The sequence below is a fragment of the Pungitius pungitius genome, chromosome 20 (genome assembly GCF_949316345.1).
Source record: "Pungitius pungitius chromosome 20, fPunPun2.1, whole genome shotgun sequence".
Classification (NCBI taxonomy): Eukaryota; Metazoa; Chordata; class Actinopteri; order Perciformes; family Gasterosteidae; genus Pungitius; species Pungitius pungitius.
In genome coordinates this window covers 15410052-15460598 of record NC_084919.1, presented here as the reverse complement: position 1 = coordinate 15460598, position 50547 = coordinate 15410052, and the positions used below count along the sequence as shown (strand labels likewise).

At 41.3% G+C, this 50547-nt stretch overlaps 3 protein-coding genes and 1 long non-coding RNA gene across 4 annotated transcripts; all 4 read left to right on the top strand.

Moving 5' to 3' along the window:
- The first annotated feature begins 7235 nt into the window (after positions 1 to 7235).
- Positions 7236 to 10937, top strand: LOC134107825 (C-type lectin BfL-1-like). The gene is made up of 6 exons (XM_062559684.1): positions 7236 to 7675; positions 7895 to 7995; positions 8079 to 8218; positions 8308 to 8472; positions 8833 to 8962; positions 9732 to 10937. Exons 1-6 carry the CDS (start codon positions 7587 to 7589, stop codon positions 9797 to 9799), a joined length of 693 nt encoding a protein of 230 aa, XP_062415668.1. The 5' UTR covers positions 7236 to 7586; the 3' UTR covers positions 9800 to 10937.
- Positions 10938 to 13427: 2490 nt separating this feature from the next.
- Positions 13428 to 15551, top strand: LOC134107834 (C-type lectin BfL-1-like). The gene is made up of 5 exons (XM_062559723.1): positions 13428 to 13560; positions 13644 to 13783; positions 13873 to 14007; positions 14314 to 14443; positions 15213 to 15551. The coding sequence occupies exons 1-5, from the start codon at positions 13494 to 13496 to the stop codon at positions 15278 to 15280; spliced, it is 540 nt and encodes a 179-aa protein (XP_062415707.1). The 5' UTR covers positions 13428 to 13493; the 3' UTR covers positions 15281 to 15551.
- Positions 15552 to 21521: 5970 nt separating this feature from the next.
- Positions 21522 to 25166, top strand: LOC134107826 (C-type lectin BfL-1-like). Its single transcript, XM_062559685.1, has 6 exons — positions 21522 to 21904; positions 22124 to 22224; positions 22308 to 22447; positions 22537 to 22701; positions 23062 to 23191; positions 23961 to 25166. Exons 1-6 carry the CDS (start codon positions 21816 to 21818, stop codon positions 24026 to 24028), a joined length of 693 nt encoding a protein of 230 aa, XP_062415669.1. The 5' UTR covers positions 21522 to 21815; the 3' UTR covers positions 24029 to 25166.
- Positions 25167 to 27650: 2484 nt separating this feature from the next.
- On the top strand, positions 27651 to 37185 carry LOC134107837 (uncharacterized). The gene is made up of 5 exons (XR_009942830.1): positions 27651 to 27789; positions 27873 to 28012; positions 28102 to 28236; positions 28543 to 28672; positions 29442 to 37185. It is a non-coding gene; the product is annotated as an uncharacterized LOC134107837 (long non-coding RNA).
- Positions 37186 to 50547: the final 13362 nt, after the last annotated feature.

Sequence of the window (50547 nt, the reverse complement as noted above, 5' to 3'; positions counted from 1 at the left end):
AATATTTGCACTCAGGTTATTTCATTTAACACAATGTGTTTTCTTGAATTTGCTTAAGTTACTTCAAAAGAAGTAAATATTCTTTTGGGCTGCCTTGTTGGCCCCCAGTGTTTAGTGACACGCCAGTTTCTCAAAACCCTTTGTTGTTCCAACAAAAGATGGGTTAAGTCTGTTCTCGTCTTTAAAGAAAGAGTGGACGGGGATAAACCTGTGGCAAAACGCTCCTGCAGGAACACCAGTACTGAACCGACTGGGCAGTTAACTGGGTCCAGCTGTCGTTGCCCACACCCAGTGGCAAAGGGCTTCCATCTACCGGCATACGCCTTCCTCGTGGCGGGGGCTCTGGAGTGGAGGATGGTCTCCACGACTTTGGTCGTTCACAGTGAGTGGCTGGCCTAGCTTGTCCTGCTTGACTGCAGAGAAGATCAAAACTACTCGAGTGGGATACAGATGTCCCCGCATCGTGGTCAACGCCCAGGAAGGTGGTCCTATGTACTGTGGACAGTGCGCTTTTCCTGGCGTTGAATCTCAGTCCCTCGATGTTGGGCCGCCAGCCGCACGGATGGTGCTAGAATCCACTAGTCGTCTATGTAGTTCAAAATGCGGATGCCTTGGAGACGCAATGGTGCCAGAGCAGCGTCCACGCATTTGGTAAATATACGGGGTGAGAGGGCTAGGCCGAACGGAAGCGCCCGGCATTGGTAAGCTTTGTCCCCAAAAGCGAACCTCCGGAACTTACTCTCGTGGGAGGATGGAAATATGAAAGTAAGCGTCCTGAAGATCTACCGTAACAAACCAGTCCTCGGACCTGATCTTTGCCGCGATCTGTTTGAGAGTGAGCATCTTGAAGCTTAACTCCGCATCAGCGTGGTTCAAATGGCGGAGATCTGGTATCGGACGCAAACCCCCATCCTCCTTTGGAACGGTGAAGTAGCGGCTGTAATAGCCCGACTCTCTGTCTGGAGGGAGAACTCGTTCTGAGGCTCCCATCCGCAGCAGGGTCTGTACTACGCTCCGAAATATCCGAGCCTGCTGGGGGTCTACCAAAGTGGGTAGTACCCCGCGAAATCGAGGCGGCTGCTACCTGAACTGGGTGGCGTAGTCTTTGTCAATTGTGCGCAGGACCCATTGAGATACATTGGGGCGGGCTCGCCACTCTCCCAAAAAGTCTCTCAGGGGCACTGGCCCCTCGGGGCCGGAACCCTCCTCCTCGGAGGAGAAGGGCCCTCTGGGCTTGCCCTCGAGCGGCCCAGCGGACGAGGCGTCGACGGGCTCTTACGAGGTAGCACCATCGTATGCAGGCAGGAAGCCGCCTCCACTGCCGCCGGCATGCTAGCATAGCCATGTCGCTTAGCCTCTGCCACTGACAAATACAAAGCCGCACGCGGGTTGTAAACGCGAGCGCACACCGGCTTCCCTTAGGACGCCGACACCTCAGCCTGGACGTCCGGGAAGAAAGACAAGCACCGGCGCGAAGGTACTCTACGGGGAGGCAGAAACCGTTCATGCAGCTTACCGGAAGCAGTAGCCTGCCGTTTACCCGCCGGCCAGCTGATATGAAAACCTGTCAGCGACTGAGGACCTCCAGCAGTTCTTCGGCGGCAACGGGGGAATGTGGCGCCTCTACATCAGCCCCCGCTGCCTCTACGCTCACCACGTCCAGCTCCTCGGAGCTGGAGGAAGCCGCCGAGCGTGTCTTGCGGTGAAGGGCCAGGAAAAGGCCTCAGCGAGATGCATTTGTGATCCCCATAAAGACATCTGGGGCTCTTCCTCAGCACGAGCTGGACCGGAGCCAGGGCTTGACCCCCTCGAGGGCTAGCTGAGCGTGCTCCACGCCCAGGCAGACAACACACAAGGCGTGCGAGTCACTGCCCGTAATGACACACTGGACAAAACCGCTCAGCCATTGCTACTAGAAAAATCTTCACACACACTAGATGAAGGCACAGAGATGATTGGTCCTGCCCTTCGGGTCCCTTTATAGCGCCCTGGTCCAGCGTCGCCCGCCTATGACGTACCAGCTCGCCATTGGTTAGATTTCATGATGCGGTCACGCAGAGTCGTTCCCAAAGCGTTTTTACGCAGCTCGCGTTCCCTGAGAGGGGACTTGGTGTACGCAGTGTTGTAGAACTCGTAGATCTTCCTCCCGATGGGAATTCTCCTCTTGTGATTCTTCTGCTCCTCTTCTTCATCTTCTTTCTTTGTTGCAGCGTCAACGTTGTAGACGGCATCCTGAAACATAACCTCAGATCAGTTCTTACCGACGGATGAGTCTGCACCTTCTTGGTTTTAATCTCCTTGTTCACTTTGGACGAATGAAACAAAACTCCAACAGCAGAATTGCAGGAGGAAAGACAATCCCCAGAATCACCTTAGAACAAGAAATCGCTCGGTATTATATGAGGGTTTATTGTCATCATTACCATTGGAATTTACACTCATACCCATCCTCGCAAACATACGCACACCCACACATATTAACATGCACACTCATCCGTCCCTCGGGGTCCATTCCGTAACCGATACAGACTTTCTACCCCCCCACTTTCGGTCCGTGGGGCAGACTCGGTCAGTTCATTTAAAATAAAGCTTAAAACGTTCCTCTTTGATATTGCTTGTAGTTAGGGCTGGCTCAGGTTAGCCCTTAGTAAAGCTGCTCTAGGCTTAGACTGCCGGGCGACTCCTAAGGACACACCGAGCCCCTCTCTCACTCTCATGAGTCCATAAAGGTTCACATGAGCATTTTTTACACGTTTGTTAATTGGTTTCAAACTAACAAGAATACCAATATTATTTATGTGAGATTAAATAATAACTGAAAAATAGCAAATAACTGAAAACAAAAAAAGTCACAATATCTTATATTTTGACATTATAAAAAAGATATACACATGTCAGATACGTATTCCTACATATACAACTGATGTCAAATCTGTTCTCCATCACAGCACTCTTTAGGAGCTAAAAATAACACCATTTATGGTCTTAGATTTTTTAATCTGAATCCTCTGGTACAGCTACAGATAAACATAAAAGTTTTAAGTAGAAATCTTTTGTTTCATAACTTATCACAGAAATACTGATCATGAGAATAAGCCCAACATGAGTGCACCTTTCTCTGTTTTAGTTAATATAAAATAATATATTCATAGATATACATATCAAGTTGTATTTATTGTTAGCACACACAGTAAACAACCCATTTACCTCATATCAAGTGAAATAATTCAGGTTTCCTGTGAAGTGAGTCAGCAGCCTGAGCTGTAAATGTGCTTAATCTGAATTAAATAACTTTTGTTCGGTCGCCAAAATCGTGAGTCATTGTTCTGTTTAAAAGTACTTTAAAGTTCTTTCAACAAAAAACGATAAATCAACTTATAACGTCAGCTCTACTTGAGGTTTATTTTTCCTTTGTATTCCACAACAGCTTACTATAAATACTATGTACTGTGTATATGCAAATATATATATATAAAATATATATAAGGTAACTTTGGCTACCTGGGACGTCACCATTTTTCTCAACAAGCTATTGAGAAGCGATTTTCACCAGATGTTGGTAACAACAAAGCAATACATTACATACAAAGAAGTTCAGAAATAAAGTTATGTATAATAATGTGAAATGACAAAGGGAAAAAGTATTGAACACACTTACTGATATTTGTACAAAAGCCTTTGTTGGTAATGACAGCTTCACGATGCCTCCTGTATGGAGAAACTAGTCGCATGCATTGCTCTGGTGTGATTTGGGCCCATGTTTCCACACAGTCTTTGAATCTTGATTTTCATTGGGATTTAAGTCAGGTGATTGGCTGGGCCATTCTAGCAGCTTCATTTTCTTTCTTTGAAACCAGTTGAGAGTTTCCTTGGCTGTGTGTTTCAGATTATCGTCTTGCTGAAATGTCCACCCTCGTTTCATCTTCATCATCCCGGTAGATGGCAGCAGATTTCTGTCAAGAATGTCTCTTTAAATTTGCCCATTCATCCTTCCTTCAATTATGTGAAGTTTGCCAGTACCATTTGCTGAAAAGCAGCCCCACACCATGATGTTCCCACCTTCAAACTTCACTGTTGGTATGGTGTTTTTAGGGTGATGTGCAGTGCCATTTCTCCTCCAAACATGGTGTGTATTATGGCATCCAAACAGTTCAATTTTGCTCTCATCTGACACACCATACTGCATTCTCACAGTATTTTACTGGCTTTTTTCCAAATGTTGTGCAGCAAACTTAAACGAGCTTCAACATGGTTTTTTTCAGCAATGGAGTCTTGTGTGGTGAGCGTGCATACAGGCCTTGGCGGTGGAGTGCATTACTTACTGCTTTCTTTGGGACAACAGTAACTGCTAATTTCAGGTCTTTTTGAAGCTCTCCACAAGTGGTCCTTGCTCTTGGACAACCGTCCTGATAATTATTTTCACTCCTCTGTCAGAAATCTTGCGAGGAGCACCTAGTTGAGACAAATCTATGGTGAAGTCATTCCACTTCTGTATTATAGTGTTGTTACCTCCTGCTTCGAAGCTTGTGTTGAAATAAGGGCTGTCAAAAATAGCGTGTTAATGACGTTAATTAATTGTTTGTTGTTAATTACGTGAATTTTTTTAACACAGGTCAGGAAAGTACCTCTTCCTCTAGGTAATGCACTTCATCTTATACAACACTGCAAATTACTGCCACCTGCAGGCATATGTCAGGCCGTCAAAATCAGAAAAACAATAGCAAAATGTTCCAACACGTTGGCATTTGGAGCTGGAAATGGTCAAGCGCGTGAGCAGAAATAAAGAGGCCGTCATCGCCATACTTGCCAACCTTGAGACCTCAGAATTAGGGAGATATTCAAAAGGACCGGGGGGGTGCGGGTGCTAGCGGTTTTCTTTGCAGCGCCAGTCTCATCTTTCTCGGTTCTTATTGCCACTCGACTTCAAGGTGTAATCTTTATTATTGCTCGGTCTGAAATGGCGCGCCCAGTGACGGACGGTGGAGCAATATTGTAGTTCGGGTGGAAATCGGGAGAAAGGTCGGTCCAGGAGATTTTCGAGGGGGTGAAATGTCTGGTCATCGCATCCCTGGACCATCAGGAGCACAAACTCGTTTTGCCGACCGCAGCAGAGTGACATAAACTGCAGAGGCTCGAGACCCTTCTAGAGCCATGCAGAGAAATCAGTCTAACTTATCAAATAACATTGCTTTGTTTATTTTGTTTTAAGTCAAATATCAATAACATGTATTTATTAATCCTGATTAATTTGATTAAAATTTTTAATCATTTGACAGCCCTAGTCGAAAAATATGAACCAGTGTAAGGCGAAGCAAATGTATCGGTGCTTGGTTCGTTCGCTGCTGATCACGTGATCAGTGACGTCCGAAGCTTCGTTCCGGGCACAGCCACGTGACTGTTTCGATTTGATTCAAATGGGTGCAAAACAGGGTTCAGGCTTGTCCGTCTCATACAGTCAAAGTCAGTGTTGTTGAGAGTAGCAAATTTACAATGGAACCTGTTGCAAAGAGGTCCCTCCGAGATGTGGGAGCACTTCAATTTGATTTCCTCTAACAAGGTTGGCAATAGGAAGGCAAAGTTGTATTGTGTAATTATTAATTATGGATTTTTATTACATCTCAAAAAATAAAATGTCATGCCCCATCCCATGTGTCCACAAGCACTTCAATATCCTGTCATAACAAACTTGTACAATCACTGCCCCACTGATCTTTCCTCTGTAAATCACTTCCCACATTCTGGATTCAAACTATTCACATCAGTCCCTATGACTGCCATGAAGTGCACATGCAGTAGGAAGCACTTGCTTGTATTTTAAATTATATTGCTTACATATAACTCTATACTATATATATATTATATATACATCTTCTAGTAATTCTTCTGCTAGTATGATCACAAACTCACAGAAAGACACATAAATAAGTGTTCGTTCCACTTCTTCCCAATGTACAGAGAATTGAAATACACAAACAAGGACACAATTCAAACCTAAAAAACAATAGTTGTATTTATATAGGAATCCATGTATTTATTAATGATTTATTGGTTCAACTTTTCATAATTATGTTCAACCCACAGAGACTGGGCCAAATGCTACTGGCAGGCTATTGGAAACATGCACTACAAGTTTTCAACAGCAGAGATCATCATAGAGTTTGCAATGCACTGAATGAATGAACCTTTTCCGGATACAATTGGCTGGAAAGCTTCACTGGTTCAGAAAGCTTCACTTTGCCATCACTACTGTATTATGGCCATCAGTTGGGACTGAACCAGCTGATATTAATTTGCACTGACAAGGGTCTGGATTGCTTTTTAATTACTGATAGTTTTCAGCTGTTTTATTGGCTTTCCATACCTCCCTTTGTGTTCAATAATTTTTCCCTGTGTCATTTTACATTATTACACGGATCTTTATTTCTGAACTTATTTGTTTTAGCTGTATGTATTACATCTGGTGAAAATATATTTACTGATAAAAATGGTGTGTTCAATACTTATTTCACCCACTGTATTTATTTCTTCATCAGTAACATTAACTGATTTTAATACACCAGAACACTTATAGGGGTTTTCTTTTATACGTACAGAAAAAAAGATTTCCGACTTACAGTTTTTATCATGGTATTTCGGTTGTTGTGGGCAGATGATGTGAGCTACGTGGACTGCCTAGTGGCACAATTTGCTCATCATTGATGGAAGTTTGATAGTAGATGAAGAAAGAGTAAAAGGGTATTTTAAAACCCGGCAGCACCTCATGTATCTCTATTGGGTCCAAACTTTGCTCCCCTGAAGTACACAGCAAACAGAAGACAGTTCCATTTGTGTTTGTTAAGTAGCTCTGTATCATCCAAATGAACAATAATTCCTGTTGGACAGTTTCAGGCAGTAACAGCCCCTGTAAATGTCCTCCAGGAACCTGGGCTTAGTACCTGACCCATCTGTGGGCTTCCACATTGTACTCTGTGTATAAACAAACGTTTCATATTCTTTGTTGATTTCATCACCATGTTTAGAATGTTAAACTTCCACAAGGGGATCTATGTTATTGCTCACAAAGTGTCTTCACGTTGTGATTGCTCTGATAATTATCTGTGAAACACTCAAACCGTAACCCTCGTACCTTCAAGGTGCAGATGAATGTGAGCAAACACTCACTGGTCATTGCCAGGAGACAGGGAGGAACCGTTGACTTAAGAAAAACCTTCTATTGACGTTGAAACTACAATTATACTGTACTCGGGGCATCAGGCCTGAGTATTTAACTGAAGAAAAGACATTTAAAGTCAAACGTGATCTCTCAAATGATCTTTTTATCTTTGTCCTGAAACACATAGACAAAGACAGACTTCAGGTGGGACAGAACTCTTCCACCGTCCTCCTCCGTCTGAATGTCAGCGGGATATTTCCCACAGTAATAGGAATAATAACGCCTGTTGACCAGTTAAACACAGTAGCAGTAATTATCCTGTAGGGCAGATGAACATGAGCTAATACACAGTGGTCAATGCCTGGAGACAGGGAGGAACCGCCGTTGACTTGTTGACTTTTTAATATTTAGCCTTTGATCATCATGAACTTCCATGTTTTCAGGCCATCAGCTCAGAGTATTTAACTGTGGAAAAGATTGCACTGACATCCAGACGGAGGAGGAAGAGTTGTCACACCTGAGGTGAGTCTTTTTAGCCTTCTGTCATCAAAGGAAACGGACCGATACGAATTGGCTGCTCCTGTGAATACCTTTGATGTATTCTGTGTTTTTGTCATTAACAGTCATCTTATTTTAACCTCATCACTCACCTTCAGTAATGAAGATGAATATTAGCAGTTTAAAATGTTTCTATTAGTATAATTTTTCACTTACTCTGTCAATTCTTGTATCTATACATAGCCACCTCTTACACTGCATCAGTGAGCCTTGCACCATGCGTCCTGCTGGGATCACCGCCTGCCTTCTGGTGGTGTTGATGCCCATGTCAGCCACTACACAGTGTAAGAACCAAACAGTCTTTAAATGATCTTCTACCTGCACAATAGAAACACAAAACTAACAAAAGTATTTTTATTTGATACAGTGACACCTGAAGAAATGTGCAGTACCAAATATAAAGTTCCATGTACAAAAGACATGGGTAAAGGCTGGTACCAGATGGGTCCAAACCGCTGTGTGAAGGCCTTCTTTCACAACGCCCACCTGAGTTTTGATGACGCAGAGGTAATTTTACTGATGCTCTTGTGAACTTTCCTCTTTCACAACAAAGCGAATGTGAACTGCCTTCATGATTTACTTCTGGCTGATTACAGAGAACCTGTCAAAAGTTACCGGGTGGACATCTGGTGTCAATCAGGAGCCCTATAGAGCTGTCTATAGTGCAATGTGCCATGTACAGAGAAACAACTGGAAAAGCTCATTACTGGATCGGCCTGAAAAAGCAGATGCACAAAGTTGCACTTCCGTTTGTTCTTCTGGTGAGTTCACAAAAACAATATTTGGAATATTTACACATTATATATATTTAATATATAACCGGCTTGTGCTGTTGATTGGTCAAAGTGTCGTACTCAGGAAGTAAGTCCAGTCTGACTACTGTGACATTCAGAAAGTCCCAGTCAGGAAGCAGCTGAGCGTTGATGTCATAGTTGCATGAGAAGCAGAGAACTTCAGGATCGGTGGACTATGAGCTGATGTTCTGATGCTCAGTCCAAGTCAGATACAAATGCATTTTGTTTTATATTCTTTTCTTTACATGAAGACAATACACTTTTGTTGAATTCTTGACGATAATAAAAACTCACCACAAATAAATTCTCTTTCCATCAATATTTTAGACCTCACAGAGTGATTATCAATTTGTCTGGACTGATGGAAGTGGACCTTTGTTAGGATTCTCCCATTGGGCTAAAAAACAACCAGACAACTTCCTATGGAGAGAGCACTGCGTTGAGATGAACTACTGGAGTAAGTAAACCAAATGCTCGGGAGGAGACTAGGTGGAGATGAATCTAGACTTCTGAGAATAAAAGACACTTTTATTGCATGAGGATGATTATTACAATAGTTTAGGGAAATCAAAAGTATTCTAAACGTGTTCATAATGAAGTATTTATTACTAAAAGAAAACATAAATTACCACAAGCCGTAAGTACAAACAGAATTCAAATGATATTAATAATAATAATAATATCATACATTCTAATACACTTCAGAGAGGTTTTTGTGGTCCAATCAGAAGACCCCTTCCTCCTTTTAAAACCAGGGCCCCCTCGCTTCAGGATCCCAGGTGCAGCCAGTTTGGCACCTGAAGGGAAAAACAAGGGGAGACGGGCAAAGCAGACAGCGCCATATGTAACAATACAAATGTAATTTATTAGAATTTTGCTGAATAGCTAGATATAACTAAACTATTATATAGCAAATTAAAAATAGATTGCATTATTCATTTGACCCTGTGGTGTCTCACTGAGCGCTGCCAGATGTTTCCATGCATCGCTTCGTGATGTCAGAAATCACATGACCACAGCAGTTTACCACAATGAGTTTCCCAATCTGAAAGTATTTAATCTAAAAAGTGACAGCAGCTTCAGTCGCAGGATGAGGCGTATCAGGGAGCACGTCTGAGGTCATCGTGCACTGTTTCAGTACAAAGCCGATGTGGAAGACCCGCGAGAGCTATTAATACCACTAACCATGAAATTCCACTGAATCACATGTCTGTTCTTTTTTCCAGGCTGGGGACTCTGGAACGATGAGCAATGTTATCTGGCGAGGCCTTATGTGTGTTCAATAAAAGTCTAGTTCAGCATAAACTTGAAGAGCTGCAGGTGTACCTGTCTGCTTTCACATCTATAGAAATAAATATTCAGCATCAACATGTCATGCATCCTGTTTCTTTTCTGTTTGTACAACCAATGATCCCTCTGCCTTCATGTTAGCAACAGAGCACAAAGCTTCATGGTGTTACTACGTCAGGACTAACTGAAGGCAGAATATGGACTAAAACTAAAACTGGAAAACAAGGATTTTACGTAGATTGAACTTGATAGTTTGATGTACAAAGTCATGCTGTTTAAATTCATGTTTTGATACCAATGAAACAAAGGTGGGGCCAATGCAATTCTTACTTAAAGCCATATTACTAAAGGCACATTAATAAAATGAAGTCAGCCATAATTGATTTATTTAAAACTGCTCAAAGAAAAAACAATTGGTAAAAATTGGTTAAAAGAAAAATACAAAATCACACAGTACCTCACATTAGTCTACAATGAAGTACTAACTACATATCATGAAGGATTGCTTCATTTATATAGATCAATTCATATATTAAAATTGTCTGAAAAGTATAACAAATATTTTCATTTCATCTAAAAAGCATCACTGTGGAATCTAAAACAAATGCAGATAATTGAGAAGGATAGAGTAGGAAGAGGATAGTCATAAACTGCATTCATGGTCCTTACTTTTCATTGTAAACAGTCGATACAGAACACCATGCACTGGGCGTCTGTCGGTCAACTGCCCGTGGTGTCGGTTGATTGACACTTATCGTGGGGGTAGGCTCGCCTGAGCCTACTATTGGTAACCTTCTCTCCGGATTGAGCATTACACCCTGCGTAAACTAATTGACTAATTACATAAAACAAAGACATTAAAGGAAGATATAATGTCAATGGATTGCTTTGAAGTTGTTTGTAAATATTAATATCAAACACGTGGCTTGAGGGAAGGACAAGGATGCAGAGATGGGTTGACTGATACAGATTTATCTCAACACTCCACTATTTAACCATACTCACAAACAGTTAGGTAACAAATGATAATTCTCCTTGGAAACTATGACGCGGGTATGAATACATTTAACTTGCAATGCAAGACACACTGCTACAGGACAAGGGGAGATGCAGACTATAAGTATCCATGAGGGAGGTGAGGGAACAGGTGGACAAACGGCGCGCCCGTGGTGGAGCAATATTGTCGTTCGGGTGGAATTCGGGAGTCTCGACATGTCTGGTCATCGCAGCCCTGGACCATCAGGAGCACAAACTCATTTTGCCGACCGCAGCAGAGTGGCATAAACTGCGGAGGCTCGAGACCCTTCTAGAGCCATGTAGGGAAATCAGTCTAACTTATCGAATAACATTGCTTTGTTTATTTTGTTTAAGTCAAATATCAATAACATGTATTTATGTGAAATATAATGATGAAAATTATGTATCTGTGTCCTGTTATTTATCTTTGGCATGCATTTCAGAAAGAAAAAATGGTTAGGATTCAGGTGTAATTGAAAATAGTGATTAATCCTAATTAATTTGATTAAAATTTTTAATCATTTGACAGCCCTAGTCGAAAAATATGAACAAGTGCAAGGCGAAGCAAATGTATCGCTGCTTGGTTCGTTCGCTGCTGATCACGTGATCAGTGACGTCCGAAGCTTCGTTCCGGGCACAGCCACGTGATTGTTTCGATTTGATTCAAATGGGTGCGAAACAGGGTTCAGGCTTGTCCGTCTCATACAGTCAAAGTCAGTGTTGTTGAGAGTAGCAAATTTACAATGGAACCTGTTGCAAAGAGGTCCCTCCGAGATGTGGGAGCACTTCAATTTGATTTCCTCTAACAAGGTTGGCAATAGGAAGGCAAAGTTGTATTGTGTAATTATTAATTATGGATTTTTATTATATCTCAAAAAAAATAATTTCATGCCCCATCCCATGTGTCCACAAGCACTTCAATATCCTGTCATAACAAACTTGTACAATCACTGCCCCACTGACCTTTCCTCTGTAAATCACTTCCCACATTCCAGATTCAAACAATTCACATCAATCCCTATGACTGCCATGAAGTGCACATGCAGTAGGAAGCACTTGCTTGAATATTAAATGATATTGCTTACATATAACTCTATATATATAAACACACATCTTCTATTGATTCTTCTGCTAGTATGATCACAAACTCACAGAAAGACACATAAATAAGTGTTTGTTCCACTTCTTCCCAATGTACAGAGAATTGAAATACACGAACAAGGACACAATTCAAGCCTGAAAATCAATAGTTGAAGTGTTCAATACTTATTTCACCCACTGTATTTATTTCTTCATCAGTAACATTAACTGATTTTAATACACCAGAACACTTACAGGGGTTTTCTTTTATACCTACAGAAAAAAACATTTCCGACTTACAGTTTTTATCATGGTATTTCGGTTGTTGTGGTCAGATGATGTGAGCTACGTGGACTGCCAAGTGGCACAATTTGCTCATCATTGATGGAAGTTTGATAGTAGATGAAGAAAGAGTAAAAGTGTATTTTAAAACCCAGCAGGACCTCATGTATCTCTATTGGGTCCAAACTTTGCCCCCCTGAAGTACACAGCAAACAGAGGACAGTTCCATTTGTGTTTGTTAAGTAGCTCTGTATCATCCAAATGAACAATAATTCCTGTTGGACAGTTTTAGGCAGTAACAGCCCCTGTAAATGTCCTCCAGGAACCTGGGCTTAGTACCTGACCCATCTGTGGGCTTCCACATTGTACAAATGTTTCATATTCTTTGTTGATTTCATCACCATGTTTAGAATGTTAAACTTCCACAAGGGGATCTATGTTATTGCTCACAAAGTGTCTTCACGTTGTGATTGCTCTGATAATTATCTGTGAAACACTCAAACCGTAACCCTCGTACCTTCAAGGTGCAGATGAATGTCAGCAAACACTCACTGGTCATTGCCAGGAGACAGGGAGGAACCGTTGACTTAAGAAAAACCTTCTATTGACGTTGAAACTACAATTATACTGTACTCGGGGCATCAGGCCTGAGTATTTAACTGAAGAAAAGACATTTAAAGTCAAACGTGATCTCTCAAATGATCTTTTTATCTTTGTCCTGAAACACATAGACAAAGACAGACTTCAGGTGGGACAGAACTCTTCCACCGTCCTCCTCCGTCTGAATGTCAGCGGGATATTTCCCACAGTAATAGGAATAATAACGCCTGTTGACCAGTTAAACACAGTAGCAGTAATTATCCTGTAGGGCAGATGAACATGAGCTAATACACAGTGGTCAATGCCTGGAGACAGGGAGGAACCGCCGTTGACTTGTTGACTTTTTAATATTTAGCCTTTGATCATCATGAACTTCCATGTTTTCAGGCCATCAGCTCAGAGTATTTAACTGTGGAAAAGATCGCACTGACATCCAGACGGAGGAGGAAGAGTTGTCACACCTGAGGTGAGTCTTTTTAGCCTTCTGTCATCAAAGGAAACGGACCGATACGAATTGGCTGCTCCTGTGAATACCTTTGATGTATTCTGTGTTTTTGTCATTAACAGTCATCTTATTTTAACCTCATCACTCACCTTCAGTAATGAAGATGAATATTAGCAGTTTAAAATGTTTCTATTAGTATTATTTTTCACTTACTCTGTCAATTCTCATATCTATACATAGCCACCTCTTACACTGCGTCAGTGAGCCTTGCACCATGCGTCCTGCTGGCATCGCCGCCTGCCTTCTGGTGGTGTTGATGCCCATGTTAGCCACTACAGAGTGTAAGAACCAAACAGTCTTTAAATGATCTTCTACCTCCACAATAGAAACACAAAACTAACAAAAGTATTTTTATTTGACACAGGGACACCTGAAGAAATGTGCAGTACAAAATATAAAGATCCATGTAGAAAAGACATGGGTAAAGGCTGGTACCATATGGGTCCAAACCGCTGTGTGAAGGCCTTCTTCCACAACGCCCACCTCAGTTTTGATGACGCAGAGGTAATTTTACTGATGCTCTTGTGAACTTTCCTCTTTCAAAACAAAGCGAATGTGAACTGCCTTCATGATTTACTTCTGGCTGATTACAGACAACCTGTCAAAAGTTACCGAGTGGACATCTGGTGTCAATCAAGAGCCCTATAGAGCTGTCTATAGTGCAATGTGCCATGTACAGAGAAACACCTGGAAAAGCTCATTACTGGATCGGCCTGAAAAGGCAGATGGTAAGCAGAGAAAGTTGCACTTCAGTTTGTTCCTCTGGTGAGTTCACAAAAACAATATTTAGAATATTTACATATTATATATATTTAATATATAACCGGCTTGTGCTGTTGATTGGTCAAAGTGTTGTACTAGAACTTAAGGATCGGTGGACTATGAGCTGATGTTCTGATGCTCGGTCCAAGTGAGCTACAAATGCATTTTGTTTTATAATCTTTTCTTTACATGAAGACAATAAATTATTGTTGAATCCTTGAACGACAATAAAAAGTCACCACAAATAAATTCTCTTTCCGTCAATATTTTAGACCAAACAGAGTGATAATCAATTTATCTGGACTGATGGAAGTGGACCTATGTTAGGATTCTCCTATTGGGCTAATAAACAACCAGACAACTTCCTATGGAGAGAGCACTGCGTTGAGATGAACTACTGGAGTAAGTAAACCAAAGACTCGGGAGGAGACTAGGTGGAGATGAATCTAGACTTCTGAGAATAAAAGACACTTTTATTGCATGAGGATGATTATTACAATAGGTAAGGGAAATCAAAAGTATTCTACACGTGTTTATAATGAAGTATTTATTACTAAAAGAATACATAAATTACCACAAGCCGTAAGTACAAACAGAATTCAAATGATATTAATAATAATAATAATATCATACATTCTAATACACTTCAGAGAGGTTTTTGTGGTCCAATCAGAAGACCCCTTCCTCCTTTTAAAACCAGGGCCCCCTCGCTTCAGGATCCCAGGTGCAGCCAGTTTGGCACCTGAAGGGAAAAACAAGGGGAGACGGGCAAAGCAGACAGCGCCATATGTAACAATACAAATGTAATTTATTAGAATTTTGCTGAATAGCTAGATATAACTAAACTATTATATAGCAAATTAAAAATAGATTGCATTATTCATTTGACCCTGTGGTGTCTCACTGAGCGCTGCCAGATGTTTCCATGCATCGCTTCGTGATGTCAGAAATCACATGACCACAGCAGTTTACCACAATGAGTTTCCCAATCTGAAAGTATTTAATCTAAAAAGTGACAGCAGCTTCAGTCGCAGGATGAGGCGTATCAGGGAGCACGTCTGAGGTCATCGTGCACTGTTTCAGTACAAAGCCGATGTGGAAGACCCGCGAGAGCTATTAATACCACTAAACATGAAATTCCACTGAATCACATGTCTGTTCTTTTTTCCAGGCTGGGGACTCTGGAACGATGAGCAATGTTATCTGGCGAGGCCTTATGTGTGTTCAATAAAAGTCTAGTTCAGCATAAACTTGAAGAGCTGCAGGTGTACCTGTCTGCTTTCACATCTATAGAAATAAATATTCAGCATCAACATGTCATGCATCCTGTTTCTTTTCTGTTTGTACAACCAATGATCCCTCTGCCTTCATGTTAGCAACAGAGCACAAAGCTTCATGGTGTTACTACGTCAGGACTAACTGAAGGCAGAATATGGACTAAAACTAAAACTGGAAAACAAGGATTTTACGTAGATTGAACTTGATAGTTTGATGTACAAAGTCATGCTGTTTAAATTCATGTTTCATCCATGTCGCTTAGCCTCTGCCACTGACAAATACAAAGCCGCACGCGGGTTGTAAACGCGAGCGCACACCGGCTTCCCTTAGGACGCCGACACCTCAGCCTGGACGTCCGGGAAGAAAGACAAGCACCGGCGCGAAGGTACTCTACGGGGAGGCAGAAACCGTTCATGCAGCTTACCGGAAGCAGTAGCCTGCCGTTTACCCGCCGGCCAGCTGATATGAAAACCTGTCAGCGACTGAGGACCTCCAGCAGTTCTTCGGCGGCAACGGGGGAATGTGGCGCCTCTACATCAGCCCCCGCTGCCTCTACGCTCACCACGTCCAGCTCCTCGGAGCTGGAGGAAGCCGCCGAGCGTGTCTTGCGGTGAAGGGCCAGGAAAAGGCCTCAGCGAGATGCATTTGTGATCCCCATAAAGACATCTGGGGCTCTTCCTCAGCACGAGCTGGACCGGAGCCAGGGCTTGACCCCCTCGAGGGCTAGCTGAGCGTGCTCCACGCCCAGGCAGACAACACACAAGGCGTGCGAGTCACTGCCCGTAATGACACACTGGACAAAACCGCTCAGCCATTGCTACTAGAAAAATCTTCACACACACTAGATGAAGGCACAGAGATGATTGGTCCTGCCCTTCGGGTCCCTTTATAGCGCCCTGGTCCAGCGTCGCCCGCCTATGACGTACCAGCTCGCCATTGGTTAGATTTCATGATGCGGTCACGCAGAGTCGTTCCCAAAGCGTTTTTACGCAGCTCGCGTTCCCTGAGAGGGGACTTGGTGTACGCAGTGTTGTAGAACTCGTAGATCTTCCTCCCGATGGGAATTCTCCTCTTGTGATTCTTCTGCTCCTCTTCTTCATCTTCTTTCTTTGTTGCAGCGTCAACGTTGTAGACGGCATCCTGAAACATAACCTCAGATCAGTTCTTACCGACGGATGAGTCTGCACCTTCTTGGTTTTAATCTCCTTGTTCACTTTGGACGAATGAAACAAAACTCCAACAGCAGAATTGCAGGAGGAAAGACAATCCCCAGAATCACCTTAGAACAAGAAATCGCTCGGTATTATATGAGGGTTTATTGTCATCATTACCATTGGAATTTACACTCATACCCATCCTCGCAAACATACGCACACCCACACATATTAACATGCACACTCATCCGTCCCTCGGGGTCCATTCCGTAACCGATACAGACTTTCTACCCCCCCACTTTCGGTCCGTGGGGCAGACTCGGTCAGTTCATTTAAAATAAAGCTTAAAACGTTCCTCTTTGATATTGCTTGTAGTTAGGGCTGGCTCAGGTTAGCCCTTAGTAAAGCTGCTCTAGGCTTAGACTGCCGGGCGACTCCTAAGGACACACCGAGCCCCTCTCTCACTCTCATGAGTCCATAAAGGTTCACATGAGCATTTTTTACACGTTTGTTAATTGGTTTAAAACTAACAAGAATACCAATATTATTTATGTGAGATTAAATAATAACTGAAAAATAGCAAATAACTGAAAACAAAAAAAGTCACAATATCTTATATTTTGACATTATAAAAAAGATATACACATGTCAGATACGTATTCCTACATATACAACTGATGTCAAATCTGTTCTCCATCACAGCACTCTTTAGGAGCTAAAAATAACACCATTTATGGTCTTAGATTTTTTAATCTGAATCCTCTGGTACAGCTACAGATAAACATAAAAGTTTTAAGTAGAAATCTTTTGTTTCATAACTTATCACAGAAATACTGATCATGAGAATAAGCCCAACATGAGTGCACCTTTCTCTGTTTTAGTTAATATAAAATAATATATTCATAGATATACATATCAAGTTGTATTTATTGTTAGCACACACAGTAAACAACCCATTTACCTCATATCAAGTGAAATAATTCAGGTTTCTTGTGAAGTGAGTCAGCAGCCTGAGCTGTAAATGTGCTTAATCTGAATTAAATAACTTTTGTTCGGTCGCCAAAATCGTGAGTCATTGTTCTGTTTAAAAGTACTTTAAAGTTCTTTCAACAAAAAACGATAAATCAACTTATAACGTCAGCTCTACTTGAGGTTTATTTTTCCTTTGTATTCCACAACAGCTTACTATAAATACTATGTACTGTGTATATGCAAATATATATATATAAAATATATATAAGGTAACTTTGGCTACCTGGGACGTCACCATTTTTCTCAACAAGCTATTGAGAAGCGATTTTCACCAGATGTTGGTAACAACAAAGCAATACATTACATACAAAGAAGTTCAGAAATAAAGTTATGTATAATAATGTGAAATGACAAAGGGAAAAAGTATTGAACACACTTACTGATATTTGTACAAAAGCCTTTGTTGGTAATGACAGCTTCACGATGCCTCCTGTATGGAGAAACTAGTCGCATGCATTGCTCTGGTGTGATTTGGGCCCATGTTTCCACACAGTCTTTGAATCTTGATTTTCATTGGGATTTAAGTCAGGTGATTGGCTGGGCCATTCTAGCAGCTTCATTTTCTTTCTTTGAAACCAGTTGAGAGTTTCCTTGGCTGTGTGTTTCAGATTATCGTCTTGCTGAAATGTCCACCCTCGTTTCATCTTCATCATCCCGGTAGATGGCAGCAGATTTCTGTCAAGAATGTCTCTTTAAATTTGCCCATTCATCCTTCCTTCAATTATGTGAAGTTTGCCAGTACCATTTGCTGAAAAGCAGCCCCACACCATGATGTTCCCACCTTCAAACTTCACTGTTGGTATGGTGTTTTTAGGGTGATGTGCAGTGCCATTTCTCCTCCAAACATGGTGTGTATTATGGCATCCAAACAGTTCAATTTTGCTCTCATCTGACACACCATACTGCATTCTCACAGTATTTTACTGGCTTTTTTCCAAATGTTGTGCAGCAAACTTAAACGAGCTTCAACATGTTTTTTTTCAGCAATGGAGTCTTGTGTGGTGAGCGTGCATACAGGCCTTGGCGGTGGAGTGCATTACTTACTGCTTTCTTTGGGACAACAGTAACTGCTAATTTCAGGTCTTTTTGAAGCTCTCCACAAGTGGTCCTTGCTCTTGGACAACCGTCCTGATAATTATTTTCACTCCTCTGTCAGAAATCTTGCGAGGAGCACCTAGTTGAGACAAATCTATGGTGAAGTCATTCCACTTCTGTATTATAGTGTTGTTACCTCCTGCTTCGAAGCTTGTGTTGAAATAAGGGCTGTCAAAAATAGCGTGTTAATGACGTTAATTAATTGTTTGTTGTTAATTACGTGAATTTTTTTAACACAGGTCAGGAAAGTACCTCTTCCTCTAGGTAATGCACTTCATCTTATACAACACTGCAAATTACTGCCACCTGCAGGCATATGTCAGGCCGTCAAAATCAGAAAAACAATAGCAAAATGTTCCAACACGTTGGCATTTGGAGCTGGAAATGGTCAAGCGCGTGAGCAGAAATAAAGAGGCCGTCATCGCCATACTTGCCAACCTTGAGACCTCAGAATTAGGGAGATATTCAAAAGGACCGGGGGGGTGCGGGTGCTAGCGGTTTTCTTTGCAGCGCCAGTCTCATCTTTCTCGGTTCTTATTGCCACTCGACTTCAAGGTGTAATCTTTATTATTGCTCGGTCTGAAATGGCGCGCCCAGTGACGGACGGTGGAGCAATATTGTAGTTCGGGTGGAAATCGGGAGAAAGGTCGGTCCAGGAGATTTTCGAGGGGGTGAAATGTCTGGTCATCGCATCCCTGGACCATCAGGAGCACAAACTCGTTTTGCCGACCGCAGCAGAGTGACATAAACTGCAGAGGCTCGAGACCCTTCTAGAGCCATGCAGAGAAATCAGTCTAACTTATCAAATAACATTGCTTTGTTTATTTTGTTTTAAGTCAAATATCAATAACATGTATTTATTAATCCTGATTAATTTGATTAAAATTTTTAATCATTTGACAGCCCTAGTCGAAAAATATGAACCAGTGTAAGGCGAAGCAAATGTATCGGTGCTTGGTTCGTTCGCTGCTGATCACGTGATCAGTGACGTCCGAAGCTTCGTTCCGGGCACAGCCACGTGACTGTTTCGATTTGATTCAAATGGGTGCAAAACAGGGTTCAGGCTTGTCCGTCTCATACAGTCAAAGTCAGTGTTGTTGAGAGTAGCAAATTTACAATGGAACCTGTTGCAAAGAGGTCCCTCCGAGATGTGGGAGCACTTCAATTTGATTTCCTCTAACAAGGTTGGCAATAGGAAGGCAAAGTTGTATTGTGTAATTATTAATTATGGATTTTTATTACATCTCAAAAAATAAAATGTCATGCCCCATCCCATGTGTCCACAAGCACTTCAATATCCTGTCATAACAAACTTGTACAATCACTGCCCCACTGATCTTTCCTCTGTAAATCACTTCCCACATTCTGGATTCAAACTATTCACATCAGTCCCTATGACTGCCATGAAGTGCACATGCAGTAGGAAGCACTTGCTTGTATTTTAAATTATATTGCTTACATATAACTCTATACTATATATATATATTATATATACATCTTCTAGTAATTCTTCTGCTAGTATGATCACAAACTCACAGAAAGACACATAAATAAGTGTTCGTTCCACTTCTTCCCAATGTACAGAGAATTGAAATACACAAACAAGGACACAATTCAAACCTAAAAAACAATAGTTGTATTTATATAGGAATCCATGTATTTATTAATGATTTATTGGTTCAACTTTTCATAATTATGTTCAACCCACAGAGACTGGGCCAAATGCTACTGGCAGGCTATTGGAAACATGCACTACAAGTTTTCAACAGCAGAGATCATCATAGAGTTTGCAATGCACTGAATGAATGAACCTTTTCCGGATACAATTGGCTGGAAAGCTTCACTGGTTCAGAAAGCTTCACTTTGCCATCACTACTGTATTATGGCCATCAGTTGGGACTGAACCAGCTGATATTAATTTGCACTGACAAGGGTCTGGATTGCTTTTTAATTACTGATAGTTTTCAGCTGTTTTATTGGCTTTCCATACCTCCCTTTGTGTTCAATAATTTTTCCCTGTGTCATTTTACATTATTACACGGATCTTTATTTCTGAACTTATTTGTTTTAGCTGTATGTATTACATCTGGTGAAAATATATTTACTGATAAAAATGGTGTGTTCAATACTTATTTCACCCACTGTATTTATTTCTTCATCAGTAACATTAACTGATTTTAATACACCAGAACACTTATAGGGGTTTTCTTTTATACGTACAGAAAAAAAGATTTCCGACTTACAGTTTTTATCATGGTATTTCGGTTGTTGTGGGCAGATGATGTGAGCTACGTGGACTGCCTAGTGGCACAATTTGCTCATCATTGATGGAAGTTTGATAGTAGATGAAGAAAGAGTAAAAGGGTATTTTAAAACCCGGCAGCACCTCATGTATCTCTATTGGGTCCAAACTTTGCTCCCCTGAAGTACACAGCAAACAGAAGACAGTTCCATTTGTGTTTGTTAAGTAGCTCTGTATCATCCAAATGAACAATAATTCCTGTTGGACAGTTTCAGGCAGTAACAGCCCCTGTAAATGTCCTCCAGGAACCTGGGCTTAGTACCTGACCCATCTGTGGGCTTCCACATTGTACTCTGTGTATAAACAAATGTTTCATATTCTTTGTTGATTTCATCACCATGTTTAGAATGTTAAACTTCCACAAGGGGATCTATGTTATTGCTCACAAAGTGTCTTCACGTTGTGATTGCTCTGATAATTATCTGTGAAACACTCAAACCGTAACCCTCGTACCTTCAAGGTGCAGATGAATGTGAGCAAACACTCACTGGTCATTGCCAGGAGACAGGGAGGAACCGTTGACTTAAGAAAAACCTTCTATTGACGTTGAAACTACAATTATACTGTACTCGGGGCATCAGGCCTGAGTATTTAACTGAAGAAAAGACATTTAAAGTCAAACGTGATCTCTCAAATGATCTTTTTATCTTTGTCCTGAAACACATAGACAAAGACAGACTTCAGGTGGGACAGAACTCTTCCACCGTCCTCCTCCGTCTGAATGTCAGCGGGATATTTCCCACAGTAATAGGAATAATAACGCCTGTTGACCAGTTAAACACAGTAGCAGTAATTATCCTGTAGGGCAGATGAACATGAGCTAATACACAGTGGTCAATGCCTGGAGACAGGGAGGAACCGCCGTTGACTTGTTGACTTTTTAATATTTAGCCTTTGATCATCATGAACTTCCATGTTTTCAGGCCATCAGCTCAGAGTATTTAACTGTGGAAAAGATTGCACTGACATCCAGACGGAGGAGGAAGAGTTGTCACACCTGAGGTGAGTCTTTTTAGCCTTCTGTCATCAAAGGAAACGGACCGATACGAATTGGCTGCTCCTGTGAATACCTTTGATGTATTCTGTGTTTTTGTCATTAACAGTCATCTTATTTTAACCTCATCACTCACCTTCAGTAATGAAGATGAATATTAGCAGTTTAAAATGTTTCTATTAGTATAATTTTTCACTTACTCTGTCAATTCTTGTATCTATACATAGCCACCTCTTACACTGCATCAGTGAGCCTTGCACCATGCGTCCTGCTGGGATCACCGCCTGCCTTCTGGTGGTGTTGATGCCCATGTCAGCCACTACACAGTGTAAGAACCAAACAGTCTTTAAATGATCTTCTACCTGCACAATAGAAACACAAAACTAACAAAAGTATTTTTATTTGATACAGTGACACCTGAAGAAATGTGCAGTACCAAATATAAAGTTCCATGTACAAAAGACATGGGTAAAGGCTGGTACCAGATGGGTCCAAACCGCTGTGTGAAGGCCTTCTTTCACAACGCCCACCTGAGTTTTGATGACGCAGAGGTAATTTTACTGATGCTCTTGTGAACTTTCCTCTTTCACAACAAAGCGAATGTGAACTGCCTTCATGATTTACTTCTGGCTGATTACAGAGAACCTGTCAAAAGTTACCGGGTGGACATCTGGTGTCAATCAGGAGCCCTATAGAGCTGTCTATAGTGCAATGTGCCATGTACAGAGAAACAACTGGAAAAGCTCATTACTGGATCGGCCTGAAAAAGCAGATGCACAAAGTTGCACTTCCGTTTGTTCTTCTGGTGAGTTCACAAAAACAATATTTGGAATATTTACACATTATATATATTTAATATATAACCGGCTTGTGCTGTTGATTGGTCAAAGTGTCGTACTCAGGAAGTAAGTCCAGTCTGACTACTGTGACATTCAGAAAGTCCCAGTCAGGAAGCAGCTGAGCGTTGATGTCATAGTTGCATGAGAAGCAGAGAACTTCAGGATCGGTGGACTATGAGCTGATGTTCTGATGCTCAGTCCAAGTCAGATACAAATGCATTTTGTTTTATATTCTTTTCTTTACATGAAGACAATACACTTTTGTTGAATTCTTGACGATAATAAAAACTCACCACAAATAAATTCTCTTTCCATCAATATTTTAGACCTCACAGAGTGATTATCAATTTGTCTGGACTGATGGAAGTGGACCTTTGTTAGGATTCTCCCATTGGGCTAAAAAACAACCAGACAACTTCCTATGGAGAGAGCACTGCGTTGAGATGAACTACTGGAGTAAGTAAACCAAATGCTCGGGAGGAGACTAGGTGGAGATGAATCTAGACTTCTGAGAATAAAAGACACTTTTATTGCATGAGGATGATTATTACAATAGTTTAGGGAAATCAAAAGTATTCTAAACGTGTTCATAATGAAGTATTTATTACTAAAAGAAAACATAAATTACCACAAGCCGTAAGTACAAACAGAATTCAAATGATATTAATAATAATAATAATATCATACATTCTAATACACTTCAGAGAGGTTTTTGTGGTCCAATCAGAAGACCCCTTCCTCCTTTTAAAACCAGGGCCCCCTCGCTTCAGGATCCCAGGTGCAGCCAGTTTGGCACCTGAAGGGAAAAACAAGGGGAGACGGGCAAAGCAGACAGCGCCATATGTAACAATACAAATGTAATTTATTAGAATTTTGCTGAATAGCTAGATATAACTAAACTATTATATAGCAAATTAAAAATAGATTGCATTATTCATTTGACCCTGTGGTGTCTCACTGAGCGCTGCCAGATGTTTCCATGCATCGCTTCGTGATGTCAGAAATCACATGACCACAGCAGTTTACCACAATGAGTTTCCCAATCTGAAAGTATTTAATCTAAAAAGTGACAGCAGCTTCAGTCGCAGGATGAGGCGTATCAGGGAGCACGTCTGAGGTCATCGTGCACTGTTTCAGTACAAAGCCGATGTGGAAGACCCGCGAGAGCTATTAATACCACTAACCATGAAATTCCACTGAATCACATGTCTGTTCTTTTTTCCAGGCTGGGGACTCTGGAACGATGAGCAATGTTATCTGGCGAGGCCTTATGTGTGTTCAATAAAAGTCTAGTTCAGCATAAACTTGAAGAGCTGCAGGTGTACCTGTCTGCTTTCACATCTATAGAAATAAATATTCAGCATCAACATGTCATGCATCCTGTTTCTTTTCTGTTTGTACAACCAATGATCCCTCTGCCTTCATGTTAGCAACAGAGCACAAAGCTTCATGGTGTTACTACGTCAGGACTAACTGAAGGCAGAATATGGACTAAAACTAAAACTGGAAAACAAGGATTTTACGTAGATTGAACTTGATAGTTTGATGTACAAAGTCATGCTGTTTAAATTCATGTTTTGATACCAATGAAACAAAGGTGGGGCCAATGCAATTCTTACTTAAAGCCATATTACTAAAGGCACATTAATAAAATGAAGTCAGCCATAATTGATTTATTTAAAACTGCTCAAAGAAAAAACAATTGGTAAAAATTGGTTAAAAGAAAAATACAAAATCACACAGTACCTCACATTAGTCTACAATGAAGTACTAACTACATATCATGAAGGATTGCTTCATTTATATAGATCAATTCATATATTAAAATTGTCTGAAAAGTATAACAAATATTTTCATTTCATCTAAAAAGCATCACTGTGGAATCTAAAACAAATGCAGATAATTGAGAAGGATAGAGTAGGAAGAGGATAGTCATAAACTGCATTCATGGTCCTTACTTTTCATTGTAAACAGTCGATACAGAACACCATGCACTGGGCGTCTGTCGGTCAACTGCCCGTGGTGTCGGTTGATTGACACTTATCGTGGGGGTAGGCTCGCCTGAGCCTACTATTGGTAACCTTCTCTCCGGATTGAGCATTACACCCTGCGTAAACTAATTGACTAATTACATAAAACAAAGACATTAAAGGAAGATATAATGTCAATGGATTGCTTTGAAGTTGTTTGTAAATATTAATATCAAACACGTGGCTTGAGGGAAGGACAAGGATGCAGAGATGGGTTGACTGATACAGATTTATCTCAACACTCCACTATTTAACCATACTCACAAACAGTTAGGTAACAAATGATAATTCTCCTTGGAAACTATGACGCGGGTATGAATACATTTAACTTGCAATGCAAGACACACTGCTACAGGACAAGGGGAGATGCAGACTATAAGTATCCATGAGGGAGGTGAGGGAACAGGTGGACAAACGGCGCGCCCGTGGTGGAGCAATATTGTCGTTCGGGTGGAATTCGGGAGTCTCGACATGTCTGGTCATCGCAGCCCTGGACCATCAGGAGCACAAACTCATTTTGCCGACCGCAGCAGAGTGGCATAAACTGCGGAGGCTCGAGACCCTTCTAGAGCCATGTAGGGAAATCAGTCTAACTTATCGAATAACATTGCTTTGTTTATTTTGTTTAAGTCAAATATCAATAACATGTATTTATGTGAAATATAATGATGAAAATTATGTATCTGTGTCCTGTTATTTATCTTTGGCATGCATTTCAGAAAGAAAAAATGGTTAGGATTCAGGTGTAATTGAAAATAGTGATTAATCCTAATTAATTTGATTAAAATTTTTAATCATTTGACAGCCCTAGTCGAAAAATATGAACAAGTGCAAGGCGAAGCAAATGTATCGCTGCTTGGTTCGTTCGCTGCTGATCACGTGATCAGTGACGTCCGAAGCTTCGTTCCGGGCACAGCCACGTGATTGTTTCGATTTGATTCAAATGGGTGCGAAACAGGGTTCAGGCTTGTCCGTCTCATACAGTCAAAGTCAGTGTTGTTGAGAGTAGCAAATTTACAATGGAACCTGTTGCAAAGAGGTCCCTCCGAGATGTGGGAGCACTTCAATTTGATTTCCTCTAACAAGGTTGGCAATAGGAAGGCAAAGTTGTATTGTGTAATTATTAATTATGGATTTTTATTATATCTCAAAAAAAATAATTTCATGCCCCATCCCATGTGTCCACAAGCACTTCAATATCCTGTCATAACAAACTTGTACAATCACTGCCCCACTGACCTTTCCTCTGTAAATCACTTCCCACATTCCAGATTCAAACAATTCACATCAATCCCTATGACTGCCATGAAGTGCACATGCAGTAGGAAGCACTTGCTTGAATATTAAATGATATTGCTTACATATAACTCTATATATATAAACACACATCTTCTATTGATTCTTCTGCTAGTATGATCACAAACTCACAGAAAGACACATAAATAAGTGTTTGTTCCACTTCTTCCCAATGTACAGAGAATTGAAATACACGAACAAGGACACAATTCAAGCCTGAAAATCAATAGTTGAAGTGTTCAATACTTATTTCACCCACTGTATTTATTTCTTCATCAGTAACATTAACTGATTTTAATACACCAGAACACTTACAGGGGTTTTCTTTTATACCTACAGAAAAAAACATTTCCGACTTACAGTTTTTATCATGGTATTTCGGTTGTTGTGGTCAGATGATGTGAGCTACGTGGACTGCCAAGTGGCACAATTTGCTCATCATTGATGGAAGTTTGATAGTAGATGAAGAAAGAGTAAAAGTGTATTTTAAAACCCAGCAGGACCTCATGTATCTCTATTGGGTCCAAACTTTGCCCCCCTGAAGTACACAGCAAACAGAGGACAGTTCCATTTGTGTTTGTTAAGTAGCTCTGTATCATCCAAATGAACAATAATTCCTGTTGGACAGTTTTAGGCAGTAACAGCCCCTGTAAATGTCCTCCAGGAACCTGGGCTTAGTACCTGACCCATCTGTGGGCTTCCACATTGTACAAATGTTTCATATTCTTTGTTGATTTCATCACCATGTTTAGAATGTTAAACTTCCACAAGGGGATCTATGTTATTGCTCACAAAGTGTCTTCACGTTGTGATTGCTCTGATAATTATCTGTGAAACACTCAAACCGTAACCCTCGTACCTTCAAGGTGCAGATGAATGTCAGCAAACACTCACTGGTCATTGCCAGGAGACAGGGAGGAACCGTTGACTTAAGAAAAACCTTCTATTGACGTTGAAACTACAATTATACTGTACTCGGGGCATCAGGCCTGAGTATTTAACTGAAGAAAAGACATTTAAAGTCAAACGTGATCTCTCAAATGATCTTTTTATCTTTGTCCTGAAACACATAGACAAAGACAGACTTCAGGTGGGACAGAACTCTTCCACCGTCCTCCTCCGTCTGAATGTCAGCGGGATATTTCCCACAGTAATAGGAATAATAACGCCTGTTGACCAGTTAAACACAGTAGCAGTAATTATCCTGTAGGGCAGATGAACATGAGCTAATACACAGTGGTCAATGCCTGGAGACAGGGAGGAACCGCCGTTGACTTGTTGACTTTTTAATATTTAGCCTTTGATCATCATGAACTTCCATGTTTTCAGGCCATCAGCTCAGAGTATTTAACTGTGGAAAAGATCGCACTGACATCCAGACGGAGGAGGAAGAGTTGTCACACCTGAGGTGAGTCTTTTTAGCCTTCTGTCATCAAAGGAAACGGACCGATACGAATTGGCTGCTCCTGTGAATACCTTTGATGTATTCTGTGTTTTTGTCATTAACAGTCATCTTATTTTAACCTCATCACTCACCTTCAGTAATGAAGATGAATATTAGCAGTTTAAAATGTTTCTATTAGTATTATTTTTCACTTACTCTGTCAATTCTCATATCTATACATAGCCACCTCTTACACTGCGTCAGTGAGCCTTGCACCATGCGTCCTGCTGGCATCGCCGCCTGCCTTCTGGTGGTGTTGATGCCCATGTTAGCCACTACAGAGTGTAAGAACCAAACAGTCTTTAAATGATCTTCTACCTCCACAATAGAAACACAAAACTAACAAAAGTATTTTTATTTGACACAGGGACACCTGAAGAAATGTGCAGTACAAAATATAAAGATCCATGTAGAAAAGACATGGGTAAAGGCTGGTACCATATGGGTCCAAACCGCTGTGTGAAGGCCTTCTTCCACAACGCCCACCTCAGTTTTGATGACGCAGAGGTAATTTTACTGATGCTCTTGTGAACTTTCCTCTTTCAAAACAAAGCGAATGTGAACTGCCTTCATGATTTACTTCTGGCTGATTACAGACAACCTGTCAAAAGTTACCGGGTGGACATCTGGTGTCAATCAAGAGCCCTATAGAGCTGTCTATAGTGCAATGTGCCATGTACAGAGAAACACCTGGAAAAGCTCATTACTGGATCGGCCTGAAAAGGCAGATGGTAAGCAGAGAAAGTTGCACTTCAGTTTGTTCCTCTGGTGAGTTCACAAAAACAATATTTAGAATATTTACATATTATATATATTTAATATATAACCGGCTTGTGCTGTTGATTGGTCAAAGTGTTGTACTAGAACTTAAGGATCGGTGGACTATGAGCTGATGTTCTGATGCTCGGTCCAAGTGAGCTACAAATGCATTTTGTTTTATAATCTTTTCTTTACATGAAGACAATAAATTATTGTTGAATCCTTGAACGACAATAAAAAGTCACCACAAATAAATTCTCTTTCCGTCAATATTTTAGACCAAACAGAGTGATAATCAATTTATCTGGACTGATGGAAGTGGACCTATGTTAGGATTCTCCTATTGGGCTAATAAACAACCAGACAACTTCCTATGGAGAGAGCACTGCGTTGAGATGAACTACTGGAGTAAGTAAACCAAAGACTCGGGAGGAGACTAGGTGGAGATGAATCTAGACTTCTGAGAATAAAAGACACTTTTATTGCATGAGGATGATTATTACAATAGGTAAGGGAAATCAAAAGTATTCTACACGTGTTTATAATGAAGTATTTATTACTAAAAGAATACATAAATTACCACAAGCCGTAAGTACAAACAGAATTCAAATGATATTAATAATAATAATAATATCATACATTCTAATACACTTCAGAGAGGTTTTTGTGGTCCAATCAGAAGACCCCTTCCTCCTTTTAAAACCAGGGCCCCCTCGCTTCAGGATCCCAGGTGCAGCCAGTTTGGCACCTGAAGGGAAAAACAAGGGGAGACGGGCAAAGCAGACAGCGCCATATGTAACAATACAAATGTAATTTATTAGAATTTTGCTTAATAGCTAGATATAACTAAACTATTATATAGCAAATTAAAAATAGATTGCATTATTCATTTGACCCTGTGGTGTCTCACTGAGCGCTGCCAGATGTTTCCATGCATCGCTTCGTGATGTCAGAAATCACATGACCACAGCAGTTTACCACAATGAGTTTCCCAATCTGAAAGTATTTAATCTAAAAAGTGACAGCAGCTTCAGTCGCAGGATGAGGCGTATCAGGGAGCACGTCTGAGGTCATCGTGCACTGTTTCAGTACAAAGCCGATGTGGAAGACCCGCGAGAGCTATTAATACCACTAAACATGAAATTCCACTGAATCACATGTCTGTTCTTTTTTCCAGGCTGGGGACTCTGGAACGATGAGCAATGTTATCTGGCGAGGCCTTATGTGTGTTCAATAAAAGTCTAGTTCAGCATAAACTTGAAGAGCTGCAGGTGTACCTGTCTGCTTTCACATCTATAGAAATAAATATTCAGCATCAACATGTCATGCATCCTGTTTCTTTTCTGTTTGTACAACCAATGATCCCTCTGCCTTCATGTTAGCAACAGAGCACAAAGCTTCATGGTGTTACTACGTCAGGACTAACTGAAGGCAGAATATGGACTAAAACTAAAACTGGAAAACAAGGATTTTACGTAGATTGAACTTGATAGTTTGATGTACAAAGTCATGCTGTTTAAATTCATGTTTTGATACCAATGAAACAAAGGTGGGGCCAATGCAATTCTTACTTAAAGCCATATTACTAAAGGCACATTAATAAAATGAAGTCAGCCATAATTGATTTATTTAAAACTGCTCAAAGAAAAAACAATTGGTAAAAATTGGTTAAAAGAAAAATACAAAATCACACAGTACCTCACATTAGTCTACAATGAAGTACTAACTACATATCATGAAGGATTGCTTCATTTATATAGATCAATTCATATATTAAAATTGTCTGAAAAGTATAACAAATATTTTCATTTCATCTAAAAAGCATCACTGTGGAATCTAAAACAAATGCAGATAATTGAGAAGGATAGAGTAGGAAGAGGATAGTCATAAACTGCATTCATGGTCCTTACTTTTCATTGTAAACAGTCGATACAGAACACCATGCACTGGGCGTCTGTCGGTCAACTGCCCGTGGTGTCGGTTGATTGACACTTATCGTGGGGGTAGGCTCGCCTGAGCCTACTATTGGTAACCTTCTCTCCGGATTGAGCATTACACCCTGCGTAAACTAATTGACTAATTACATAAAACAAAGACATTAAAGGAAGATATAATGTCAATGGATTGCTTTGAAGTTGTTTGTAAATATTAATATCAAACACGTGGCTTGAGGGAAGGACAAGGATGCAGAGATGGGTTGACTGATACAGATTTATCTCAACACTCCACTATTTAACCATACTCACAAACAGTTAGGTAACAAATGATAATTCTCCTTGGAAACTATGACGCGGGTATGAATACATTTAACTTGCAATGCAAGACACACTGCTACAGGACAAGGGGAGATGCAGACTATAAGTATCCATGAGGGAGGTGAGGGAACAGGTGGACACAATTAGGAATCAGGGAAGACAATCAACAGGAGACACATGAGGAAGGGCAATGCACCTGAAACGAGAGGAGAATTAGACACCAAAATAAAACAGGATGTTCAAAAACAGACGTGACGACAGGACACAAACACAAGCTTGACCTCCTGGTATGACATAAAATAGATGATAGCTGTCTGTTTTTGCCAATACCAGAAATACTTTAATTCATAATTTCATCACTTTTCGCAATTCTTTGACAATAAAGCCATTGAGGCCTCGATATAAATCGGTCACGGGATCGAGATGACTCCCTAAGCATTCTGCCGTTTTTTCCCCAATTTTGATTGTCCTGTTGAGATACCTGTTGGTTCAACTTGGTTAATCATGGTAGCATCCACCCGGCGCTGATGTAGTCCTCCAATACCATGTATTAGAGGCACCCAAACACAGCGAGGAGCGATACAGCCACTGAGATCAAAATAAACAGTGAAGCCAATGCTTCTTTGGGAGCGTTATGCTGCGTTCCCACCAAAAGCCAAGCAAATATTCACCCCGCTTTACTCAACCGTAAGTTGTATTTCGCTATCCACTATAGAAAGAAAATAACCAATCTCTGCTCGTTATTTGTTGTTTAAATAACGCAAACGTCGGGTCCGCAAGCACTTTTGTGTTTGGCATCATCCATACAATTTCACTGACTCCTCCTGGATGACGCGGCTTCCAGCGCTGCTTCAGGCTGACCAGTATCACCTGTTGTGTCGGCTCGGTGCCAGCGTCTCTTGGTTAGACACAAATATACTTACAAGGCGTTCAGTCTCAGCTGTGTTTGTGTCAAGCATCAAGTTGAAATATTTCAATGGTTAAGAATCACTGAGCTAGGTGACCTTATTGTACTCACCTCCCTGGTTGGCCAGCCACGCCTCGGAGGAGTCCGGTATCTGCCATGAGAGTCATCAACAGTGCAATCCCCTGCAAGCAATTGGCTCAAGGTCTTACATCTTATCCATTTATATATATTTAGATTTTGCCTGTATTTTTTTAATCTAATTTTGCTTTATTTTTTCTTAAATCACACAAACCATTAAGACAAATGACTGTGTGTAGCATATGTGGCAATAAATGTCTCCTGATTCTGATCATGCATGAGGCAGATCCAGAAAGGTCTATCTGCTTGTTGGTGTCTCGGTTCATGTCAGGCTCTCTGTGGCCTTCATGGCAGCTTCTGTGTAGGAAAAACATTGATCAGCAATTGTAATTCCCTCTTTATTACATCTATATTCTCTTTTTTTATATATCCTCAATATTCTCTGTTGGGATTTTCAATCTCCCTGAGTTGGTTGATGAGAAGAATCCGGCACTTTAAAAGGTAAAAAGTTAACATTTATTTAGAAGAGAAAAAGATACATTGAACAATTCCCTGCAGCTGCACCTGGAGACTCTACACACATAACAGCAAGCGATCCATCCAAGAGTCTGCCTGCTGTCAGACTCTGACTCTTTTTAGAATTTCCTCATGTCATTGAGCACTAGTTTGAGCTGGTTTTGTCTAAGACCCGTCAATAAACCTTTCTCCCCCCTCCTCCCCCTTGGAGTTCCGGGAGTTACCCCCACTTACCCCCCGCCCTACTCCCACTTTTACTCCCTTAGATCGACCTCAGTACGTACCTTGATACTGTCGACCACTCAATACTTTTGGACAGGTTGGAAAACTGCGTGGGGCTCTCAGGCACAGTCTTAAGCTGGTTCAGGTCATATCTACAAGACAGGAACTATTTTGTTTCCATTGGTGACTTTGTATCAGAACCAACCGACGTAACGTGTGGAGTCCCCCATAGTTCGATCTTAGGGCCGACTTTATTCAACATCTACATGCTCCCACTAGGACAAATCATGCAAAATAATAAAATTGACCACCATTGCTACACTGATGACACCCAAATCCATGTAGCGCTATCACCAAACGACTACCCCATAGATTTGCCGTGCCAGCGCATTGATCAAATCAAAGACTGGATGTGTCAAAATTTCCTACAACTAAATCATTGTATTTGGTGCTAAAAAAGTAAGGTTTAAAGTAACCCAACACCTTCACTCTGTGTCCCTGAAAACATCAAATAAATCCAGAAATCTGGGGGTTATTATGGATTCAGATTTACACTTAGAGAGTCACATCAAATCAGTAACAAAATCGGCCTACTATCACCTCAAAAATGTAGCACGACTTAGAGGGCTCATGTCAGCTCAAGACTTAGAAACACTTGTACATGCCTTTATAACTAGTAGGCTAGATTATTGTAATGGTCTCCTTGCAGGTCTTCCAAAAAGAACTGTCAGGCAGCTCCAGCTTGTTCAGAATGCTGCTGCTAGAGTGCTAACAAAGACCAAAAAATGTGAGCACAGTACACCAATTCTTAAATCCTTACATTGTCTCCCAGTATGTCAGAGAATTAATTTCAAAATCCTACTGCTCACATATAAATCACTACATGGTTTAGGGCCAAAGCATATCACTGATATGCTTCCACTACATAAGCCTTCAAGATCACTAAGATCTTCTGACACCAATCTGTTATATGTGATTCCCAGAGTAAATACAAATGATGGGAAAGCATCATTTAGCTACAATGCAACAAACAGCTGGAATAAACTTCCTGAAGATTTAAGACTCGCCCCAACTCTGAGCACGTTTAAAACAAGACTGAAAACTTTTATCTTCGCCTTCTGCTAAATGTTTTCCTACATTGCCCTTTTAACCTTTAATTAAACAATTTTAATAAGATTTTAATCTATCACTCTGCACTGTAACTTTTAATTATTTTTATATTTACAATTGTATTTGCTGTTTCTTAATTGTCTTTTAATTCTTGCATTTTATTTCACTTTATTGTATGACATGTTATGATGTGAAGCCCTTTGAGTCTGACTCGTGTATGAAAGGCGCTATACAAATAAACTTGCCTTGCCTATGCAAAAGTACCAACTAGAGTGGGAGAGGATTCACCAGCGGATCGCAGAGTCGTCCGGTAATGTCCGTGCCCCCAAACGCGTCTGCCCCATCGTCCGCCGCCACCCCCACGTCAGCCATAGCCGTCCCATTTTTTTCTGTACAAAAGGTGGAAACCCTAGTTTCAGGTCCAAACCTTGAGAGGAAAAGAGTTCTTGAGATTCGGCCTGAGGAATAGTGTTCCTATCAGTGTGGTTTGTGTCTGTAAGATTCAGTAATAGACAACTGACATTTGTACATTAACAGACTGTATATAACTTTTGACTGCACATGTGTGAGAATCAATTGGCCTAGAGTTCAAATCGATCTGATTTAAACTCTGAGTAGTTTGTTTTTTAATGAAAATACGGAAAAGAGCGACACAGGAAGTTGCATGCGAGTTGGCCAGCGAGCGGTGAGCAGTTGTTTGTTGTTTTTGTCGCAAATTGTTTTCCCTCCCCTGACCCATCAGTTGCTCACACCTTTGGATTACCCTTCCTTCCCCCACCGTCCCTCTCTGTCCTGGAGAGAGACGTTAACCGGCTCTATAAAAGACAGAACCCCGTAAATCAGCCGGTCCGGTCCCAGTCTCGCCCCACACCCTGAAGCATTGTGCTGACCAGCTGTCTCCTGTGTTCACCGCCATCTTCAACACCTCCTTGGTGACATGCCACGTTACAGCCTGCTTCAAAGGCCTCCACCATCATCTCTGTTCCCAAGAAGCCCAGAGCTCTGCAGAGAGGGTGATCGGCTGCAATCTGCCGTCTCTCCAGGACTTGTTCGCTTCCAGGACCTTGAAGCGGGCTAGAAAGATTGTAGCCGACCCCTCTCACCCTGGACATAAACAGTTTGTGCTCCTTCCATCAGGCAGGAGGCTGAGGTCCATCAGGACTAAGACCTCCCGCCATACAGTTTCTTCCCTTCTGGAATCTCCAGACCTGACTCCTCCTGACTGAATCTCACTCTACATGCACATACACTTTGTTTAGCTGGGGCACTTTTATCTTCATTTCTTAACTTACTAACCCATAGCATATATTTTATTATATTTTTATTATATTCTGTACCTATTTATACCCAAGTGGAGGCTGTTTCTTTTAAACACATTCACAAAACCAGTGTAGGTTGATATGAGACAACTTTGAGGGATGTTATTACATGCATGCAATGTAATATTATTTGTTTAAGATGTAATAAAATAAACTTTATTGAAATGGCTCGAATAGATGTTAGGAGATGAAGTGGGCTTAGAGTTGTGCAGCGACAATAATAGTTGTAGTTTCTTTGACAAGAAAGCAAGATTGAGATGGGCCACAGGGTCCTCAGACTAGCAGGCTGGTAGTTTGGTGAGCTTCCAGACAACCCTTACAGGTCTGCTAACCAGATGGAAAGATCCCGGCAGGGTAAACAGGTGGGCTCGTTCTGGCTAGCAATGTGGCAGTTCAGTCTTGTTTGAGAACACAGTGAGAAGATACCCCCCACACTATCTCGATGAGCTGTAACGTTTTGTACTCTGTTATTAACCATTCCTCTCTACCTAATTTGACTTGAACACCGGCTTCTCCTGATCTCCCCCTATCACTGGCTGTCTACCATGTACAGTGACTCCCCATGATTGGCCGACAACTCAGAAAATATGGGACGATTCTGTACGTAACTGTACTGACGGGTGGCAACTGTAAGATAAATAAATACCCCAGACATGATGCAAGTTGTTTGGAGTCTATAACAATGCTCATCTCCACAGGAAACCGATGAAGAGAACACATTGTGGTACGCTGCAGCCACAACCAAGGACAAGGGCAGGCTGCAGCGTGTCATCCACTCTGCGGAGAGGGTGATTGGCTGCAATCTTCCGTCTCTTCAGGACTTGTTCGCTGCCAGGACTCTGAAGCGGACCAGAAAGATTGCAGCCGACCCCTCCCACCCTGGACATGAACTGTTTGTGCCCCTTCCATCCGGCAGGAGGCTGAGGTCGATCAGGACTAAGACGTCCCGCCACACGAACAGTTTCTTCCCTTCGGCAGTCAAGCTCATCAACAGAGCCCGGGCCCCCCCCTGACTGACTCTGACTCCCATGCTCATCATCACTGTGTCACTTTCACCTGTCACCCGTCACTTTGTTTAGCTGGTGCACTTTATCCTTATTTTTATTCCTAATTTTATCTTATCTCCTCTAAACTACTAACCCATAGCTTTAGTTTTTAGCGTACTAACCCATAGCTTATATTTTATATTTATTATACTTTTATTTTATTCTATTTTTTATCTCATTTGCACTATGTTGTCCTTATTGTCTTTATTGTACTGTCTTCATGCACCTTCCGCCAAGACAATTTCCATGTATGTACAACATACTATGGCAATAAACGTTTCCTGATTCCTGATTCCTGACATTGTCTGCTGTGACAGAGAGGGATCCAGAGGTATTATCACCACTATGTGACAGATAGTCATCTCCACATTCACAATTCCTAACACTGCTGTGTAGAATGTGGAGTGTGACATGTATGACTGAATATTATACAGAACATGGCTTGGCAACAGGAGGAGGGTCCATCAACCTCCACATTACAACTAAACACACTGCCAGAGATTCATAATGTTCAACTGTATGATTTTAATGTCATGATGTTATGTATTCCCAGTTACCTGCAAAGGACCTTAATAGGATCCTAGTGACCTAGAAATGGTGTTGCTCAACCACCGGATACAAAAGACGGATCTCGAAATCCAAATCCTAAAATACAAGCTAGAGGTGGGTGCATGATTACAAGTGATTTGTGTTAAATATTGAAATAATATATAAACCTAATTGTTGCTTTTGAATTTTTAGTAAATAAAGAAGACAAAATGAAGTTAGATACATTTTCTTGATTTGGGTGGTGCATTAGTTTTAGTCGCTGAAGTGATTTCTGCATATGATGTCACTGACTGCTCCTCCATCCTGGAAATCTGCAGGGTAGATGGGGTCCTCATCAGGGTCCTCTATTTGTTGGGCAGGGTGTGGCTCTCCTACAATTGTGGCAAAATTATGGAGAACAACACATGCCATAATAATGGTGGTGTAGCCACTGCTAACGAGCTTTCCACAGGCCAATGGTTATCTCCACCAGGGCTCTTGTCCTGCAGTGGGCCATATTAAAGTTGCTTTGTGGGCCTGGATCAGGGTCAGGGTATCAGAGTGGGCTGGCACGGGTAATCTCTGTCACCCAGCAGAAGGCCTTCAAACTCGTTTGAGTGTATTTAAAGAGGGAGACAGTTGAATAATACTCTATAAGGCTTTTGGCTGCTTGGATATACTCATGAGTCATGCTGAGACCCAGGCCATTTGGCCTCTACATTGTTTTTTTGGTATGCAGCATCACATTTGATCTCGATAGTACAGATAATGACGCTTGTTACTTGCAGTATTGTGATGTGGTATATTACATTTTGTGACAGTGGTGAATTTACCTGCACATTGATGCTGTGAAAAGGCTTCATTTACTGAAGGAGCAATGATTGGCTGCATTGATGGGACACACATTCCAATCACATTGGGAAATCCTAAAATAAATGACAATTCCTTATACCATTTTGACATTAACGGATATATATATATATATATATATATATATATATATATATATATATATATATATATATATATATATATAAAGGGTTTTACATCATTCACCTGCAATCCTGTGGAACTCCTCTTTAATGGCTCTCACTGGTTTGTGTCCAGGGAACACCACAAAGATGTTTCAGAGCGAGGCACACTTTTCTCACGGCTCTGCATACAGTAGCTTTACTAATATTTTCTGCATCACCGATGTTATAAAGGAAACTTCCTTTTGCAAAAAACGTAATGCTTCACAAAGAATGTGCTCGGATGTGAGAGCATGTCCACGATGGGGGACGTTAGTTATACGAGGACGGGTGAGATTATGGACAAATTTGATCGACTGAAAAAAAACGATACTGTCCAAACAAGTAGTTACGTGGAAATTACAATATATCTAATCAGGGCCTCAATATTCTTTTCTTCATCAACAGGATTGTCCAGAAAAGAACATGCCATGTTCAAGACAACTTTTTAGTCTTTAACGTAACAGGATCTTATTTTGTTCATATGTGGAAACTGCGCTAAAATCCGCCTGATTCAGAGTATGAATGAATGAGGAAATGAGAGCGCTGTGTAGTACAACTGTGTTTCGAGGTTTATAAATACTATATTTAAGTCACGGAACGGAATTTTTCCAGGAAGGCTTGTTATTGTTATCATTGTACATTAAAACAATGTTTGAATTAAAGGACATGAGGTGACCGTCATCCTGGGGTTCAGGTAAATGTACTAGAGTCCTGCGGCGCGTCCAGAGCGTTTGAGGCAACGCAGTTGCGTCGCGTTCGGTGTAAATATAGCATTAGGTTTTGAGAAACAATATGAAATAGATAATTGAAAACAGATTTAAAATGTTTAATACTAATAACACAAATTAGTTAGACATGTTTTAAGAGTAATTCAAAATTGAAAAAGTGTAAACATGATGTCTCAAGGTTGGCATTTATTGAAAAAAGTCAGGTTGCAATAGTACGTGTGCGAACCCAAATGCAATCACACTACTCCAGGGATCTTTTTTATTTAAAGATGCAGAGACAGCAGGCAGATAACGCTAGGACAAAAAGTGGGTAGGTTCACAGTCAGTTGGGCTAGCAAGTTAAACCGGGGTAGGCAGGCAGGGTGGGCGACAGGAGCTGTCGGAAAACAAGTGCTGGAGAGTCTTGCATGGAAGCAGAAGACCAATCTGATGAAGTGTGCGTGTGAGGCAGGAAAAAGGGATTTGATTAGTGATCAGAGGCAGGTGTGTGAACAGGTGAAGTCAAACGACTGAGGTGCGAGTGACTGAAAAATAGCGTGAGGAGAGTGTGCAGCCGAACTGTGACACGGATCGCAATGGGTAATGGTTTGAGTTAATTTTAGGGTAGATGCCTAAAATTAAGTTGTAGTTATCATAATTATTTAAAATGATTAAATAATAATTAAGTTAAAACAGATTGAGACCATAAACTCATATTTACCAATGGAATAAGTCTTTGTAAATAACCCATTTTTTGATGCTTTCTAAATGAGACTTTACGTTTTTACTTCTGCCAACAGCATTAACCATTTTTCAAGTTAAGCTAATCTAATTCAAATGTATCATCCCTGCATTACTAATGGATGACTTACATTCTCATCTTAGCTCTGACTCAGGAAAAGGCCCTTCATTTGTTACCTTAAGGTCCTTGTATACTTTGTGTGGGTATCACGGTACACATCATAATATTAAACCATCAAAAATGTATTGTGCCATTTCCAACGTCAGACAAAAGGGAACAAAGAGTGCTTCATCTTTTGGTCTTGTGATTGTGCAACTCATGTAGGTTTAGGGAGAGCAAATACAAAAGGCCAAGTTCTCTCACATTGGTGTACTTAACCAGAATAACCCAAGAAGAGCAACACGTTTGGATGAACTGCCAGAGGAAGTCAACGTCTCTGCTTTTTTCTTACCTCATATTCACAAAGGGGATCTTTGCTGTCCCCACTTCTCTTTTATCTCTGGATAACAGTGTGGGTGGATGCTTGGCGATAGCATACTCCTATACAGCCGTTGGTGGAGTTAAAATATATATATAAGATCCCTGAATCCTCTGAATTGGCTCTCCAAATGAACCGCGTCATCTGGGAAGTGGGGTTGTCCCTCGGGGGAAAGTGTTTGTTGCCAATGGAAACCTCAAGTTGACCCCTAACTTGGGAGATAATGTTATGGACAAGGCCAAGATCAATAACTATGAAATTGCCTCACATATCCCAGTGCAGATCATTTAACTGTAATGCATTCATCATCTTCTGGTACTGCACATGGAACAAGCCAGGGAATAGTTTCGAATAAGATATAAAAACATGACCACATGCTCAAATTACACCTCCACACTGGGCGCTCAGTTCATCTCAGCCAACAGAGAGCAGCCTGTTCTCGGGGAGTCTTTCGTGAAATACGTCTCCGTAGCGGTTATACATGATATAACTATACTATATCTACGCTTGAGCATTCATAACTTAGGTTAACATCTCAGAAAATAATCTTGGGTTTGTCAAACATAAGTTTAGCACTTCACGCTACCGGTCCCAGCTGTGGAGACAATAGTACGGTTTCCTGTTCATGAGCCATTTGTAGATCTATGTATTTTTTAATCTTTATATTAATTGTTACTGTTTTGTACTATCTGGACCTTGAGTCTGAAATAAAAGTTTGATTGATTGAAGAATATATTTTGCACTGCCATGTTATACATTTTATGATAACCCAAACACAATGGCAGTAGTTGTCAAATGAGATGAATAATTTTATTTCCAATAGGAGTATGATTGGATTAGCATGGAGCAGTTTATTCCCATTTTTAAAAGCATCTTTTGTATTCTTTGTTAAATCAGTTATGAAAGTCCATCACTTTGTGGCTTCAATTGTTGCCAATTTAATCAAGTTAACATGGACAGCTATTTACCCAAACCCTATAGCAACATACCCAGATGTATTCTGTATGCTTTCATCTCAGGTTAGAAAAACTATCCTGGGTTCTGAGGAAATATTCCAGAGAAAAGGTTGTAGTTCCATTCTTTAGTATTTTAAGAGTGCTTGTGTGTGTTTTTGCGTAGCTAAATTTGCATGTGTATGTTTGTGCTGTGGGGGTGGTTGCTCTGGTGGATGACTAATGACTTAGTAAGTGAGGGGCAGGTGTGGGTGGTTTTTTGCATTTAGAGATGGAAAGTGATCTCCCTTATTTGCTTGGATTTATTCATCAGGAGACTAACGTGCTTGTGTAGGCAAATACGCACTTGATCAAGTGTAGAGTAACCGTGACATTGGTTACTCTACCTGAACAGGCAGGTTGAGGACGACGGACCTTGACATTAATACCGGGGGATTTAATCTGTTAACCTGAAACTTTGAATACCAAAACACCTTGAGTGCAACCCCTTCTTCCCATTCATCCTTCCAAGTAGCGCATGGTGCACAGACATCTGTCAATGTCAAATGTATAATTTCCACAGCAGTCAAAGTAAATTGCCCTAGCTCCCAACAGCACTTTTTAATAATTCATAAATCCTGGTGGAGAGGAAAAAATAGGTACACGCATGCCCCAGTGTGTGATCGGGCAGTGGCGTGTCTCATTGCTCAGTACGACTCTTCTACAAAGATCGATTCCTTTTAAAAACTTCACACCTCAATGGCATAATTCGGTTTATACAGCAGGTTGGAAAATGTATCTGTGAGTCAATATGTATTAATCAACACATGTTTGCGGGTGTGCAATGAACATTTTTCAACTGATTTACTGCAACAGTTAGCAGAAACTGCATGTTAAATACCATGGGCATGTTGTTCTGCTGCCTGGTCTTAGTTAAAATGTATGATGTGATATGTCATTAGGGGAATATTTTTAGCGGTAAAAGTATAAAAAAAACGATAGATACTTCATCAGTTAATTCTGACCTCACCAGAGCTAACTGACCATACACAAACAGATTTAAGAATGGATGATCTAGCAGCACCATGCCAGGTTATGGACATAGTGTCACATAAAAAACTCTCAGTGGACATGGGCAAGAGCACAGAAGATGTTGGTATCCCCTAATTACAAACAGGACAACTCCTCACTTTGGAATAATCCTGTCATTTGTATTGGCAAAAAAACAATTCTATGGGATACATGCGGTCAAGGATATATGATGGGGTATTCAGATAATAAACGTTCAAAGAAACGTTAAGTTACAGGAGAAATGGGATTTCTGGAAGGTGTTTGGACTGAAAGGAGCAGAGAAGGAAAAAATCAAGATTGAAGAATTTCTCAGTGCTTCAAGCTCTTCACACGCTGCCTCAACATTCTACAGGAAATGTTTTTAAGGAACAATGTGCGAAGGCCTAAGACAAAGGTGGCAAAGGGATCTGGGAAGAAAAACAAAGAACACCTGCACATATGGTGTGTCAATCCCTAGGCTAGGCCTAGGTAAATCCACAAAGCATCTATTTTATATGTACTCCATAATGTGGCTGATTAAAAACATCAGTTGTATGGGTTCATGGACAACCAAGCTCAACAACAGTTTGTCAATGTAAAGCAGAGGGACGTACTTCTCTTTGAGACACAATACCTTCAAACTCCAACCGTGGTATCTTTAAAACACCTGTAACACTTGCTTTAGGTGTGGAAGAGGATAACATGGCACGGTTTGATATTTGTTTTGAGTATATCAAATTTAGTATAAATTTCTAATTTGAACTAGAATCTTAAAATTAAGATTGGACGGGTCCTCGCTACTGTGGTGTTCGCAAATCAGTGGTGTTCATGATTCCACCAGGCTTGGATTATAATATGGATGGGTATAGAGGGTAAGGATGTCATGAGAATTGAGAAATATGGAGCAGTTTAGATAAAAGTATGTCTCGAGTTGAAACCACTGTTCCATTTGTTCTCTTTTCTTCTTTGTCACGATTTAAGTTTTCATTTAGTCTATCATGAACATCGTGAAAGGCGACATTCTTTCTGAGTAGATTGTGATGTCTTTAATAGAGCAGCAATCAAGAGGCCAATGTAACTCTGGATGAGCTGCATAAGAAATTTGGAGTTTAACACCAGTTATGTGGGAGACACTGCAATTGTAGCAGGTTGACTGGTCGCAGGTGGTTTCAATCACTTCATTCTCTTTGGACCAATCAGGAAGTTACTGCATGCTATATAGGCGGGGGGTTTGACATCTTGACCCGTTACTCTTTGTTGCTGGAGGTACATTTCCGCTCTGGGTCCTCTCGCGTTCGCGGCGCGTTCACGGTTGTGCAACAGGTAATGTAGTGTGCTTAATTGTTCTTTTTTACTTAAAGGCCTTGGTTGTGTTGGGATGACCATTACAGAGTGTATTGTCTTTTTGCAGTGTCTCCCTGTCACAAACCCAAACTTTCCTTTAACGGAATTGGTTTGAGCGGTGCCGCTGGTAGGTCGGACAAACCTTTCTCCTCTCATGTATTTTAATGAATGAGTTGTCAAGTAATCGGCCGTTTTATTGTAGGCTGTGTGTAGCTTTATGAGGGCGGCAGGTGTACGGGTGCGACACTCCCTGACTGGCATGTATGTTCTGAAATCTAAAACAGTAAATTTGGTTTTGTGCACACCAGGGTCGTAAAATTGCTTCGCCGTGCGCTGGTATCTGCACCAACCCCTCCTTTCCCTGCCACGCTGCTGTTTTGTCTCTTTTATTTGGATTCCAACTACAACTCGTAGTTGAAGCGCCCGGATTTGTCGCTCAAAGTGTCGGGCAGGGCTGTCTGATTGCGACCCGAATGATAGTTTGCCTTCTTTTGGGTTGCCCGGTTTTGCCACTATGTGTATGGAGTTTGGGATTTATGTTTATGGGTTTATTTGTTAAATTATGATTTAAGTGATTTTGGTTTATATTTCTTTTGTTTAAGTTCTGATGAAAAGACAAATTTTGTTGATTATATTGTCTATTTTTGTCATTTTGGGTTGGTAGGCTATAGGCAGCTATTAAGAAACCTTTGCTGCCTAGATTTGCCTTGAAGTAGTTTTCATTTATTTTTTGGTTTATTGATTTACTTTCCCTCCCAATAACTGTATGCTCTCCTTCCATAGTTGCTGAGTGCCGAAGGTGGTGGTGTCGGTGTCTCCCTCTCGTGTGCTGTGTTTTCCCCCGTTTGGCTTAATTTGAGTTTTGCTTGCCGTAGTGTGTGTTCACGTGTGATTGGGGTGATCCTTCCCTGAGACCCCGTCCCTTCACCGGTAGGGCCTCAGTACCTACTTTTCATATTTAGTAGGTCTGGTATTTTAAATGGTATTAAATAAAATAATTGTTATAACGGAACTACGTCTCTGGCTTCACGCATAAATCGAACCTGTGTGCTTTCTGTATTTGAATTAATTGTAGTACGATCCCATTCTCGGGGTGAAATTCCCCGGCTGGCGTTGCCGGTGTCATCGGTGTCGAGCGGGCCAAAAAGGCGCTCCACACCCAAAGAGTTCCACTCGCCACACAAACATGTGGAAGAAGATGCTATGGTCAGATGTGACCAAAATGGACCCTGAACCCAAAACTGCCCATCTTGAGAACCCCATTGAGCACATGATCCCAACATGGAATTATTGAGGTGTTGGCACCATTTCACTTTTTATATTGGACCTATTCAATGAAAGAGATAAATATAACTAGAAAATGTGGCTTCCTGTTACCAGTAGGTGGCTCTGCGGCAGTAAATAGTTACACAGTAATTCCATTTCAGGTAGAGAGTACACATCCCCAGGGTGTGACTTGGTGATAACCAAGACATTCTGATGTACCAGTCCAAAATTAAAGCCTCTCAAAATTCCATACAATAGCCATTTTCCTTCAATATCTCAATCACCAAGGAAAGGAAAAGGAAACAATCAATACTTTCATGACCATTCCACTTCAGGTTGTTAGAAGACATCCCCAATGTGACACTTATGGATAACCAGGACATTCTGATGTTCCATCCCAAAATAAAAGCCTCTCAAAATACCGTACATGACCCAACTTCCTTCAAAATCTTTAAAAAGGTGGTGGGGGGGGGGTTTATTGCGCCCTACGCACATAGTTTAATATTTCTTCTGGCAAAATGCAACTTTTAGAGCCCAAGGTCTCAAGAGCACACAGCGTGGATTTGAAAAGAATCAGGTTTAATCCCTGGGAGGAGTTCGGTCTTTTACAACTGTAAGAAATTATGAAAATATGCCAAAAAGGCACATCTTTAATGATTAAATGCAGCGCCCCTTGATCTTCAAAAATTATGAAAAAATTAGGGTGTGTTCAGGGGTTCAAGCCATTTGGAAGTTATAAATCTTGCCAGATTAAGCCACACCCCTTGCAAAGTTCATTAACCGTAATATCTTCTTAAAACCATAAGAGGCAGCGCCAAGGATGTTGTGAGATTTGGTAGACAATTGATAGATGGTCAGCTCGTGATGTTATTGTTAGATGAATACCATCTGGAGAAGGGATTCAAGTCCTCTGAAGAGGGGGTTAGCAGAATCGACATAAATAGAGTTGAGGTTGGCAATAATGAAGACTGCTGCGGGTCAAGAGAACTCTACTCTGGAGAGGTTAGTTGGAATGCTAGAGAAGGTCAACAAAAAACAGACTCCCGAAAGTTGAGGGGTTAAATGAGATACCGTGTTCCATATGTAATGACGCTTCTCACTCTGCCCTCACCCATTGCCGAGAGAACAGGCTCTGTTTCCTGTATCACTTATCTGGCCATCCAAGACGCACCTGCCCGGAATGGTCAGCAGGGAAACTAAATGATCTGTGTGCAGGGGAGGACAGCGCAGATCGAGTGAGTGAACCTCCCACCTTGGATTTGACAGACATTGATGATTACGAAACATTGTGCCACACCTACCGCAACATAGTTGCATCTCAAAAAACACTAATTGTGCAACGCTTGCAAAGACTCTCGAAGACTGACAGCCTACTCTACACAGATGTGACAGCTGATGGTGGGCATACTCTCAGAGCGTTGATAGATAGTGGATCTATGGTCTTCACTATAAGTGAGACAGCTGCCGCAAAACTTTCACAGTCCATCCCTGATATGGTAAAGAAGTCAGCTGAAGACTTTGTCATTGTTGGATGTGGGGTCCACCTTGTCACACCTTCTGCCATGTATGACTTTGCTGCATCAGTTTACGGCTATAAAGTAATAATTCCTGTTCTCGTTGTACCAGGCCAAACTGATTCTAGGTAGCAATGCCATCAAGTGGCTCATACCCCGGATGGAAGAGACTGTTACTGGCCAAAACATCACATCTCCAGAGAACAATGCTTAAAATGATATGCTGCCACATTTGGCATCCCTGCTGTCTTACTCAGATGAATGGAAAGGTGAAGCAGTGCCAAACAGAATAGGCACGGCCAAACTCAAAAGATGTGTCACTCTAAAGCCGATGTCTGAACATCTAGTGTGGGCTAAACTGCCTGCATCTGACATCTCTGCGGTGGGACGGGCGGTCGTCATAGAACCCACCCAGTCAAAAGCCAGGCCTGCATATCTCATCATTGAAAGAAATGCAAAGGTTGCAGATGTGTCCCCCTGTCTTTCTGGACAGGACCTACCTGAACCAGATCGCGTCCAATCCAATGTGCAATGCACACCGAGCTCACAAAGGTCAGAAGAGGAGATATCACGCATCCTGAGTGGCATGGGGCTGCAGGATCTGGACCTTTCGTCTTGTGATGTTTCCCTCAAGTGAAAGGATAAGGTCCTGCAGCTCATTGAGGAGTGTGAATCCAGCTTTTCAAGGCATAAAATGGACTGTGGTGAGACGGCAGATTTTGTCCACAGAATCAGTTTGGTGGATGACAAGCCCTTCAGATTCCCACACAGGAGAGTCCCACCGTGCTATTATGACAAGCTTTGGACTGCTCCTAATGAGATGGAGGAGATGGGGATAATTCGTAAATTTCTGGACAAGTAAAAATCTAGAGCGAGTATTCTTCTCCTCTCGTTCTGGTTGCCAAGCCGTCTGGCGAGCTACGCATATGCAATGACTTCAGGTGGTTGAATGCAAGAACAGTGAAAGACACACACCCATTACCTCATCAGACGGACTCCCTTGCTGCACTTGGTGGCAATGTGTTTTTCTCCACGATAGACCTCACGTCAGGCTTCTACAATGTCAGGCTGTATGAGGACGACACAGCGTTTTTTTCCCCATTCGGTCTCCATGAATATAACAGGATGCCCCAAGGCCTCACAAACAGTCCTGCCACCTTTATGAGAATGATGATGTCCATCTTTGGCGATGAGAACTTTACAAGCCTGTTATGCTACCTAGATGATCTTATGGTCTTTGCTCCATCCGAACAGGTTGCTCTGGAGCGCCTGCAAATGGTGTTCTCATGCCTGGCTGCAAACAACTTGAAGAAGTGCCCTTTTCTTCGCCGATCTGTGAAGTTTTTGGGACACATCGTATGTGGAGATGGTGTTAGGACAGATCCCAGTAAGGTACAGGCTATAAATGATGTGCAGGAAGCGGACCTGATGAGAAAACACCTTGTGCGAAGAAGATCTGATCTTTCTTGGGAATGGTTCTCTACTACCATCATTTTATTGAGGGATGTTCAGCTAAAGCTAAGCCGCTTTTCAACCTTGTGGCTGAGCCTGCGACACCACACAAAAGAGGGAGATGTCATGAACCAAAATTCAAAAAAGGCAGTGTTAAACTGTCCCCGACGGACTGGACTGATTAGTGTGGGGAAGCATTCAGAATCACGACCTTGTGCACAGTGTTGCGTTGGCCCATCCAGCTTTTGATGCCTCCTTTGATGACCTAGGAGCTGTACTCTCCCAGTTGCCTCCTGATGGAGAAGTTGCCAGACCTGTGGCGTTTGCGAGCAAGACACGGTTACATTCCCAGCTGAACTATTCAGCACATCGGCTGGAATTTCTTGCTTTGTGTTTTACGGTCTGGACAGATAATAATCCATTAACCTACATCTTGACCAAGCCTAGGTTAGATGCATGTGAACTAAGATGGGTTTCCAAACTTGCAGTATACAATTTTGATGTGAACTATGTCCCTGGTACAAAGAATGTGGTTGCCGATGCACTGAGTAGGGAGCCCTTTTTCCGGTCATGCATAAGCCACCATCTTGTTACTGAACCGTATGCATTGTTATTGAACCATGTGAATGGAATGATGGATAGGACAGTACAAGATGCATTCAGATGTACTACTAACTGCCAGTTGGTTGTTGACCAGTCTGAGGAGTAAGCGGCGGTCACTACAGCTTCTCTGCAGGGGTCCCTTTCTTCACAAGATGTCTCAGCTGTGTTGGATGCACATGACTCTGGAAGTGTCAAATGAGAGGCACAGGAGGCACCGGCTATTCTCCAGCTTGCCGATGTTAACCAGAGTTACACATGCAGTTAGATGACACTCTTTTTAGAGAGTAAATCTGTAAAAACGTAAACATTGCCTCTGGCAAGTTATAAGCAAATTACATTGCTTTTTTAAAATTAACATTTTAAAGCTCTGCAGGCCTGTCTGGCCCTCCACCCATAAGATTCCAACAATGGCTGGAATTATATACACACATATACTACTATTATTGCTAACTACGTGACATTTTCAGACCCTTTTTTATGTACAATCTCCAAGTTAAACCCCTGAACCATCAACGACCAACGCATTAAATGCTGGTTGTGATTGTACATCCTTGAGAGGAACACCAAAGGATTTTGATCTGTGTAGACTCTAATAGGTTCACCGCTGGATGTAAGATAGACCTCAAAATGTTGCAAAGCCAACAAAAAAGTGAGGGCCTCCTTCTCAATAGTAGAATAATTAAGCTGATGCTTATTGAATTTGCGAGAAAAATAACTCACAGGATGGTTAACATACTGGGTGTGCAGAAGCACTGCAGAAGCACTGCTCCTGCCCAGACACCACCGGCATCAACCTCTACCTTGAAAGGCAAGGAAGAATTTTGGGGCAGACAAAACTGGACCACAACACAATAGAGCTTTCAGACTCTCAAAGGCCTTTTGTAGAGTTGAGCCGGAGTATCTGGTACGGATAAAGCACTTTTTCCGAGTACGAGTATTATACGATTAAATATCTGTGCTCTGATTGAATAAAAATCCTCATTGGGTAGCTGTCTGTGTCTGCGTTCTGTGATATCTGTGACAATTCTTTGACCATGGACTTGCCCTCCCAACACTTGACAAACAAATCTGGTTATACTCATGACCTACTTTGTTTAGTGTCTACAGCTAGGACGCTGAGGACATTTATCAGTGTGGAACACTTCAGCTCTTATACCATGACCTTTGCCATCTCAGCACTTGCAATTAATAAACTGGTTATACAAATGAAGCATTTTAGAAGAGTTACTTATATTTTTGCCATTACAGGTTCAAAGCCAATTGCTGCATGACAATGCCGTATAAAGGTATCCTCGGAGCACCTGTCTCCCGTTCATTTGCCAGAGGCTGGGGTTACAACACATCCTGGCGTCTTTCGCGCTGCACCGTGTGGTTACAGGTAGGCTGTCGGGAGCAGCTGTATTCGCTTCCACGTTGCCCATCCAGTGCTTATTTAAGCGCTTTTTGTGTCCTAGAAGCTCACTGTAATATGGCTACATGCTGCTCTCTACTTCCTGCATTCAATGTCCACCGCTGGTAACTCTTGTGGTAGCGGCTTTAGCTCCCTCCTCCAGCTATGGTAAGGTTTTCATGTCTGTTTGTATTGCAGGGCAAAGTATCATTGAGCATCAGCACTACACCAGCTAACGTGCCAAAGACCACTTTGCCTTTAGCTTGATTCAACTTGTTTGGGTGTGCTTTGCCTTTGACTAAAGTTCACCTTGTCTGGGTTGACTTTGTTTTCGGTCTCCCCACATTGTTCATTTTGCCTGCTTTGCTGCGTGCCTCTTAACTGTGTCAAGACCTGTGTGTATACGAGGCCGTGCTTATCATTTGTTTGTCAAATTGTTATTTTCCTTATTTTGGCATTTCGTTAAGCAGTTTGTCTGTTTTATTAGTATAGTTTCTGTTTAAATTGTTTTCTTTCTTTTCTCTCTGTATTAGTCTTGGTTTAGTTTATTTTATTTTTACCCTGTTGCTCTCATCTTCCCCCATTCAGGTGCTGAGTCTACGGTGGTGGATTGGTGTCCCAGTTGGTGGTGTCCCTCGTTTGTTATGTTTTGGCACGTTGTTTGAGTTTGCTTTTAGTTGTTTCACGTGTGGTGCTCCCTGGGCCCCCCTTTTCTTTGGACAGTCCATCATCGTAAGCCTCAGCCCTGATTGGCTCCCCCGTTGCTGGTCCCAGAGTGAGGTTTTTTACGGTTGTTTTTAAGCTGTGTATTGAATTTAATAAAAATTACATTTTTTTATTCTAGATTGCATCTCTGCCTCATTTGCGACGAACCTGAGTGCCTTTCCCTTTTTTCTTATTTGGGTTGAAGATTTAAAACCATTCCCTGGGTGAAATTCCCAGGGTGGCATTGTTTGGCAACATTAGAATATTTAAACACCCTCACCCATACATCACGCCTCGTGTAGCTACAATCGCAAGAATGTTTATCACCTTTTGCAAACATTAATCGTAATGGGTCTCCGTGCTGCCTCTTCTTGGCTAAAGCTAGCTAGCTTGTCACGGAAACTATGAAATAACATCGGCAGCATAAAATGTGTAAATGGGTTTCATTAATCTCTTTACAGATATGCTCAAATTATGATGAACTAATGCAGTTTTTTTACAAACTGTAATCTTATTTTCACCATTGTAAACGTCTGTATACACAATGTACTAATGTGTGATGTTAATCCTCATAGTATGTCTTTTATTGAAGTGGGGAAAACACAAATAGAGGCTGTATTAATTCAGAGGATATTGACTTTAAGGGAAGTGCAGAATTTCCAATTGCAGAAAAGTGACATTTGTGCGGAAGTCTCTGTCAAAACCTGAAGCAACCACCTATGACCATTTTAAATGATTGCATTGACGCAGAACTTTTGAATGAGCACTTAAACAAAATGCAAAATCTCTTTCAGGTTTCTAGCTTTCAAATGATGTGCATGGATTCTATGTGGCATATATTGTTGACCTGCTATATCCCGATAAAGATCCCCTGGGCCCTGTTCCTTTTTCCATGGTGATGTCAGACATCAGGATTATCACGCGTGCCCGTCCTACGTTAGAAGTAAGTAGAGGCAATCTCCGAAACAAGGATTTTATCTTCTTGTAAATAAATGATTACTGGCGCTCGTACAGGACGTCATTGCGGGTCTTTGATGTTGAACTGTCTCCCTATGAAACGTTAATCTAACTGATATCGCTCCTTCATCAATGAGGGAGAGCGCTGC

Bases quoted from the DNA above. Each gene is read 5' to 3' on its own strand.
- LOC134107825 (XM_062559684.1), top strand. From the start codon at position 7,587: ATGTTTTCAGGCCATCAGCTCAGAGTATTTAACTGTGGAAAAGATTGC. The intron at 7,676-7,894 runs GTGAGTCTTTTT...ATCTATACATAG, and splicing joins GAAGAGTTGTCACACCTGAG to CCACCTCTTACACTGCATCA. The intron at 8,473-8,832 runs GTGAGTTCACAA...TCAATATTTTAG, and splicing joins CACTTCCGTTTGTTCTTCTG to ACCTCACAGAGTGATTATCA.
- LOC134107834 (XM_062559723.1), top strand. From the start codon at position 13,494: ATGCGTCCTGCTGGCATCGCCGCCTGCCTTCTGGTGGTGTTGATGCCC. The intron at 13,561-13,643 runs GTAAGAACCAAA...TATTTGACACAG, and splicing joins CATGTTAGCCACTACAGAGT to GGACACCTGAAGAAATGTGC. The intron at 13,784-13,872 runs GTAATTTTACTG...GGCTGATTACAG, and splicing joins TCAGTTTTGATGACGCAGAG to ACAACCTGTCAAAAGTTACC.
- LOC134107826 (XM_062559685.1), top strand. From the start codon at position 21,816: ATGTTTTCAGGCCATCAGCTCAGAGTATTTAACTGTGGAAAAGATTGC. The intron at 22,702-23,061 runs GTGAGTTCACAA...TCAATATTTTAG, and splicing joins CACTTCCGTTTGTTCTTCTG to ACCTCACAGAGTGATTATCA. The intron at 23,192-23,960 runs GTAAGTAAACCA...TCTTTTTTCCAG, and splicing joins CGTTGAGATGAACTACTGGA to GCTGGGGACTCTGGAACGAT.